The following is a 60,948-nucleotide window of genomic DNA, read 5'->3' on the forward strand; positions in this document are numbered from 1 at the left end:
AAATAGACCTTTAATGAGAGGACTTCCAGACATTCCTGATGAAAAGATCAGAACTGAGTAGAAGCTTGGGAATCCAAACACAAGCATCATGAGAAATGTAAAAAGGTAAATGTGAGTAAGTAACCATGAAAGACTAAACAAGGATGAAGTAATTATAATCTAATAGGAGGAAATTATAAAAGAACCTGCCTTGGAATCCTAATATCGTCAAGGGTCATATAGGGAATCTAATAAGACAGAGAGCCTGGGAGGATTTGTTTTTGTTTTTTTTTTTTAATATTTTGATGATCTTAACAGAATGGAAAGAAAGAGAAAGAAGAATACACTGGCAGATGGGAATGGAAGAAGAGTGAAGTGAGTTCCCTGCATGAGCCATCTGGGAAAGAATTCATGGACTCAAGCATTGTTGAGGTCAAGATAAAGATTTATTACGCTTTTCAGCAGCAAGAGTTCTTAGGGAATCTGCAACCTTGGAGGGGTACAGGTAAAGTTTATATGGGATGTTCTATAGTAAAACATGTGCCAAATATGCTAACTAGGTGATTCAAGGCGGGATTAGGGAGTGGTTCAGGAGTTCTTAAAGGAATATGCACTTTTAGCATCTACTTCGAAGGTATTTTACTCAGAATTAATCAGGAGCTAGTCCAAGGTGGGCTACACGGAGGTGTGGTTTTAAGCCTGAAATGTCACTAAGTCAGCCGGCAGTCAGGACTGGCTAAGGAATACCAGGTTGCTTTCATCAATGTCTTGTTAGACAGGATACATATGATTGGTCAGTGAGTAGTAAATGTCTTTATGACCCAGTACACAGTCTGTTCAGCCAGTACACAGCTGTTTCAAACTAATGAGTTCCATAGATGCAGCTGGTTACTGTATCAAGAAGGGAGATAACAGTTGTTGCTAGGGCAGGCTGTATCCTTGGGCTGAGGAGAAACTTCCTGGGATAGTGCTTTCAGGCTAGGGAGAAATGTGAATTTTAAAGACAAATGTGATTGTAGAATTGGGGCCCAAGCACATGCACCCAAGCACCCCATCAACCTCACACCTTAACTCTTGTAATAGTGTGCTGGCTCATCTGTCTGCCTCAAGTGTCTCCCTCCTCTAATCCATCCTCCATTCAGCCACCAAAGTGATTTTCCTAAATTGCAGATCTGATTATGTTATCACCCTATTCAATAAACTCCAGTCACTCCCTATTACCTCCAGCATCAAATAGAAAATGTTCTTTCTGGCATTCAAGCCCATCATAACCTAGCCCCCTCCTACTTTTCCAGTCTTACATTTTACTCCCCAGAATGAACTTTTCAAACCAGTCACTGACTCCCTGGCTGCTTCATAAACAAGACACTCTATCTCTTGAGCCCAGACATTTTCTCTGGCTGTTTTTCCCATACTTAGAACATTCCTACTATTCTCACGCTCCTATGTTCCCACTATTGACTTTTCTAGATGTCTTTGAGTCTCCACTAAAATCCCACTTTGTACAGGAAGCTTTTCCCAACTTCTCTTAATTCTAGCGTCTTTCCTCTGTTAATTATTTTCTATATATCCTATTTATAAATTTATAAATTATATATATATATATATATAAATATAAAATATACGTTGGTAAAATATATTTATAAATTATATATCCTATTTATACATTTTTCTTATTTTTAGCTTGCTTTGCAGATATTTGTTTGCATGTTGTCTCCCCACTAAATTGTAAGCTTTTTGAGCTCTTTTGCTTCTTTTTGTACCCCAGGGCTTACCACAGTGCCTGGCATGTTGTAGACAATTAATAAATTTTATTGATTGATTAACAGACTAGGCAATATAAATGCTGAAGTTCTTTATAATAGACAAATCTTTAATTACTGAAAAGAAGGCTTAAGACTGACATGTAAACAAAGGAAGTATCTAACCAATGTGGTAATCAACAACTCAGACAGACAACACTTCTAAAACTCACAAAGGACTAGTACATGTATCTGGTATGTGATGGCTTTCAGGTACCAATAGGAGGATCATCAGTCACGTAGTGAGCTTCCTCCATGGGCCAATTCCTCTAATTTTGCCAGCTTTTTGATCACTCCTTGTTATAAATGTGAAGAGCAGCTAGGTTGATGTCTCCTCCTCATTTTACTCACTGGAGCAGCAGACTGACCTTGTACTGGCATTCCTCACACACTAGAACAGCCCCCACACTAGGGCTGAAATCCTCTTCCTCCTTCACTCCAAGTACCCACCTTCCATTATGTCTCCACCAAAATCCCACCTTCTACAGGAAGCCTTTCCCAACCCATCTTAATTCTAGTGCCTTCCCTCTGTTCATTATTTCCTATTTGACATATCTACAATTTGCTTTATATGTATATATATGTACAACTAAGTCACAAGCTGGTACAGTGCTCTAGCACATGGGAGTGGTGGATTTTATAATGAGGAGCAGAGTTTCCTTCAGATGCACTGTATTGTTACAGACAGGGAGATATTAGAATTAGTCAGTAAGACCCTCTGCTCTCTGTGTGGCCAAAAAAGTTTCTAGTATGTAAGTTTCTCCAAAAGGGAATGGGTAATTAGGCAGCAGGAGGGGATATACCTAAGAAATAGGCAGCCTCTGACAAACCAAGCCTATGTGTGATACATGCTCTGTACTCCCTTCTAACTCCCACTCATCCATTGAATCCCACAGGGCAAAGGGTGGAGAACTGCTTTAAGTTCAAAGTGCTCCTAAAACTGTAGCTGAGTAATCTCTACCTGTATGTAGGAAACTGGAATAGTCAGCCTGCTGACACAATTAACTCAAAGCAAAGGCATTTTCTGAAATAGCACAGCATGGAAAGTGGTAACAAAACATTTTTCCACCAACATAGGATATTGTAAAAGCAAGCACCCCAACATACACAGGGGGGCCTATTGAACAGGTTCTTAGATCTGCATTTCTAAAAGGAAAGCAACTGTTGAGGGACCAACAATCACTTTAACCAAACACATATATCATTCACTTGGTTCAGGGGAAAAAGTCAACACGATGAACTTCAGAGAAAATACAAAGGAACAAAGATCACCCAACAGATAGGGTTTCCAACTGTCTGACCATACATCACAGATCAACAGACAGATAACTGTCTGACCATACATACATAGTTACCAGAGAGAGAAGCACCAACATCTGGGTTTTTAAAGCTGGGGGGCTCCCTAGGGGCTGCCCTGAGTCTCATCTGGCTAAGCAAACACTTCCAATGAGTAAGCCCCAAAATAAAACCTCACCTCAGAGTATTTATTTTCAGAGCCAGAGGGCATCGTAACCCTTTCGAACCAGTGCCTCAATAGCAAAAGATGTGTGCTTTCCTACAAATCTCCTCTAATCAAGGGGAGGCTTAATGAATAGGCCCATTAATGAGTGGGGAAGATCTTTAATCTCATTAGCATTACAGGTACATTATCTAACAAATACACAGTGTGAGTAGGAAAATTTAAGCAGTCAGCAAGAATTTCATAAGCACTCACTGTCTGCCAGGCACTGTGCTAAATGCTGGAGGTAGAATATAATGTCCAACATATGTACAGAGCAAATGGAAAGCATTCCCAAAGAGGAAGTCACTAGCTGCTGGGGAAACCAGAAACAGTCTCTAGCAGCAGGTAGAATTTGAGCTGGATCCAGGGAAACTAAGAGGCAGAAATCAAGAGGAAGGGCATTCCAGGCACATACAAAGGAACAGCGTGGAAAGTTGGAGCATGAGCAAGTCAGCCAATGTGGCTGGATGGTAGAATGTACAGAGAAAAGGAAAATATGGGAAAATTATAAAGAGAGGAAAGGAACTGGACTGTGAAGAGTTTTAAATTCCAAGCAGAAGACTTTATATTTAATCTTTGATGGAACCACTGAGCCTTATTGAACTGGGGAGTTACAAGGTCAGATGTATGCTTTAAGAAAATCATTTAGCTAAGTGAAGGATGTATTGGAGTGAGGAAAGACTTGAGGCATAGAGACCAACCAGAAGATGGTTGGAATAGTCTAGGTGAGAGGTGATGAGGCCTGAATCCACAAGATTTCTTGATTTTTCTCTATCTTCATTCATAGCACAATATACAAGCAAATGGAGGCAACCAGGTAGTGGCTAATAAAGTGCTGGACCTGGAGTCAGGAAGATCTGAATTCAAATCCTGCCTCAAACTAACTTGGTTACACTGGACAAGTCATTTAACTTCTGTCTACCCCAGTTTGCTCAACTATAAAATGGATAATAATAGTACCTACCTCTGAGTGTTGTGATGAGGATAAAATGATATCATATTTATAAGGTATTTAGTGAAATCTTAAAGCACCAAATAAATGCTAGTGATCATCATTATTATTATTAGGTATATGGTAAGTGCAATCCAGGATTCCAGTTAGGAGGAGCACGATCAACATTAGAACAACAGGACAGGGATTCAAAATGAAAGGATGGTGTGGAGTTGGGTACATTCACCAAGGGGTACAAATAGGGCATCAAGTGGAGCATTGTTGTGTTTGTTTTCGAAGAGGACCATGACATTAAGATGATGACATCACTTGCAGTTGATTTTGATTTGAATGAGAGAGGACTGTGCAAGGTCACCAATCTCACTTTCTCCTCCTGAGCCATCTGGGTCCAGTGGCCAGATATTCAGCAGGACGGACTAGAGACAGCTCAGGATGCAATGGGAGACCCTGGCCCTTTTAGGCTAAGGTCTTTTCAGGTTCCCACTTTGAGTGAGGTAACGGGGTCTCTTTAAGAAGTCAGTCAAGGGATGGACCCTTTAATTTAAACAAAAAAAAAAAAACCCAAAAAACAAACAAACTGGGAGGGGAAGACTCTCAGGGCTGCTGATCAAAAGAGAAACATTCACTCTGAGCCAGGAGAGTCCAAAATATAGCCATTAAGTGGTTCTTGGGAGGGGACCTATTGTGGTCCAATCTATGAACTCCAGAGTGAAATGGGTTTCAGGTTTGATCTTTGGGAAAGAAAAAAGAAAGGAAGAAAGGAAAGGAAAGGAAGAAGGAAGGAAAGAAGGAAGGAAGGAAGGAAGGAAGGAAGGAAGGAAGGAAGGAAGGAAGGAAGGAAGGAAGGAAGGAAGGACATTAAAATTTATCTACCTTTGGAGAGAGGAGAAAGAGAGGGAGAGGGAGAGGAAAGGACGAGCTGAGTTTCTTATCTGGTTGAGTCACCATTCAGGCAGCTCTGACTCACAGGTTATGTTTGTCCTTCGTTTTAGAAGACCATGAAATCAGGGAGATGATGATATGACTTGCAATTGACTTTGATTTGAGTGAGGGAGGGCTGTGCAAGGTCAGCAGCCTCACTTTCTCCTCCAGAGCCATCTAATGACCAGATATTCATCAGGACAACAAGGAAAGTGTAGCCAGTACTGGAATGATTGCCTAGGAAAGAACTGAGTAGTGGAAGGAATGAGGGTCATGGTGCGAATAAAGAAGAGGATTAAGAGCTGTAAAGCCTAGGAAAGTGTGGAATGATAAAAATGAAATGCTACCCTCCCAACTCACACATATAGGGTAGGCTTCCAGAGTGTGACTGTGTCTCCTTGCTCAGAAGTTTTAGGAATACACCTGAAGAGTTAGAGTTATTTCTATTTTCTTCTTTGTTTTAAAATTTTTATTTTTTATTCTTTACTTAAAACATCAAGAAAAACATGCCTTTCCATATACACATCAAAAAAAAAAAAAAAAAGAGGATGGTCTAAGAAACCATGAATCTCTATTTCATACTGCTTGCTTTATAAAAAATGTTTTAATAAGTTCCACACATTACTTTCAAAATTATTCAGATTCTCTCTGCTTCCTTCTAATTTTCCTTCTGTATTCTTCTGTGTATTTAAAAGATTGTTTCAATGGCCCTCTTTTGGTGGGGGGGGGGGGTCTGCAGGGTGCATCACTTGTGCTAAATGTATCTTTATTTTTAACATTCTCTTCTTTTTAAATTTTTGAACCAAATTCTCTCCCTCCCTCTTAACCTTCCCCCACCCACTGAGAAGGCAAGCGAAATGATACATATGAAATTATAAAATTATACATGTGAAATCATGCAAAAATATTAGCCATATTGCAAAAAAATCTTAAGTGAGAAAATTGTATTTCAGTTTGTGCTCAGAGTTCATTAGTTCTTTCTCTGGAGGTAGAATATCATTTCTCATCATGAATCCTTTGGAATTGTAACATGTTGATTAGAGTAGCCAAGTCTTTCACAGTGAATTATCATTATAACATTACCGTTGCTCTGTACAATGATCTTCCAGTTCTTTTTTTCAGTTCATATAGGTTTTGTCATGTTTTTTTCTGCAACTACCCATCTCATAATTTCTTATAGTATAATAGTACACCGTCACAATCATATGCCACAATTTGTTCAGCCATTCTCCAACTGACGAGTATCCATTTCCAATTTTTTGTCACCACAAAAGAGCTGCTATAAATATTTATATACATATGGGTAATTTTCCTTTCTATTCGATCTTTTTGAGGTGCAGACCTAGTAGTGGTATTGCTGGGTCAAAGGGTATGCACAGTTTCATTTCTTTAATCAAAAGTAATTTAGAGCATTTTTTCATATGACTGTAGATAGTTTTGATTTCTTCTTGTAAAAACTGCCTGCTCAAATCCTTTGATACGCCTATTTCATATCCTTGGGGAGTGGCTCTTTTATAAATTTGACTCAGTTCCCTATATATTTGAGGAATGAGGCATTTATCAGAGAAACTTGATGTACATTTTTTTATATTGCTTCATTATCTATAGTACCTTTTAGCAAAATATACTTTCCCTGATTATCTTTTTTAATTAATTTAATTTTTTTAATTTTTTAATTTTTATTTATTTATTTATAAATTTATTTATTTTTTTATTTAAATTTAATTAATTTTAATTAATTAATTAATTCATTAATTTGCTTTTACTTTGTCTAAGATCATCCTTGCTTTTTTTCACTTCAGCTGAAGCATGATAGATTCTACTCCAACCCTTATTTTAACTCTGTGTGTGTCTTTCTGTGTGTATGTTGCTTGTTAATAACATATTGTTGGGTTCTGGTTCCTAATCTATTCTGCTGTCTGCTTCCATTTTATGAGTGAGCTCATCCCATTCACCTTCACAATTGTGATTACTGTGTATTTCTCCTGTCTTATTTTTTTCTATTTATCTTTCTCTCTCCCTTTTTATCCTGTCCATTCTCAAAAGAATTTTTTCTGTCTGACCACTGCCTCCCTTAATCCAGTCTCCCTTTTATCATCCCCTCCCCCTCCTTATTCCTTTTTTCTCTTATTTCCCTATTGGGTAAAATAGATTTCTATATTCAATTGAATGTATATGTGTGAGTGTGTGTGTGTGTGTGTGTGTGTGTGTGTGTGTATTCTTCCCTCTTTGAACCAATTCTGATGAGTGAGATGCAAGCATTGCCCACCCGACCCCCACTTTCCCCTCCACTATAAAAGGTCTTTCTGGTGTGCCTCTTTTATATGAGAAAATTTTCCTTATTCTACCTTTCCCTTCCCCTGTCAGGCCTAGAGGCCTAAGGGCTACCCGAGTCTTTCCTTACCTGTTGCAGGTCTTCAGCTGGCCAAACCGGATAAACATATGAGAGAAAAGACTTTCCAGAGTCGAACAAGGGTTAGGCTTTATTCAGGGTCTTGGTTACATGTGCAGGGGGAATTCTTCCTCATGAGAGAGAAATCCTCTTCCCAAGGAGGCAAAGATCTTACAGTAAGAGAATGGAAGCGGGAGTGGGAGAGGGGAGAGGGGAGAGGGGAGAGAGGAGGGACCCTCTGCCCTCTAAGGGCCCTTCAGCTCAAAGAGCGCCTTCAGGCTTTCCTGACCCTACTTAAGCTCTCCCGCCACATAGTTTGCACGTGAATACCGGGCATGCTCTCAGCCTTTTGTTAGTCAACAACAGGTGTGCTCAGACCCCAGGCCAATCTCAAGGGTGGGATGCTCTCCCCAGCATGTATCCCACGGAGAAGAGGCGGAGATGCATGAGATAGCCCGTGTCTCACTCCTCAATTCCCAGCTGTTCCCTGGGGGGTCTCATGAGAACTCTGAGGTTAGAAGTCCTCACTTTTACCTGCCTGAGACTGTCCACATGGAACTGAGCTTATACCCCCAACATTCCCCCTTCTTCCAGTGCATCCCTTTTTATCACTCTTTTTTTTTTTATATTACTTCAACATTATCAATGCATAGTCATGCCCTCTGTCTATGTAGACTACTTCTAACTGGTCTAGGAGTTATAAGTATCATCTTCCCATTTAGAAATGTAAATAATTTATTGAGTCTCATGATTATTCTTTTATGTTTACCTTTATATGCTTCTCTTGAGTTGTAGTCTAAATGACAAATTTTCTATTCAGCTCGTCTTTTCATTAAAAATACTTGAAAGTCCTTTATTTCATTACAACATTAAATATCCATTTTTTCCTCCAAAGAATTTTACTAAGTTTTACTGTATATGTTATTCCCAGTTGTAATTCTAGCTCCTTTGCCTTTCAGAATATCATATTCCAAGTCCTCCACTCCTTTAATGAGGAAGCTGTGAAATTTTATGTGATCTTGACTGTGACTACAATATTTGCATTGTTTCATTCTGAGTGCTTGCAATATTTTCCACTTGACCAGGGAGGCCTGGAATTTGACTATAACATTTCTTGGAGTTTTCATTTTGGGATCTTTTTCAGGTGATTGGGGGATTCTTTCAATTTCTATTTTATCTTCAGGATGTAAGATATTGGGGCAGTTTTCCTTGATAATGTCTTGAAATATAATGTCTATAGAGTCTTTTTTTGATCATGACTTTCAGGTAGTCTAATAATTCTTAAATTGTCTGTCCTCAATCTGTTTTCCAGGTCAGTTATTTTTCTGATAAAATACTTCACATTTTCTTCTATTTTTTCATTCTTTTGAGTTTCTTTTATTGTGTCTTAACATCTGGTAGATTCATTAGATTCCAATTGTTTAATTCTGATTTTTAAGGCATTAGTTTCTTCAGTGAATTTTTGTGCCTCTTTTACCATTAGGCAATTTTGTTTTTTGTTATTTTCTTTAGCATTTTTTGTGCCTCTTTTACCAAGATGCTAATTCTCTTTTCATGATTTTCTTGAATCCCTCTCATTTCTTTGCTCAATATTTTTCTCTACCACTCATCTCTTTCTTTAACTCTTGCAGGAATTCTTGTTGGACTTGGGTCCATTTAGCATTTTTCTTTAAGGCTTTGCTTGTAGCTCTTTTTGGCGTTATTGTCATCTTCTGAGTTTATGTCTTGGTCTTCCTTGTCACTGTTGTAGCTTTTTATGGTCAAGTTGTTGTTGTTTACTCATTTTCCCAAACTATTCTTAACCTTACAACTTTATGTTAAAGTTGGATTCTGCTCAGCTCAAGATGGAGAGGCATTGTCCCAAGTTTCAGGATTTATCATGCTACTGTTTTTAGAGCTAGTTCTGAGAGTCTACAAGTTTTCAGTGCTTCCAAGGTAGTGTGACCTGGGTAGAGGTATGGTCACTGCTCTCCTGGTCTGGCTCTGGTCTTTACCCATGAAGGGCCTCTGTTCCTCTGCAGGTGCAAGTGTTAGCACTCCTCTCTGCCTTGGAACTGTGACCAGGACCCCTGCTCCCTTATGACCAACCACAAGTGCTCCTCTCCTATGGGTAATAGAGTTGCCAATCAGTGCCAGCTACATCCAGTGGCAGCAAAGGATCCCTTGCAATCTCTTTCTGACTGATTGTCTGACCCATTTACCTCTCTGGACTCCTGAAGCTGCAGCTGCTACTACAGCTATTGGAGTTGCCTCCAAGGCTCAATAGTGGTGCTCCTACTGTACATTAGACTGGCCCCCTCTCGATGTCATAAACCTCTCCTGCCTAAGTTGTCTTAGGCTGAAAAAATGTCTCCCTCTGACTTTTTGTTGGTTCTACCACTCCAAAATTTGGTTTGAGGAGTTATCTTAAAGTTGTTCAGAGGGGAATGGTGGGAGAGTTCAACTGGGTTGCTCACCCAGATGAGACTGAGTGGTCCTCTAATGGATATGTGTGTATGTATACTTATGTATATACACACATATATGTATAAAGACATGACTCCTGATTGTCAGAGAGACTTCAAAGAGAGGCCAGATGTGGACTTTTGTTAGCATTTTGTTTATTTTATCTTTTTAATGCTATTCACTTCAGCCCCCATTCTGATGAGTTTACCCAAATACCAATTAACAGTGGTTCCTAACTCATTATCCTCTGCCAATGCCAGTTAGCCAGTAATATTAATTAGTTTTTACAAAGGGAGATCTACAGAATAGATATAACAAGGACTGAAGTAAAAAAGTCCTCCCCAAACCGGGGACACACTCTCTTCTATGCCTTCTCCCTGGAGATAGTGAGCCCAAACATAAAGTGGTCAATACAAATCATTCACCTTACCAAGTTGAATGGTAAATGGATTTAGAAGTTCTTCCATATTTCAGTGCAGGCCCTACACTTAGGCTGTTGTGTCCCCCAAGTGAACTCAGATCTTAAAGACACGATAAATTCCGCACAAATATGGAACATCTGCTGCCTTGAGAACCTAGCCAGTTCTCCAAGGATGAACATCGCACGTGTACAACATCCCAAGGTTTGGCTACCCTCTTGATGGACAACATACGGGATAGTTGGCAATTAGTCTCTTTGTTGGCAGTCAGCCTTCTTTGTTTGGAAGAGTTTATTAGGTCTCTGTTCCGAGGAGAACTTTGGAATCTCATCCATGGAGAGGATGCTCTGCCTGGGACCCCTTGCTCCCAATCCAGACCCTGAAAGCTGTATCCTAGGATTCCCCAGCTGAGAAAATTCAGGAGTTGGTGCCTCCCTGGATTGGTGATGTTTTTCTATTTCCTCTTATATCTATTTTAGTATTGCTATAATTATATTAGTATTAGGATATATTAATTATTGCTGCTAAAGCTCTGAACTGTCCATGCATTTGTCTTTTCTGTAAATCAATAAAATATCCAGCTTCTTCTCAAGTGTGTCTTATTGTAGGTGTGAATCTGAACCATAAATTTCCTTAATCATGCACAAGTTCACTTCTAATGTAGCATAGCCAATAGACAGTTAATTCATTCCTTGTTTGCAGGATGTAGCGTTTCTGATGTTAGAGTCAATGCACTACTGATATGGATCCTGTAGGGTGATCTTCAGGACTCAAGTGTAAACCTCTAGTTAATCTTCAACCACCACCATCACCACTCCCAAAAAATAGTAGACCATTCATGTTCTGAATTGGAGAGCCAAGTATTGCATTCCAGGTAGCCATATATTTCCAGGAATAGGTTTGCTATGTGAGTCCCTTGCACATGGACTCAGGATTCAGCTCTCATTTTACAGCCTCTTGTTAAAAAGACGATTGGATGAAGGAAGTTCAGAATTTATGGAGAAGAATGGATGGAATATTTGTGGATGATGGGAAGATTAAGGGTATAACTATTTTTGTGTGTAGCTCAGGTGGAATGGAGCACTGCATCCTATAAAATAAGAAGATCAAAGAAGAGGGAAGTTGGAGTATTGGAGGGAATATCAATATATTTGTTAAAGTCCAAAGGCTAAGAATTGTAGTAGAAAGAAAGACGAAGAGTCAAGTATGGAAATCATTGAGAATGTCTTGGACATTCAATAGATAATGGCCACTACAGTCTAGATTGAGTAATAAATTTGGATAGTCTGAACATCAAAGAAGGTACTGGAGTGATAGTGGTGATGGAACAGTTGGAAGTGGCAATAAAGAGCAAGAGATATTCCAACTCCCTACCACAATCTGTGAGTCAGAGTTAGGAGAGAAAATGTACCCAGTACTGGAAATGGTAGCAAAGGAAGTGTTGTCATCAAGAAGGAACTAAGTCTTAATGAGTTTGAGAAGATAGAAGGAATGATAATAGAAAAGGTTTCAAATGAAAAGAAGTTTGTTAATGTAGTTCCACTACCACCCAGGTGAGATTGGGTGATCTCCTAAAGGATATGTGTATGTGTATGTATGTGTATGTACATACACACATATATGTATAAAGACATCATTCCTGATTGACAGACTTCAAAGAGAGAAGGAGAAAGATAAGGCAAAGAGAAGAGGCCAGATGTGGACTTTTCTTAGCAGGAACTCCCAATGCTGCAGGCATGTAGATATAGCAGGGTGTCAGCACCCTGACATATACCTTGATTCTCCATGCCTGCACCCCCAGAGACTGCCAAGATCTCATGATCTCAGGAGAGATCATTCTCTCCTTGGTTGAGCTAAGATTTCATCTTTCTCCAGAGTCAAAAAGACCTAACACTTGTGTATCCTATTTAACTTAATCTATATTATTTTCCAAATCACTGTTTTACTGCCTGCTTTGAAAAATGTTTGCTCTCTATCCATGATTGTCTTTTGTGTAATAAGCATTTGGTGAAGGAGAGCTAAACTGGCAGACATTAAGCCACCTGTTATCCTCCCCGCTTGTGGCAAGCCTGCATTCCCCCCAGAGTAAACAGAGAAAGTAGGCTTTATTTTAAACTCCGAAAGAGCATCATACCCCTAGACACAAATATTGGATTGCTTTAGACAGGAATAATTCTAACCTGAATTCTCCTTTCTGTAATGAAGATAAGAAAATGGAGAAGTTAAATCCCAATCACAACCACCTTCTACCCTCCATTAAGTCAGAAATTGGAAATGCCCTTGGAGATATAAAGTAGAGCATTTCAGATCACACTTAACTAAATAAATCCTTGCAACACAGGCAATTCTGGGTCCATTTGGCCCAGTTCTACCTGCTATATTAATTATACAACAGGCACACCAGAGGACACAGTGTAAGGAGTAGGCAGGTATGTATCATGGGATCATGAAAAGATGTAATTGTAAATGGAGACCAGTGTTTGTATATCAGTAGTTGGCTGTTGAAAATCACTGCAATAGGGAAACTATAAGAGGGTGAGACTATGCTAATCTTTTTTCAATGAGTCCAGGTAGAGAGTCAGTGGTTAGAGGCAGGTAAAGACACTCCTCAAAATCCTCTCTCAAAGATGCAGCTGAGGGAATCTCTAGCACTGAAAATGGGTGGTGGGGTCTTATCCCAGGGTACATATTTGGAATATACTGGTAGGGAGTCACACAGGTAGGGAACACATGGCAACTCACACCCTAGGCATTTCAAGACCTTGATATCTGTTTCTCTTCTCATCATGTCATGGCGCTTGAGACACAGAGACACAGAGTTTGTCTCTGATGATAATGCCACCAATTTGGTTCAGGTCTTTATCACCTCACACCTGGACTATTGCAATATAGCCTGCTGCTTAATCTGCCTGCCACAGGTCTCTTCCCACTCCAGTCTATCCTCCATTCAGTCACCAAAATGATATTTTTTAGTATTTTATTTTTATTTTCCCCCAGTTACATGTAAAAACAATTTTTAACATTCATTTTCAAAACTGAGTTCCAAATTTTCTCCTTTCCTCCATCCCCACCCATCCCCCATTGAGAAGGCAAGCAGTTTTGATATAGGTTATACATCTGTGTATACACATCCGTAATAGTCATGTTGTGAAAGAAAACATAAAAAAAAGACTCAGGAAAAATAAAGTTAAAAAAAGTATGTTTCAATCTGTACTGAGGTCATCAATTCTTTCTCTGGGGATGGATAGCATTTTTCATCATAAGTCCTTCAGAGTTGTCTTAGATTGAGAATATTGCTGAGAATAACTAAGTCATTCACAGCTGATCATCTTACAACATTGCTTACTTTGGACACAGTACATGCCATTTTGCATCAGCCCATGCAAGTCTTTCCAGGTCAAAATGATTTCCTTAAATCACAGATCCGATCATGTCACCCCACTACTCAGTCCATTCCAGTGACTCATTTTCCCCTCCAGCATGAAACACAAAACCCTTTGTCACTCAAAGCCTTTCACAAGCCTGCCTTTCTCCCCGCCTTATACCCTGCACACATACTCTTCAATCCAGTGACACTAAGCTTTTTGTTGATCCTGTAACAAGATATTCTATCTCCCAACTCCAGGCATTTTCACTGGCTGGAATGCTCTCCCTCTTCATCTCTACCTCCTGTGTTCCTTCAAGTCCCAGCTAAAACTACACCTTCTATAAGCAGCCTTTCTTATTGCCCCTTGATATGGCCTTCCCTATGTTGTTTATTTCCTGTTCATCCTGTATATATCCTGTTCATACAAACTTGTTTGTTTGTTATCTCACCTATTAGATTATGAGCTTCTTTGGGCAAGATTTGTCTTTTGCCCCTTTTTTATATCCCCAAGCACTTAGCACAGAACTTGGCACATTTGTTGCTGTTTAGTCATTTTTCACTCATATCTGACTCATTATGACCCCATTTGGGGTTTTCTTGGCAGAGATCCTAGAGTGGTTTTCCATTTCCTTCTCTGCTCATTTTACAGTTAAGTGACTTGCCCAGAGTCACACAACTAGTAAGTATTTGAGGCTGGATTTGAACTCTGGAAGAAGAGTCCTCTTGACTCCAGGCCTGTCGCTCTATCTACTGTGCCACCTAACTGCCTGGCACATAGTAGGTTCTTTAAAAATGCTTATTGACTATTCCAATAAATTCCCTGGTTCCATTACTTTACTCAGCTCAACTTGATACTGAAGTTGTACTCTTTGTGTGTGAGAGAAAGACCCTCCCCTAAATCAAAGTGGTTTTGGCCATAAAAAAATTCCATATCACAAGGCCAATATTAAGCTTGAAGCTCCTGTAATGTAGTTTCACTCCTACCTAGGTGAGAATTGTGTGCATGAGTAGGTAACTACTCTCACAAGTTTAAGGAGGTAGCCTTTAGGTACCTACTTCCAAAACTATAGCTCATGAGTTCCTACTGGTCTGCTTTCCACTGGCAATCAGCACTAGATACAGCTAGAACTTAGCAAAGGCATTTACTAAAATGGTATACTAAAAACAGTAATTTCAAAACATTCTCTTTTTAAGCCTAGGGTACACTTTCTCACAAATGTACACAATGTCCCTTAGAAGAGTGGGAACAAACTTAGCATACAATAGTGGTGAGGTATATATAGCCAAGGCTGCTTCCTATGCAGGTACTTCAAGGCCTAGGAGACTTTTTTTTCTCTCAATGGAGTCCTCATTAAGTTCCCTGTTGGGCAAATCAGATCTTGCTGGGCAGGTTGCTTTCTCCAGCACTATAAGAGGTAAAGAATTTGGTTCTTCAGTAGAAAGACGCACATACACATAGCTCCGAACCCACAACCCACAGAACAGCTTCAGGGGAGCAACTCACGGTGAATTCTGCACCCAGAGGCCACGGAATATTGGAGCGAGGGAGATTTCTGTTCCAGAGAGACCTGCAAACCTCTCGCGGGGGGTCCTTCGCGCAGCGGACTGGGCGCCGGGACTGGGAGCTGAGTGCAGCCCTGCCACGGCCACGGCACCGACAGGAAAAGATCCGAGCAGGCTTCGGGGACGGGATCTCCAGTGGCCACGCGGGTCCCTCCACCCATAGAGGGACCTGCAAACCTCTCGCAAAAGGTCCGTCGCGTTGCAGACACGGAGCCCAGCCCAGCCCAGACCTGCTGCGGCCACAGCACCAAGAGAAACAGATCCGAGCAGGCTTCAGGGACAGGATCTCCAGCGGCTGCACAAGTCCCTCCACCCACAGGTGACGGGGGTCGGTGAAAGAGTCTCTTTGGCGGGGCGAGAGGGGAGTGGGGTGCCCCCATGATTCGGGCCCCCCCCCCCCGGGAGGTAGAAGCTGAGAGGCGGCTGCAGACAGGGGCTCCCCAAGCAGGCGGGAGCCTGGATCCATTGTGGAAGGTCTGTGCATAAACCCCCTGAGGGAACTGAGCCTGAGAGGCAGCCCTGCCCCAACCTGACCATCTGAACTTAAGTCTCACACTGAATAGCAGCCCTGCCCCTGCCAAAAGCCCTAAGGCAGGAAGCAGCATTTGAATCTCAGTCCCCAAATGCTGGCTGGGAGGACCAGGAGGCGAGGTGGGTGTGAGGAGAATATTCAGAGGTCAAGTCACTGGCTGGGGAAAATGCCCAGAAAAGGGAAAAGAAATAAGACTATTGAAGGCTACTTTCTTGGAGAACAGACATTTCCTCCCTTTCTTTCTGACGAGGAAGAACAATGCTTACCATCAGGCAAAGACACAGAAATCAAGGCTTCTGTGTCCCAGCCCACCCAATGGGCTCAGGCCATGGAAGAGCTCCAAAAGAATTTTGAAAATCAAGTTAGAGAGGTGGAGGAAAAACTGGGAAGAGAAATGAGAGAGATGAAAGAAAAGCATGAAAAGCAGATCAGCTCCCTGCTAAAGGAGAACCAAAAAAATGTTGAAGAAATTAACACCTTGAAAACTAGCCTAACTCAATTGGCAAAAGAGGTTCAAAAAGCCATTGAGGAGAAGAATGCTTTCAAAAGCAGAATTAGCCAAATGGAAAAGGAGATTCAAAAGCTCACTGAAGAAAATAGTTCTTTCAAAACTAGATTGGCACAGATGGATGCTAAGGACTTTGTGAGAAAGCAAGATATCACAAAACATAGCGAGAAGATTGGAAAAATGGAAGATAATGTGAAATATCTCATTGGAAAAACAACTGACCTGGAAAATAGACTCAGGAGAGACAATGTAAAAATTTTGGGACTACCTGAAAACCATGATCAAAAGAAGAGCCTAGACATCATCTTCCATGAAATTATCAAGGAAAACTGCCCTGAGATTCTAGAACCAGAGGGCAAAATAAATATTCAAGGAATCCACAGAACACCGCATGAAAGAGATCCAAAAAGAGAAACTCCTAGGAACATTGTGGCCAAATTCCAGAATTCCCAGGTCAAGGAGAAAATATTGCAAGCAGCTAGAAAGAAACAATTCAAGTATTGTGGAAATACAATCAGGATAACACAAGATCTAGCACCCTCTACATTAAGGGATAGAAGGGAATGGAATAGGATATTCCAGAAGTCAAAGGAACTAGGACTAAAACCAAGAATCACCTACCCAGAAAAACTGAGTATAATACTTCAGGAGAAAAAATGGTCTTTCAATGAAATAGAGGATTTTCAAATTTTCTTGATGAAAAGACCAGAGCTGAAAAGAAAATTTGACTTTCAAACACAAGAATGAAGAGAACCATGAAAAGGTGAACAGCAAAGAGAAGTCATAAGGGACTTACTAAAGTTGAACTGTTTACATTCCTACATGGAAAGACAATATTTGTAACTCTTGAAACATTTCAGTATCTGGGTACTGGGTGGGAGTACACACACACACATGCACACACGCACACATACATAGAGACAGAGTGCACAGAGTGAATTGAAGAGGATGGGATCATATCTTAAAAAAATGAAATCAAGCAGTGAGAGAGAAATATATTGGGAGGAGAAAGGGAGAAATTGAATGGGGCAAATTATCTCTCATAAAAGAGGCAAGCAAAAGACTCATTAGTGGAGGGATAAAGAGGGGAGGCGAAAGAAAAACATGAGGTCTACTCTCATCACATTCCACTAAAGGAAAGAATAAAATGCATACTCATTTTGATAGGAAAACCTATCTCACAATACAGGAGAGTGGGGGACAAGGGCACAAGCAGGGTGGGGGGGATGATAGAGGGGAGGGCATGGGAAGGTGAATGCAATCCGAGGTCGACACTCATGGGGAGGGAAAGGATCATAAGAGAATAGAAGTAATGGGGGACAGGATAGGATGGAGGGAAATATAGTTAGTCCTATACAACACAACTATTATGGAAATCATTTGCAAAACTACACAGATTTGGCCTATATTGAATTGCTTGCTTTCCAAAGGGAAAGGGTGGAGAGGGAGGGAGGTAAAGAAGTTGGAACTCAAAGTGTTAGGATCAACTGTAATGTTCTTACCACTAGGAAATAAGAAATACAGGTTAAGGGGTAAAGAAAGCTATCTGGCCCTACAGGACAAAAGAGAAGACAGAGACAAGGGCAGAGAGGGACGATAGAAGAGAGAGCAGATTGGTCACAGGGGAAATTAGAATGCTTGGGTTTGGGGGGGGAGGGGATAAAAGGGGAGAAAATTTGTAACCCAAAATGTTGTGAAAATAAATGTTAAAAGTTAAATAAAAAAAAAAAAAGAATTTGGTTCTTCTCCAACTGCTAGTTCCTTCCAGAACTTTCTCTAGCTAACTGGACTGTGTATTTCAAGGTCACAGGGGAAGAAGGTGGAGCATGGAGGTGCAGAGCAAGACTAATCATTTTCTAATAACAAATGCTCCTTTCTGGCTCACTTAAGGGACACGTTCCTACTTCGTAAAAAGATCATTTGACCCCATATTCACTGGGAATTTAATATCTCTTTTCTAGGATTAGTTCCTAGATTTTCAAAGACCAACTTTTTAATACTTTTGTATGTTCATGCCATCTCCACCAATAGAGTGTAAACTACCTGAGAGCAGGGTTTTATTTTTCTTTTTATCCTTAGCACTTAGCCATTAGGGTGCAGATAGAAATAAGAAATTTCCTCTTTTAGAGATGAAAGATTTATTTTCCCACTTTGCAGAAGCAAAGAAAGATCCAGTGTTATCTACCACAAGTCTTAAATACCCAAGACCAAATATAGAGGAATACACCTAGGTCTATTTCTGTTTGGTGAAGTATGTCAAACTGAAATCAGCAACCTGGGAAGGAGGGAGAGGAAGCTATTGTGACTCTAGTTTGAGAGGCTTGGAGCGACTGGCTTCCTACTGCCATTTTCAAAAGCACAACCACTAGAGGAGAAAGGAAAAACAAGGAATCAACTGTGCTTGCACTGTTACCATAGCAACACCACCCTAGAGGTGCTACCAGTGCCTGAATGTGCTCATAGGGATTTTAAAAAAGTAAAATCATTCTCAATGTTTCATTAATTTATCACAAAACTGGCTTATTATTTTATTTCCATCTAAAACTCCAGGAAAATCTCCAAAAATATAGGTTATACCTCACTTCCTATTAAAATTCTTGTTTCCCCATTTCCTGTGACCTAAAGGGAAATGACATTCACGTTATAGTTTAGATAATCCTTATTTCAATAAAATTAGCACATGCTGCTCCATTAGTCATCTCCATGCCCACGGCTGAGGCTGCCTCATTAATGACTGAGTTTACAACTTTGCTTTACCCAAGACAACCATTTGAACTCCTCCCTCCCCAGATCCTATGCCTTTGACAACTGTAATCAGGTGAGCCTAAACTTTAATTAGGAGAACCACAATTTGTTTAGCCATTATCCAATTGTTTCCATTTCCATAAAAAATACTACTATGAATATTCTACTACATTTGTAATGAGGATTGGATAGTCCATGAGGACTGCCCAGTCTTTATGAGCATAAGGTTCATGAATATAATTCCTCACACCTAAGAGGTGTACTTTCAAGAGAGTCATGACAGTTTGTATGCCTTGGAGAGACATTGGAGCACGTGTAGACATTCTGTAACTGTTTCTGGTCTGCTAACCACATAAATTGGAGACTTTTTAGGCATTTGGTGAAGCATTCAAAAGCCACCATTAGAACACAACCTCACCCTTTGTATCTTGGTTTAATTTCTTCCCATCTGGCAGCATTCCAAAGGAAGATAATGCTGGAAGGGGAGAAGCCTTTGGCTCTCCCCATTTGAAGCCAGCATGTGCCCATGAATGTGGGCCTAGATTCTTGGCTTCAGTTTTTGCTCTTCTATTGTAGATAAAGGAGCTTGATTAATCCAGAAGCTAAAACAATGCATTTTGAAAGGTCAGGGAAGAGAGGTTCTGTTATGTCTTGATGATCTTAAAAGAAAAATAGAAAGGGGGGAAGAGGAATATAGTAGGCAGAGGAAGGGAGAAGAATTCTAGGGAAAATTATCTCACATGAAAGTAGAAGGCTTTATAAATAAGGAGAAAGAGGTGATAGAAGTGGGCAACACTTATACTCCATTCTTATCTGAACTGGTCAAAGAAGGGAAAAAAGCGCATGCACATGCATATACGCATACTTGTGATATGTATATATGTATACCTCAAGCCTCTCCCTACTACTCCACTTGGCTGTTAGGCTGTTATTCCTAAAGCACAGGTCCAATCTTGCATGCATGTGTAGTTTGTTTAACACATCTAACTTTATCCTTTGTCAGACACACAATTGGATACAGAAATATGATTTATTCAACAGGGTGAAAGGGCAGGAAGGAGGAAGGAATTAGAGGGAGGAGATATATATATACACACACATATATATGTATACACATATATGTATGCATGCATATACACATGTGGGAGGTGGGATGCATAAACCCCTCCCCCTACATCACCTCAGTCTCTGGGGAGAGAAGTTCAAAACCCTACTTGAATTCAATTCCCAGGCACCCTGGTTTCTCAAGGCTTTCATGCCAGCCTGACTGGCTATACCTCAACCCTACCTCACTCCTGTAATCCTGGCTCCAAGGTCACCATGGCTCAACTTCCTGTCTCATGAGGATCATCTCCAGGACCTGAAACTGATAACAAATGATACAGAATAGAAACAAACAAGCTTCAGACCCATTTCTTGAAGCCGAAGTAAAAGAGAGGCAAGCAGGGAAAAGCAAGGCCCTCCCTGCTCACTAGTTCAATTCAAAGCCTCCACGCTTTCACAGGAAAGAGAGAAGCCAAAAAGATAGAGAGAGAGCAACCTAGGTCTCCCATTTTTAAAGATGAAGGGAGCCAATCAAGGAGGCTATCCCTACCTGAAAGAGAATAAAATTTGACCTGTTAAACAAACTAGACATGCATTCGAGATTGGACCTGTGCTTTAGGAATACACCTATACATAGCTGACTGTAGTGGGGAAAAGTTTGAGGTATACATATGTATGTATGCATGCTTGTGTATATGTATATCTATTTATATAGATATGCACACATATGTGTGTATATATACATATATAGTATATGTTCAAATACTATCATGTTGTAAGAAATGAAAGGGAGATGGTTTTAGAGAAACCTGGGAAGACTTGTATGAGCTGATGCAAAGTGAAGTAAGCAGAACTAACAGAAATGATTTATACAATTACAACAATATTGTAAAAGCAAACAACTTTGAAAGACTTGGGAATTTTGATCAACCCGATGACCAACCATGATTCCAGAGACCTCATGATGAAATGATGCTGCTCAACCCCCGCAAGAGTGAGGTGAAAGACTCACAGTGCAAAATAATACTTTTTTTTTTGACATAGCCAAGGTGGAATTTGTTTTGCTTGTCTACACATGTTTATAACAGGACTTCAGGTTTTTTTTTCTTGTTCAGTTGTGAGGGGAAAGGAGATGAGGAGAGAAAGCAGATCTCTGTGGATTGAAAAAAAAAAATAAATTGAAATTTAAAAAGAAAAGTTAGGGTAGCAAGTCACCCAAAGTCCAGGAATCCAGGGGTTGAATTCGTGCTGGGTTTTGCAGCAATCCCACCATTGATGCCCCAGAGAAATGGTAAGAGAAATGTAGACTCATCATACTATATGTGCATCTGCTTTATAGAAATTGAATTAAATCTGAGCTTCAAGAATACCCTTTTGTAAAAGCCAATTGATACTATTTGTTTAAATGGAACTGGGATGTGAGTCACCACCAGTTAACAGTGAGAGGAAACATACCTAGAATGGGTGACTGAAGCTGGTAGACTTTTTCTTTTTAAATGTAATTTTACTTTATTAATTTTTAAATATGCCACATAAATTTTTATATAGTGGAAAATCAGTAGACTAGAGAATCAGAAATGCTACCTGAATGGTATTACAATTTTAAATTTCAGGAATGGTATTGGAGGCAACATCAAACTTTTAAATTAGTGTTGACATTTGGGCTATACACAAAAACCAACTACTCTCTCTTTTTTTAAAATCTTATTTGATATTTTATTTTTCCCAATTACATGTAAAAACAATTTTAGCGTTCTTTTTTCCCCAAATTTTGAGTTACAAATTCTTTCGCTCCCCTGCACCCTCATTGAGAAGGCAAACAATTTAACATAGGTTGTATATGTGCACTCATACAAAACATATTTCCATGTAAGTTATTCTGTGAAAGAAAACACTGACAAAAAAAACCAAGAAAAATAAAGAAAGTAAAGAAAATGTATCTTTAATCTGCATTCTTTCTCTGGAGATGGACAGCACCTTTCATCATAAGTCCTACAGAATTGTCTTGGATCCTTGTACTGCTAAAAATAGCTAAGTTATTCATAGTATTTACTATTTACAATGTTCTCCTGGTTCTGCTCATTTCACTTTGCATCAGTTCATGTAAGTCTTTCAGTGTTTTTTTCTGAGAGCATGCTGCTCATCATCTCTTAAAGCTCAATGGTATTTCATCACAACCATATACAACAACTTGTTCAGCCATTCCCCAATTGATGGACATCCCCTCCATTTCCAATTATTTGCCACCACTAAAAGGACTGTTGTAAATGTTTTTATGCACATAGAGGAGTTCATAGTCTTAAAAAGAGTGACATCTCAGCCCTTCAGGGATCCCTCTCCTGAGAGGGAGATGGAGCCAGCTTTAGTGAGAGAAAGTAAGGCCAGAGGGTTTTTGCCATTTATATAAGGCAAAAAGTATGAAAGGGTCAGGTTGTAAAGAGCTTTATAAGTCAGAGGATTTTATGTTTAATCTTGGAAGGGATACGGAACCACTGGAGTTGATTGGGGTGAGGAGGGAGGTTTGACATGTTTGACCCTGTGCTTCAGGAATATAGATCTGAGAGCTGAGTGGAGGAAGGCTACAGTGGGAAGAGATTTAAGAAAGGCAGAGGTAGGTGTGAGAGGTTGACAACCTGCACCAGAGTGGTGGAAATGGAGGTGAAAGAGAGGGAGTAGTAGAGAATGACACCTGAATTTCAAGCCTGGGTGACAAGGAGTTCAGTGTTATCCTTCACAGTAATCTGAAAACTAGGAAGGGGTGATAAAAGAAGATAATGAGTTCAGTTCTGAACATGTCTACAGGACATCCAGTTTGAGATGTCCAGAAGGTAGTCTTTATGAAGGTAGAACACAAATGCCAAATTCTTGATCCCATTTCTGTGTTATTTAATTTGTAGATCTTACTCTTTCCTCCCTTCTGTTTGTATGTTTGTTTGATTTTTTTTTATGCTATAATCCCAAAAATATCAGTTTGTGAAGGAAGCAGTGTTATGTTGTAGGAGTTATTTTCTATACCATGGCATGAGGCCTAGTATTGTGGGAGCTTTTATCATAATCACCCACAGGCTCACAAGGTCACATTATTCTTTGTCTGGTTCTATATCCTTCCCTACTATCCTGGGTACTGACTGCCCCAGGAGACCCAACATTGTCTCCTCCTCTGGGGTAGGATTCAGTCCTGAAAGGTATAAATTTGCTAGAATGTCCTTTTCTGTTCATTTTCCAAAGCAGAACACCATTATGAGAACCAGTCTTTTATCAAAGATATACACCCACCTCCCTCATCCCACATCCTCCATGAGACATTCTTTAATGCCTTTTCAATGCCTTTTTTTAAAATTCAATTTTATTTTTATTTTCAGTTCCAAATTCTCTCTCCTTTCCTCCATCCCTCCGCATTGAGAAGACGAGAATTACAATATCCATTATACATATGAAATCATGCAAAACATATTTCAGTATTAGTCATATTCAGGGGAAAAAAGGAAGAAAAAAATAGTAGTTCAGTATGCACTCTGAGTCAATCAATTCTATATCTGAAAGTACATAGCATTTTTTATCATGAATCCTTTGGAATTGTGGTGGATCATTGACCAGAGTTACTAAGTCAGAGGGTCTTCTAGTGTTGCTATGGTAACAAGAAAAGGTCTCCCTTTTCTAAAGGGAAATAGATGCTCCCTGATTCTAACCTCAGCCTTCAATTTATATCCCAGACCATCTTTTCCATTGTTTTTATTCTTGTTTTCCATTTACCTCAACTTGTGTTGCAAGACTAAAGAATTTACTGTGCCTTCTCTGCCACTTCCATACTGGATGGAGGTACATCTTGGCTCCCCCATATCTTATCTTTCCTCTCCCTGCTGGAGATTTCCCACTGTGTAATCTATGTGAATCATTTACAGATGAGCATGGAATTTAATCCATGAAATATTAATTCACCTCTTTCCCTTAACTTCCTCATGGTTTCTTTAAGACCATCTTAAATCTTTAGTATTTTTATTTTTTTATCCCTTAATGACTACTCTATTTTTTTCTTTTAATCCTCTGTCCACTGTAACATGAAAAAAAAAGTCATCTTATTGCTTAGACTTTTTCTTGCTAATTGTACTTATTTAGCCTCCTGTCTTCATCTTGTTTGGGGGTGATTGCAAGCTGAGCGTGCTACTTACCTCTTTGTGCGCTTGTTGTTTGCTGGAATGCCTCTGTAGCAAAGATAGACCGGGGCTCTCCTGGAGTGACACATCCTTTCCATGAAACGTGTACTCTGGTTCCTTGAGGAAGATAAATACCTTCATGAGATGACACAGCATTCCTATTGTTGGCTCCTGGTGGGGGAAGGTGTATTGAAGGTGATGGATGACTAAGTCAGATGAGCTGACCATTCTGTGGGCTGAAAAAAAAACAGCTCTGATCCAATGCTTTCCCTGCTTGGACTTCCAGTGGAGTAGAAAATAAATTCCCCTCTCCTTTCGGTGGCAATGGCAGTTACAAGAACATACCTGTGAGAATATGTTCCCTGAGTGTATGTCATGAGACCAGAGATTCTGATAAATACGTATTTCTAATCTGAGCAGCTACTGCGTGAATCTGAAAGTTTGAAAGTTTCTGTCATGGATGACTTCTATACCAGGGGAGAAGATGACCACTGAGTCAATGAGAGTCAATAAACCTTTCTTAAGTGCCTACTATGTGCCAGGCACTGTGTGTTAAGTGTTGGTGATACAAAGAAAGGCATAAGACAGCCCCTGTCCTGAAGACACTAACAATGTAATGGGAGTTACATTTAATAAACCTGAAAGAGGAAAGATCCTCTGTAGGGTGCATGCTGAAGTTACACAGATTGGGTGGGAAATGATCTGAAGAGGTGAGTTTCCAAGTTAATCTTACAGAATGATTAGTTTCGGGAGAAGATAAAGTTCAAGAAAGTAGTTGGATGGGAAATGAGGAGGAGAATTCCCGGAGTGCCATCATTAAATATTAGAAGATCTGGGAGGATCTCTCTAATGACAGGATTATCCTAAACTTGAACTAAAAGAAAGCCATTCCCTGGCAGGCCAGAAGATTCCGATATTGTGAGTTGTTTAGAGAGTACAGATCTGAGATGAATATACAATTTCTGTGTTTCTGGCTTATTGTCTCCACCTCCACCCCAGAGTAACTCTGGAAAAATTTCTAAAACAAAGCTGAGATGTGACTCATGTTTAGAGTCTCCCCAAAATGTGGGGAGAATGAAGTTCTTCATGGAAAGATATTCAATGTGTAATATGTGTATGGAGTATAGAGCAGCTGTTCATTTCCTGAAGAAGCATCTGTTTAAACACAGAAATCAAAACATCTCAAATAACCCTTTTTGCTATTTTACCCCAGGAGGTACAAGTACTTAGTGACTGAGTGTTTTCTTATCCTTTGGATCCAGCTTTAATTATGCCAGATTTGGGTGTGTATTGCCTTTCTTTTGAAGCTGTCAGGTTAAAGCAGAATGTGGAAAACAATGATTTCTCCATCTTGCCCACCCCGGGCCCTTTTCTTATGAAGACTGCTAAAGGCTCCAAGGAGGAGAAGATTTATTATCATGATCTAATTTAACACAAATGTATCTTTGGCTTTTTCCCTCTTTCGTTTTTATAAACACTCTTCTTGATTCATAACTCTAATACAAACCCAAGGTATTTAATTATAGTATTATAAATATGAATTAGATCACATATAATAATTGTATTTGCTATATATCAGCTTAATAATTGGTTCATTATTAATTAATATTATACTATATGAGATAATAATTAGTATAACATTAATATCTTAATATTATAACGCTATAAATAATTATATATAAATTTCGATAAATATATCTATGTTATTTCTAGAACTTTCCAGCCCATATTTTTTGTATGGACACTTAATTGACTGTTGTTTCTCAGTTATCTCTGACTCTTCATGACCCCATTTTGACTTTTCTTGCCAAGATACTGGAATGGTTTGCCATTTCCTTCTCTAGTTCATGAGAAAACTGAGGCAAACAGGGTCCAGAGTCACACCGCTAACAGGTGTCTAAGGCCATAGTTGAGTCAGGTTTCCTGATTCCAGACCTTGCTTTCTATCTGCTTCACACCTAGCTTCCCTAGTATATCAGGCAACCAACCTCCCAACAGCTACCTGACATAATAAATATTGTTTATAATCTATCTGACCACTAAATACAATGCCAAGTGATTTTGTCTTTTTGGTCTGATACAATGCATGCAGCTTTCCTCCCCTACAGTACTTCATCAACAGAAATAAAGGGGTGTTTCATCATTTCAATACATCCATCACTATGGTGTCGAAGATGCAGATAGAAATACAAAGAATGAAACAAGGAGCTTTTACCTTCTAATGGAGAAGGCAATGTCATGTAAAAGTATATGCGAAATAAACTTAAAGAGAATAAATACAGAGAAATACAAAGTGCTCAGATACAAGGTAATTAGAGAGAGAGGGCAGTAGTATTTAAAGGGATCAAGAAAGGCATCATGTACAGTAGTCTGTAATACCTGAATTGAGGCTTCAAGGAAGGGAAGAATTCTCTGAGACATCGAGGGGTGAGGAGGACCTGGCGTGCCTCATTTTACTACACTTGCTCTTTGTTGTGCTTCACAGATATTTCACATTTGGCAGATACTGCATTTTCTACATTTTCATTTTCTACAAACTGAAGATTTGTGGCAACCCTGCCATGAGCAAGTCTATTGGGTGTCATTTTTCCAACAGCATGTGCTCACATTGTGTCTCTGTGTCATGTTTTGATAACTCTCACAATATTTCAAACTTTTCGTTATTATTATATCTGTTATGGTGATCTGTGATCAGTTATTATTATAATTGTTTGGGGCTACCATGAACTGTGCCATGTAAGACAAGAAACTTAATCGATAAATGTTGTGTGTGTGTATGTGTGTGTGTGTGTGTGTGTTCTAGCAGGTCATTCCTATTTCTCTTCCTCTCCTTAAGTCTCCCTGTTCCCTGAGACACAATATCAAAATTAGGCCAGTTGATAATCTTACAATAGCCTCTAAGTGTTCAAGTGAAAAGGAGGGCTCATCCACTTGGCAAACTTCATTACTGTTTTATTTTAAGGAATTGCCACAGTCACCACAACCTTCAGCAACCACATCCTTGATCAGTCAGCAGTCATCCACAGTGAGGTAAGACCCTCTACTAGCAAAAAGATTACAACTTGCTAAAGGCTCAGATGATCTTTAGCATTTTTTATCAATGTTTTTAAATTAAAGTACGTACATTTTTTCAGACGTAATGCTATTGCACACTTAAGAGACTACAGTATAGAGTAAACATAACTTTTAAATGTACTGAGAAATAAAAAGATTCATGTGACTTACTTTATTGTGAAACTCACTGGAACCAAACCCATAATATCTCAATGTATGTTTGTATCACCATTGCAAAGACAGGAAAATGAGAGAGGTTTATTGTGAGGAACAGAGAAAAAGCTGGTTTGACTATATCCAGAGATCCAGTCTAGCAAGAGGGTGATGTAGTAAGACCAGAAAAATAGCTGATGTGCCACCTAGACACACAGACACAGACACACACACACATAGACACACACAGACACAGACACACACACACAGACACAGACACACACAGACGCAGACACACACACAGACACACAGACACAGACACACACACAGACACACACAGACACAGACACACACAGACACACACACAGACACACACACAGACACACACACAGACACACACAGACACACACACAGACAGACACACACACAGACACACACGCGGAATAAACTTCCTAAAATTAAAAGTGGAATGAGACGCCTCAGCAAGTAATAGGTTTCTCTTAATTGGAGGCCTTCATGCTGGCCAGCTGTTTTGAGGCAGAGCTGCTATGGGAAGACCAGGGCCTCAGGAAAGATACTTACTTAGATGTGGGTTAGACTTGACAGCCTGTCAGATTCTGCGATTACCTATTAGCAAGAGAGGGGCAGCTAGGTGGTGCAGTGGATAGAGCACCAGTGCGGGAGTCAGGAGGACTTGAGTTCAAATCTTACCTCAGACACTTGACACTCACTAGCTGTGTGACCTTGGGCAAGTCACTTAACCCCAATTGCCTCATCCTGGGTCATCTCCAGTCATCCTGATGAATATCTGGTCACTGGATTCAGATGGCTCTGGAGGAGAAGTGAGGCTGGTGACCTGCACAACCCTCCCTCACTCAAAACAAAGTCAAGTGCAAGTCATGTCATTATTTCTCTGATGACATGGTCTTCGTTGGCAACGAATGACAAATGCACATATTAGCAAAAGAAATAGAAGATCATATGCATTCACATTTAACAAAATAGTGACAAAAAATAAAAGATGATATCAAAATTGTCTTTTGTATTTACCATTAGTTTGATTACCATTTGATATGATTGTCCTTTAAATACTTGAAGTCAGTATGCCTATTGTTATTTCATTTCTACGTTCTTCACTCTATAGCACTTCATATAAACCTCATATTTCTTTATTTTTCATATTCATCATTTGTTAAGGTGTAATAATATTCTAATACCTTTATGTAAAGAAGGGACTGGTCAATAAATTTCCTCACACCAATGGTGTTAAACCCAAATAGAAACAGGGGCCACTAAACCCTACATAGGGATCCCTGTCTGTGGCACATTTGACTTAGAAAACCACATATTAATATTCTCTACATTTTATTGCATTTTTATTTGTTTTTTTAAATATCTCGCAATTACATTTTAATCTGATTGGGGATGTGGGCCTTATGCCTATGGGCAGTGTTAGACACCTCTGCCTTAGAATATCACAACATAATTTGCCTCTTATCAACCTTGTTGCCAAAACAATTTCTGGAAATACATGATGGAAGGACCCTTTCCCCCTATTTCAGAGTACGTACAGATATTCAGATTATTTCCCGTTGGCTTATTTTGTGATGATGAAAAACTTCTTAACGGGCTACTGAACCAGAATTAAGTATGAGATCCTTATGGTCTGTTGGATGAGGTTTGCTTGCTGATCTCGAAACATTGTCAACCCAGGCAATCAAACCACTTTTAGGAAGACCCAACGTGTTCCAGATTTACCTGCTCCTGTTTTCTCTCCTCTTGAATTGATTCTGCTTGTCTTATTGCTGGATGAATTTAGAATCCTATTTGGATTATCTGGTAGCAGGGATCCAGTGGGGAATTTGTTTTGCCGTTTGGTATAGAGATTCAGAGGAAATTTGCCAGTATCTTCAAAGAAGACCCCCAAGGATACAGAGGTGCCTGGAGAAATTTTGATACCAATCCTCATGGAGACTTGAAATATTAACCCAACTCTCTAAGCCCAACCCCAAAGGGTTGCCCCTATATACCTGAAGAGTTCAATAGCAAGCCCGTCTTCTGGAGACCCAGCTTGCCAGTCTGAGTTTAAGTTGGCATAGCAGCCTCAGAACCCAGGTACTACTTTTATATAACATAATTTATTTTAGCCATTTTCAGTAGTTCTTCCTTTCTTTTTTTCGTATTACCAATAGTACTGCCAGGAATATTTGTGTTTGGATGGTCCTTTCTTTCTGTCTTTAGACCCTTTAAACACAAGATCAAGACTGTTAGATCAAAGGGTGTGAACATTTTTGTAACTTTTCTTATAGCTGCACTATTTCCTCTAGAGTAGCATTTATGGGGATGTTATAGAATGGATTACTGCTCAGATCAGGATTAGATTAAATGATCTGTAAGATCCCTCCAGCTCTACCTTTCTCTGGTTCTGGAGGCAGATTGACCTGGGAACCAAAATACTTATAAGGTAGTCGGTTAGATTTGGGGTTGGTATAGATCTGTTCAGAAGAATATTGGAGGGTTTGGTCATGTGCCTAGATCCCTAAGGAGGGCAAGAGGGGTCTGATAGGATTGCAGAGAGCCACTATTTCCTTTTACTGCTGGCCTGGGCTCTTCCCAGGGGTCAAAGGCCAATAGGGACTGAAAGAAAGCTTAATTATTAGCCCCTTCCCTCCGAGGTGTGGCTGATTCTTCTCCACCCACCCAGGAATCAGAGGGACAAATACTGACCAGAGGGGCTGGGGAAGTGACAGTGATTCGGCACAGTGACCATGAAACTAAAGCTGTTACCCCCTGACGCTAAAGTGTGGGTCCCCAGGCACTGGCTCAGCTGTGCTTTTCTGTTCACAATCTTCATCTTCATGTTGCTGTTTCACCTGATGGGAGAGAAGGTCAGTGAGTGACTGTCTACACTCCCCCACCTCCCCAGAACCCCTCTACCACCCTCAATTCTTTCCTCCACTCCTGCTTCCTGAGAAATCTTGATGTTCGTCCCTTCACCACCACCCTCTCCCCTCCCCAGAAGATGAGCTCACAGGCTGTGGATTCAGGGCTGAGCTCTGTGTTCCAGAGAGGTCCTTGACTTCCCAGGTAAGGGCCCTGACCAAGGGTTTGTTTTTTTTTAATTATACCTTTTCTATTTATTTCTGTGTAAGATATTTAGAGAATAGTTTGGTTTTTTTTTTAAAAGTTGGTCTAAGGAATTGTCAGATGAACCATTACCACCCAAAAAAAATCATAGGGCCTCCATTTTTTGTTAAATCTGAGGAGCTCAGAGAAGACTAGAGCTGGAGAAGTAGAGGCACCAGCATAAGGATTCCTTTGCCTGTTTCCAAGAAATTGGGAGGGGAGCAGTTAAGGTAAGAGGGATGCAAGTTGGACCTCAGAGGCCTAGGCTGCCCCCAGTTCCCCAGCCTCCCTCCCATGTCTGTTCCCACAGGTGGAGCCTGGCTTGAAATCTGGTGAACTTCACTGCCTGGGCCCAGATCAGGTGCCAGGCCAAATGATAAGGCCTTTCAGAGAGAGTTTAACAAGCAAGGGAGACCTACAGCTGCCCCAGTTTCTGGATGGTTGGAGGAAACTGGTCATGTGAGTACAATCATCCCAGTTCAATTCCACTTTCACCAAGAAGCCCTGCTAGACTAATGGCAGAGCCTTGGCTCCTGTGTATTATCTATAATTTATCCTGGATATAGCTTCTTTGTACGCAGTTGCCTGCATGTTATTTCCCCCATCTGACTGTGAGTTCCTTAAGAGTAGAGAATTGCCTTCTACTTTCTTTGTAATCCCAGCATTTAGAGCAGTTCCTGGTATACCTGGTATTTAATAAATACTTAGAGACTGAGTGACTGACTGACTCCTTGACAGTCTCATATCTTTCCACAATCTCCTTTCTTTCACCTGTAGGCTTCTGGACCCACTGGGCACCCTCGTTACTTTTGCCACCCAGGAAGCCTCGGCAAAACTCTCGATCCTTGAGTCTTATTCTCGAGGCCCTGACTCCACCCATTATCACACCTTCTCTGCCATGGCTGACTGGGAGCAAGAGCACTCTAAAGACCCTTCTGGTCTCTACATGTTGGTGCTTCTACACCGGGCCCTTCACTGGGCCCAGCTCTGCCTGAGTAGCATCGCCAGAGTTCAGAATGAGGACACAGGGGCTCTGTGTGGGGAAGCCTATCAGAGAGTGCTAGGCCCCCACCATCCGTGGCTGATCCGCCAGGCAGCAAACCTAGCCTTCCTGGCCTTCCCCAGACGAAGCCAGCTACTGGTGCTGCTATGCCCAGGATCCAGTCAGCAGGAGACCCAGGAGGCCCTATCTCAGGTATCGGACATGCTGGAGGCTGTCTACAACAGAACCCAAGAACTGCTGGCTGAAAGGGGGCTGCTGACAGAAGGAGTTACTCTGAAGCCTTCTGGGGGCAGGAAGCAGGACCACTGGAAGAATTCTGAGTGGTGGGACTGAGTGGTGGGAGAGAGGAAGCAGACTGGGAGAGCAGCACCATTTCTTAAGCACCTCTTATCTCCCACACTGACACTCCCTGTCAGCCCTGGAATCAAGAAAATTCTTAGCCTCCATTTGCATCTTTCATGAACATCAGATGGAAGATGGAGGTAGGGTAAATAAAATGTTTTTAGCAATTGTCATTTCAAGGTGTGAGTTGTACGTATCTATGCAAACATGAACAGCTGGGGATAACAGTCTATATTTATATAGAGGATTGTAGCTTGAGAAATAGTTTTCTCACCCTGCCTATTTGTAGAAATAAAAATACAGAGTGAAACAAACCCTAATCACAAGGAGTTTACATTCTAATAGGAGAGACAACATATATAAGTATATAATGCATAGAAAGATAAATACAATTCCCCCATCCCAAAATAGTTAAAAGCAAGGGAGGGAGGGCCAGCACTGGCAGTTGGGGGGGATCAAGAAAGGCTTCATGTAGTGGGTGATACTGGAGCTGTCTTGAATAACAAAAACAGGATTCTATGAGGCAGAGATGAAGAGAGATGGAATTCCAGATGGGAGGCACCATAGTGCTAAGACAAGGAAATAAGAGATATAGTGCCTTTTGTGAAGAACATAGAGAAGTATATTGAATATAGGAGAGGGAGTAACATACAAAAATGCTAGAAAGATAGAATGAGCCAGGTCGTGGAGGAATTTAATAACTAAACTGTTTTCATTTGATCCTAGGGGCAATAAGGAACCATTGGAGTTTATTGAGTAGGAAAGTGAACTGGTCAGATCTTAGGAAAGACTTGCCTTAAGGAAAATCACTTTTGACAGCTACTTGGAGGAAGCCTGGAGTGGAGAGAGAGCTGAGATCAATTAAAAGGGAATTGAAATAGTCTAGGTAAGGAGTGTGAAGGGCTGAAGCTAAAGGTTGTGACTAGGTGAATACAAAAAAAGGGTCTAATTTAAGAGACATTATTAAGTGGTGACATGAATAGAGTACTGCCCCTGGAGTCAGGAAGACCTGAATTCAGATCTGGCCTCAGATACTAGTTGGTGACCGTGCACAGCCCTCCCTCACTCAAATCAAAGTCAACCGCAAGTCATGTCATCAACTTGATGTCATGGTCCTCTTCAAGAATGAAGGACAAACACAATAACAATAACCCTGGCAAGTTATTTAAACCCTGTTTGCCTCAGTTTCCTCATCTGTAAAATGAACTGAAGAAGGAAATGGCCAACCATTCAGGTATCTTTGCTTAAAAAAAACAAAAAGGAGTTATGAAGAATCAGACAAGACTGAAAACGACTAAACAATGAAAAAGAAATGACAACATTTGGCAACTGATTCAATATGTGGGATGAGGGAAAATAAGAAGTCTAAGGTAATGCTAAAATTATAAATCTGGGAGAATGAAATGGTGATGCCTTGATCAGAAATAATAATAGCTAGCATTTTTCTGTAGCAGTTACGTGTCAGTCACTTGTGCCAAGTACTTCATGAATATCTCATTTGATTTTCACAACTGGGATATAGGTGCTATTATTATTTTAAAGTTGAGGAAACTGAGGCAAATATAGGATTAAGTGACTTGCCTAGGGTCACAGAGCTATTACAGATCTGAGGGAGGCACAATCTGAATTCAGGTGTTCCTGACTCCAGACTCAGAACTCTATCTATTGAGACACCTTGATGCTGCAAATATGGAAATTTGGAAGAGGGGTGAGTTTGGGGAAAAGATAATGAATTCTGTTTTGGGCAAGCTGAGTAATTACCCCCTAACCCTGAACGTCATAAAGCAATTTGTTCTGCATCCGCAGTGCAATTAGCATGATACTGCTTCTTATGGTTTACTGTTTATTTATAGTTTAATTCTAAGCATAATGAGGTTAGAATTGGTGCCCTCCCTCTCTATCTGGTATTTGCATTTAAGTTCTTCATGTTTATTTTGCGTATGCTTATCCAAACTTCGTCTCAGCACGCAGAGAGGCTCAGTCTACAATAAACCCTTAATAAATGTTTATTACGGGGGGCAGAGCCAAGATGGCGGAGTAGAAAGACACACATACACATAGCTCTGAACCCACAACCCACAGAACAGCTAGAGGGGAGTAACTCACGGCGAATTCTGCACCCAGAGGCCACGGAATATTGGAGCGAGGGAGATTTCTGTTCCAGAGAGACCTGCAAACCTCTCGCGGGGGGTCCTTCGCACTGTGGACTGGGCGCCGGGACTGGGAGCAGGGGGCAGCCCTGCCACGGCCGCGACACCGTGAGGAAAAGATCTGAGTGGGCTACGGGGACGGGATCTCCAGCGGCCACGCGGGTCCCTCCACCCACAGAGGGACCTGCAAACCTCTCGCAAAAGGTCCATTGCGCTGCAGACGCGGAGCCCAGCCCAGACCTGCCGCGGCCTCGGCTCTGAGAGGTACAGATCCGAGCAGGCTTCAGAGACGGGATCTCCAGCGGCCGCACAAGCCCCTCCACCCACAGGTGACGGGGGTCGGTGAGAGAGTCTCTTTGGCGGGGCGAGAGGGGAGTGGGGTGCCCCCATGATTCGGGCCCCCCCCCCCGGGAGATAGAAGCTGAGAGGCGGCTGCAGACAGGGGCTCCCCAAGCGGGTGGGAGCCTGGATACATTGTGGAAGGTCTGTGCATAAACCCCCTGAGGGAACTGAGCCTGAGAAGCAGCCCTGCCCCGACCTGACCATCTGAACTTAATTCTCACACTGAATAGCAGCCCTGCCCCTGCCAAAAGCCCTAAGGCAGGAAGCAGCATTTGAATCTCAGTCCCCAAATGCTGGCTGGGAGGACCAGGAGGCGAGGTGGGTGTGAGGAGAATATTCAGAAGTCAAGTCACTGGCTGGGGAAAATGCCCAGAAAAGGGAAAAGAAATAAGACTATTGAAGGCTACTTTCTTGGAGAACAGACATTTCCTCCCTTTCTTTCTGACGAGGAAGAACAATGCTTACCATCAGGCAAAGACACAGAAATCAAGGCTTCTGTGTCCCAGCCCACCCAATGGGCTCAGGCCATGGAAGAGCTCAAAAAGAATTTTGAAAATCAAGTTAGAGAGGTGGAGGAAAAACTGGGAAGAGAAATGAGAGAGATGAAAGAAAAGCATGAAAAGCAGATCAGCTCCCTGCTAAAGGAGAACCAAAAAAATGTTGAAGAAATTAACACCTTGAAAACTAGCCTAACTCAATTGGCAAAAGAGGTTCAAAAGGCCATTGAGGAGAAGAATGCTTTCAAAAACAGAATTAGCCAAATGGAAAAGGAGATTCAAAAGCTCACTGAAGAAAATAGATCTTTCAAAACTGGAATGGTACAGATGGACGCTAAGGACTTTATGAGAAAGACAGATATCACAGAACATAGAGTGAAGATTCGAAAAATGGAAGATAATGTGAAATATCTTATTGGAAAAACAACTGATCTGGAAAATAGAATCAGGAGAGACAATGTAAAAATTTTGGGACTACCTGAAAACCATGATCAAAAGAAGAGCCTAAACATCATCTTCCATGAAATTATCAAGGAAAACTGCCCTGAGATTCTAGAACCAGAGGGCAAAATAAATATTCAAGGAATCCACAGAACACCGCATGAAAGAGATCCAAAAAGAGAAACTCCTAGGAACATTGTGGCCAAATTCCAGAATTCCCAGGTGAAAGAGAAAATATTGCAAGCAGCTAGAAAGAAACAATTCAAGTATTGTGGAAATACAATCAGGATAACACAAGATCTAGCACCCTCTACATTAAGGGATCAAAGGGCATGGAATAGGATATTCCAGAAGTCAAAGGAACTAGGACTAAAACCAAGAATCACCTACCCAGCAAAACTGAGTATAGTACTTCAGGAGAAAAAATGGTCTTTCAATGAAATAGAGGATTTTCAAATTTTCTTGATGAAAAGACCAGAGCTGGAAAGAAAATTTGACTTTCTAACACAAGAATGAAGAGAACCATGAAAAGGTGAACAGCAAAGAGAAGTCATAAGGGACTTACTAAAGTTGAACTGTTTACATTCCTACATGGAAAGACAATATTTGTAACTCTTGAAACATTTCAGTATCTGGGTACTGGGTGGGAGTACATACATACACATGCACACACGTACACATACATAGAGACAGAGTGCACAGAGTGAATTGAAGAGGATGGGATCATATCTTAAAAAAAAATGAAATCAAGCAGTGAGAGAGAAATATTGGGAGGAGAAAGGGAGAAGTTGAATGGGGCAAATTATCTCTCATAAAAGAGGCAAGCAAAAGACTTATTAGTGAAGGGATAAAGAGGGGAGGCAAGAGAAAAACATGAGGTCTACTCTCATCACATTCCACTAAAGGAAAGAATAAAATGCACACTCATTTTGATAGGAAAACCTATCTCACAATACAGGAAAGTGGGGGATAAGGGGACAAGCAGGGTGGGGGGGAGGATGGAGGGGAGGGCATGGGGAGGAGAATGCAATCCGAGGCCGACACTCATGGGGAGGGAAAGGATCATAAGAGAATAGAAGTAATGGGGGACAGGATAGGATGGAGGGAAATATAGTTAGTCCTATACAACACAACTAGTATGGAAATCATTTGCAAAACTACACAGATTTGGCCTATATTGAATTGCTTGTCTTCCAAGGGGAAGGGGTGGGGAGGGAGGGAGCTAAAGAAGTTGGAACTCAAAGTGTTAGGATCAAATGTAATGTTCTTACCACTGGGAAATAAGAAATACAGGTTAAGGGGTCAAGAAAGCTATCTGGCCCTACAGGACAAAAGAGAAGACAGAGACAAGGGCAGAGAGGGACGATAGAAGAGAGAGTAGATTTGTCACAGGGGCAATTAGAATGCTTGGGTTTGGGGGGGGGAGGGGATAAAAGGGGAGAAAATTGGTAACCCAAAATTTTGTGAAAATAAATGTTAAAAGCTAAATAAATAAATAAATAAATGTTTATTAAATTTTTTTAAAAAGTTGTGATCAAGTAGGTATTATTCCCATTTTACAGATGAAGAAAGTGATGTTTAGAGAAGTTAATTAACTTGCTCAAGGTCACAAAGTAAATGATTAGACCAGGACTAGAAACTTAAGTTGCTTTTCCCTAAAGTTCTCTAGTCTGACCCGCTTCATTTTACAGATGAAGGAAGGCAAGTATCCTATATATCCATTTTATAGATGGAGAAACTGAGCCAGAAAGGTGAACAATCTGCTTAATGTAACACAGGCACTTAGCAGAAGAATGAGAAAGAGCATGCAGGTCTCCTCCCTCTTCATCCATGGCTCTTTCCACCTCACTACTGAGAAGGGAAAGATATGTATGTGCTTTAGATGGAGCCTAATATTTTGGGTGAAGGTGCTGGACATGGAGGATCCATAGAGGAGACAGATGATAGAGAGAGGAACAGAGATAGGGGAATTTCATCTTTGGAAGTCATAGGATGTGATGGGCTGAGAGTCCAACCTCGACCCCAGAGACTTGTTTCTGGTTACAGGATAGGGTTTGGGCCTTTTGAGACTCTTCAAATATTCCTGCTTCAAAAGGTGGTTCCTTTCCTATGCTCTTTTGTCCCCCAATTTATTTATTTGTTTATTTTTAGTTTTCAACATTCATTTCCACAAAATTTTGAGTTCCAAATTTTCTCCTCATCTCTCCTCTCTCCTTACCCCAAAATGCCATGCATTCTGATTACCCCTTCCCCCAATCTACCCTCCCTTCTATCACACCCCTCCCTTCCCTTATCCCCATCTTCTCTCTTTTCTTATAGGGCAAGATAGATTTTTATACCCCATTACCCGTATTTCTTATTTCCCTGTTACATGCAAAAACAATTCTCAACATTTGTTCCTAAAATGTTGACTTTCAACTTCTCTCCCTTCCTCCCTCCCCACCCATCCCCACTGAGAAGGCAAGCAATTCAATATAGGCTATATATGTGTAGTTTTGCTAAAGACTTCCATAATAGTCATGATGTGAAAGACTAACTATATTTCCCTCCATCCTACACTGCCCCCCATTTATTTTATTCTCTCTTTTGACCTTATGCCTCCCCAAAGTGTTTACTTGTAATTACCCCCTCCTCTCATTTGCCTTTTCTTCTATCATTCCTCCCACCCCACTTATCTCTTTCTCCCCTACTTTACTATAGTGTAAGATAGATTTTCATACCAAATTGAGTGTGCATGTTATTCGCTCCTTAAGCCAAGTGTGATGAGAGTAAGCTTCACTTTTTCCCTCTCACTTTCCCCTTTTCCCCTCCATTGAAAAAGCTTTTTCCTGCTTTTTTATGAGAGATACTTTGCCCCATTCCATTTCTCCCTTTATCTTCCCAATATATTCCTCTCTCACCCCTTAATTTTATTTATTTAGATGTCATCCCTTCTTATTCAACTCACCCTGTGCCCTCTGTCTATGTATGTGTGTGTGTGTGTGTAATCCCTCCAACTACCCAAATACTGAAAAATGTTTCAAGAGTTACAAATATTGTCTTTCGATGTAGGAATGTAAACAGTTCAGCTTTAGTAAGTCCCTTATTATTTCTCTTTCCTATTTACTTTTTCATGCTTCTCTTGATTCTTATGTTTGAAAGTAAAATTTTCTATTCTGCTCTGGTCTTTTCATCAAGAATGCTTGAAAGTCCTCTATTTCATTGAATGATCATTTTTCCCAGAAATATTATACTCAGTTTTGCTGGGTAGGTGACTCTTGGTTTTAGTCCTAGTTCCTTTGACTTCTGGAATATCAAAATATCAAATACCAAACCCTTCAATCCCTTAATGTAGAAGCTGCCAGATCCTGTGTTATTATGATTGTATTTCCACAATACTCAAATTGTGTCTTTCTGGCTGCTTGCAATATTTTCTCCTTGACCTGGGAACTCTGGAATTTGACTACAATATTCCTAGGAGTTTTTCTTTTTGGATCTCTTTCAGGAGGTAATCAGTGAGTTCTTTCAATATTTATTTTACCCTCTGGTTCCAGAATATCAGGGCAGTTTTCCTTGATAATTTCATGAAAGATGATATCTAGCCTCTTTTTTTAATCATGGCTTTCAGGTAGTCCCATAATTTTTCAGTTGTCTCTCCTGGATCTGTTTTCCAGGTCAGTTGTTTTTCCAATGAGATATTTCACATTATCTTCCATTTTTCCATTCTTTTGGTTTTGTTTTGTAATTTCTTGGTTTCTCATAAAATAATTAGCTTCCATCTGCTCCATTCTAATCTTTAAAAAACTATTTTCTTCAGTGAGTTTTTGAACCTCCTTTTCTATTTGACTAATTCTGCTCTTCAAAGCACTCTTCTCATTGGCTTTTTGGGTCTCTTTTGCCATTTGAGTTAGTCTATTTTTAAAGGTTCTAATTTCCTCAGCATTTTTTGGGTCTCCTTTAGCAAGCTGTTGACTTGCTTTTCATGATTTTCTTGCATCTCTCTCATTTCTCTTCCCAATTTTTTTCCTCCACCTCTCTTACTTGATTTTCAAAATCCTTTTTGAGTTCTTCCATGACCTGAGACCATTGCATATTTATTTTGGAGGTTTTGCATGCAGAAGCCTTGACTTTTCGGTCTTCCTTTGAAGACCTAAATTGTTCCTCCCCATTCGAAAGGATGGAAGACTATACCTGCTCACCAAGAAAGTAACCTATTGTCTTATTCTTTTTCCTTTTTTTGGGCATTTTCCCAGCCAGTTACTTGATTTTGAGCTCTTTGTCAAGGGGAGGGTATACTCTGGGGACCTGTAAGTTTTCAGTTCCTCCAAAGTGGCACAATCAAGGGAGAGGAGTTTATGCCTCTCCTGGCCTGTGTTCTAGTCTGTGAGCAGGATTCCCTTTCCAGAGTCTCCACCAGCTCTACCATGACAGCCAGCACTCCTCCTCACCCCAGGGCCCCCACTCAGGGCTGAGATTCAGATCAGCTGAACCCCAGGGGCTTTAGACTAGGGCTCCAACAATGGAAACTGCTGCTGCCTGGGGCCAGGGCTAGATCACTACATTCCCTTCTCACCCAAGTGAAAGAGTTTCTCACTGACCTTTGAAGCTATCTTTGGCATTTGTGAGTTGAGGAATCTGGGACCCACAACTGTTGCTGGTGGTGTGGTGTCTTGAAGCCTACTTCAGCCCTGTCCTTGCCTAGGCTCAGCTCCAAGCCTATGCTGGACTGTGCTCTGCTCTGCACCTGTCCCTTCCCTATACCTTTTATGCAGCTGTAGACCATCCCCACAAACTCTTGGGGCCAGGATAAATTCATCATCAGGAAGTCAATTTTTCAGAGATTCCAAATTACATAATTTTTCTTAAAGGAAATTCAGTTTCAATAAAACATTCTCACTTGACCTTGGTTTACCTTTTGTTGTTACTGTTGAATAGTCTTTCTTTTTTTCAATTAAAAAAAAATCTAACATTAACAAATACAGCTAAAATAAGCATTTGTTCATATACAACATAGAGCAGAAAAAGAGGACTAAATCTTACATACAATTTGCTTTCTAAGTATATGATAAATTCAACATGTAACTTTTAAAGTTGTTCTGCTTTTCTGTGAATTTTTCTAGCCTTCTGTTTTCTTTTGTGAGTTTAAAAGAAATGTTTTAATGACACTCTTTTTTTTTTTGTCAACCATATCCCTAATTCTTCTCTCCCTCTCAATTTTTCCTCACAAAAAAAATAAAAATAAAGCCTTTGTAATAAATATACATAGTCAAAACAAATTTCCATATGGCATGTCCCTAAATAATGTCTCATTTCTGTTAGGAAATGGTCAGCGTGTTTCATCATTGGTGCTCTGGAACTGAGTTCTTAAAGTCTTTAAAAATTTTTGACTTTACAATACGGTTCTTATTGTACATGTAATATCATTCTCTGAAATTGTCTCTTTATTTCTTACAGCATACCTGATTTCCATTACATTCATATACTATAATTTGTGGGAACATTTCCCAATTAATGGATGTTCCCATAGTTTCCAGTTCTTTCCCACTACAAAAAGAGCTGGTGTAGATGTTTTTGTATATATATCATTCTTTGATAGAGTTTGGGTTGTTGTGTTTGCCCTTCATTCTCAAAGGGGCCCATGACATCAAGATGATGACATGACTTGCAGTTGACTTTCATTTGAGTGAGAGAGGGCTGAGAGTTTGGGTACAGGTCAAATAGTAGGGCCAAATGATATTTTCAATTTAGTGACTCTTGAGGTACAGTTCCAAATTACTTTTCAGTACTTATATTGTTATGCCGGGTATTCCAAAAGTCTTTGTGAAAATATTAAAACTTAAAACTACACTAAGACTTTTGGACACCCCGTATAGTATAAAGTGTTGATCTATATACTATCAACCATTTACCAAAGGTTTGGTCCAAAGAAACAAATGGAATCAGTTTCCATTTTAACTGAGGTTTGTCCTAATAACAAACAGAACGGGGTTCACCTTACTAAAGATTTGAACAAGGAGCAAAGAGAAACAGGCTGTACATGTGCTATAAATGTGTTTATTTATTCTCATTAAGCCAGAGAACAATGCATTGCATGGGAGTCAAGCGCACTTGTGTCAACCAAAATTATAGTCTCCATATGTGTTAACTGTAATAGGAGAAAAGAATTTCTTAATAGGATAGGTTGTAAACACAATAAGATAAGAGAATGTCAAGGTGTCAATTGAAATTATAGTTCCAGGGTGTCTGTGTTTCTTTTATAATTAGCATGATTATAAATCATAATACAGTATAACACTTGTCCATAAAATACCAAGATAAGGAAATTTCCATTATCCAAAATAGTGTCCGGTTCAAGGTGCCTTGTCCTTGGCGGTCATAAATAGAAGAACACTCCTGGTCAGTTTCATCTGGCCTCGTAGCTGCTGACACCGAAAGGGGCACATTGTGGATTCACTCAGAGAGCAAAGCAAAAGCTTGTCTGTTTCGGCCGAGCGTGATAGGTCAAGCTCAGAGTGGGTCAAAAAATGTCTTTCTCTTGATTGGCCAGTTCAGGTTTTAGGCCTTTCTCGGGTGTTGAGGGGCTCAGAATGGCTACAATACCTAACTTCTGCCAGTCTGCTTTCCAGTTTTCCGGGCAGTTTTTGATTGAATGAGTTCTAAATTAGGGAGTTGCCTTCCCTTCTTTGCAGGGGAGGGGGAACTATTGAGTACACAATTCTACAGAGGGCACACTAGTTTTACTTAATTTTTTTTTGCTTTTTCCTTCGTATTAAGGGATGGTTCTCTAGAAGGAGAAGGGAGAGATACGCTGGTGACTTCGTATTGGAAGAACGATATAGAATCTATCTTCCAACAAATAAATATTTTTGAAATACATTTTTTAAAAATTGAAATTTTTTTTTTAAGAGATAAAAATGCATTAGACCTCCGAGCTCCTCTCAGCTCTAAATCCTAGGGCCAGGCGCACTACGTATTCCATTAGCTTTCCGATGGGAAGCACCGTCAGGGTCTCAGCCTCTGACTGCACCGCCCTAGGACAAGTCTCCGCCCCTAGTTAGACTCCATTGTTGCAGCTCTAGATGCCTGAGGAAGAGGCGGGAGGCCCCGCCCCCTGCGGCGTGACGGCCGCTCCGCGCTGCCGTCAGCGTCACTGGGAGGCCCCGCCCTCGGCGAGCCCCACGCTTGGCCCGCCCCTGGCTGGTGCCGCTTTCCGGCTCTGACGGGGCTGTGACCGAGCACTTTGCGACAGTCGCTTTCCGACCACGCCGGGCCTACGCCGCTAGAACCGCGGAATAATGGCCTCGGCGTTAGTAGCGGCTCGCGGAACGTGCTCAGGCCCGGCCTATGGGCCCATGGGCCTCGCCCCGGACTGGGGGGATCGGGGCGTCTCCACTGGGGTGAGGCCGGCAGGGGCGAGAAAAGAGCGAGAGCTGTGTGCAGCGCGCGGGGCTGATGGGGACATCGGGAAGCGACCCGGGGAGGCGGGAGGCAGGGAGCCCCCAGATTCCGTGGGGGGCGTGGAATGCCGGGGGCGCGGGGCACGCTGGGAACGTGGGGGGCTTGGAATGGTCCCATTTTGGGGTAACGGGAGGGGAGGCTGGGGCACCCCCCCCGGAGTTGCGGCACTCTAGGGGTGGGGTGCAGGGGGTCTTGAGAGGCTTGTAAGGCGCTTAGCACAGCGCCTGGCATGCAGTAGGCGCTGCACAAGTGGTAGCTCTTGTTACTGTGGCCCCCAGACGACCATCATGGCTGTGCAGTTTGATGGGGGCGTGGTCCTTGGAGCCGACTCCAGGACAACCACCGGGTGAGTTCCGCCGGCCTGGGGATGGGCTTGGAAATCCCCTTCCCCTAGCCCGAGGGGTGAGAACAAAGGAGCCATTGAGCGCTGTGTTCCCTCCCTGCCCAGGTCCTACATTGCCAACCGAGTTACTGACAAGTTGACCCCCATCCACGACCGGATCTTCTGCTGCCGTTCCGGTTCGGCTGCTGACACCCAGGCCGTGGCCGACGCCGTCACCTATCAGCTGAGCTTCCACAGGTGGTGACAGGTTGGGTGCAGGGAGGCAGGTGCCTGAGTCCTTTGAAGAAAGAAGGATCTGGGGGGTGAAGACGGGCTCCCCCTGAGTGAATCAGGCACCAACGCTCCTTACCTTGACCCTCATAGCATTGAACTGAATGAACCTCCCCTGGTCCACACAGCTGCTAACCTCTTCAAGGAGATGTGTTATCGTTACCGAGAGGATCTCATGGCTGGGATCATCGTTGCTGGCTGGGATCCCTATGAGGGGGGCCAGGTTAGACGCTTGAATCCTACTTATGAGAGCCTAGAACAATGCCTTTGGCCACTTTCTGTATGTCTTCTGAGTCTCTACCTTGGTCTCCAGTTTTGTTTCTTTCTGTTTTTCATTTCCAGTCTCTACAATTGAATCTTCGCAAATAACCCTGTCCCCCCAAGGGTAATCACTGTCTGTTTGTCCCTCAGATAGGTTAGTGACATGTACTCATTATTCCTTTCCTCTATCTCCCATTTTCAGGTGTACTCAGTACCCATGGGTGGAATGATGGTTCGGCAGCCTTTTTCCATTGGGGGTTCAGGTAGCTCCTACATCTATGGCTATGTTGATGCCACCTATCAAGAGGGCATGAATGAAAAGCAGTGTCTTCAGTTCACTGCCAATGGTGAGGATGTTGGCTCCTGGGCCTGTTTATTCTCCTCCTGCCCACTCAGGTTTGGTTCCTGTATTCCTCTCTTTTTTTAATCACCTGTTGTTTTTCTTCTCCAGCTCTTGCTTTGGCCATGGAGCGAGATGGTTCAAGTGGTGGTGTAATCCGGTTGGCAGCAATTACTGAGAAAGGAGTGGAACGGCAGGTGCTTTTGGGGGACCAGCTTCCCAGATTCCCTGTTGCCACCTATCCTTCAACTTGAGATCTACTACCTCCTCCCTGTTCTTTCTGTACCACCCCCTCTCCCTAATCATAAGCCATCCTCCAATAAACCCAAGAGTCAATAAACTGTGGGTCAAGGGGAGAGTTCGTATGTCTGGTTCTTTGCTCTATCGCCTCCTTCCTCTCTTTCCCCTTTTTTCAGTTTCTGCAGATGTCTGTGCTGGGATCATCATTGGTGGGCTGTGATCCCTGGTGGGATGAGGGTGGGGGGGTGGGGAAGAGGAGGAGATTCCTTTAAATTAGAAGAATAGGTACAAGGGGTAAAAGGAGCAAGAGTCCTACCTTGGAGCAGCTCTCATTCTACTTAATTTAGAAAGAAACAGGGTTTAGACATTTCCCCAACCTTTCTAGTCTCAACCCCATTTTCAGGCCAGCAACCACCTCAAAAAGCTACACAGTGTCAGAACTGGAAAGGACTTTATGGAGACCATCCCCTTTGTATAGAGGGGGAAAACAGACTAAAAATCACAGTAAAAGGTAGCAGTAGCAGTACACATCCAGAAAAAGAACTTTGGAGTCTGAATGCAGATGGAAGCATACTATTTGCTCTCCTTTGGTGCATTTGTTTTGTTTTTTCTTTCTTGTGGTTCCTCCCATTGGTTCTAATTCTTTACAACATTCCTAATGTGAAAATATGTGTAATGTATATATATAAGTAGTGCCTATGGGCCATCTTGGGGAGGAGAGGGTAGGGGAGAAAATTTAAAACTCAAAATCTTGTGGAAGTGAATGTTGAAAAATAAATTAATTAAAAAAGAAATATGTAACAACAAAAATACAACATAAAAAAGTGAGAATTTTAGGCCTTAGGAGGCCAAGTTCAGTGTTCTTTCCCTTCTGTCAGTGGAACCTGATACCCCTTGAACTTCCTTTTTTTCACATATTTTGAATCACATAATTGAGTTGATAAAGGGAAGAAGGAAGAAGACATGAGGCTACACACCTCAAGGAGACCTATCTAATCATTTCAAGAGGTAGCAGGTGGAATGGAAAGAACAATGGGCCGGGTCATGCAGTGGATAAAGCACTGGACGTGGAGTCAGGAAAACCCCAAGTTCAATTCTAGCTACAGACATGAGTTGTATGATCTTAGGCAAGTCACTTAACCTTTCTGTGTCTTCATCTCTAAAATGGGAATGATGGTACCTCACACAGTAGGGCTTAGTAACTGCTCCCTTCCTGCCCATCCCCAGTTGGAGTCAGAAGATAATCTGGGTTCAGAACTCATTTTTAATATTTATTAGCTGTGTGACCATTGCTCATCTGGACAGGGACAAGGACCGAACCTGTGATTTCACTGGTTGCAGGAAAAATATGGGAAAACTGCCAGGGCAGTTTGGCATTTTATCTTTTTAGTCTTCGTTGCTTAGAGCCCTGAGGTTAAGTAGCTCACCCAAAGTCACAGTCGTTTGGTACTATATTATTTGGTAATCTTACTGTGCTACAGTTGCCTCCTTCCTCATTTCCTAATAGAGGAAAGAGGACCTACATGAGTGAGTAGTTAGATCCAAAAAAATTGCAAATCTTTACGTTATATAGGTATCAATCTTATCTCTAACAGGCAGCTCTGTGCTTAAAAGCTAGAGGTCCTCTGATCCCATAAACCATAAGCTTTCTTCCCCTTTGAGACCTGTTCTAGGCTTCCTAGTAAAGGGCTGAGAGGGGGTGCTAATTCCCAGGATCCCTCCCATAGAGTACTAATCCATGAAAGATTACCAACTCTGGGCCCTCCCTTACCCCAGGTTCTCTCATCCTCAGTTCCTCTTCTGTCTGCTGTGTCTATTTCTCAGTATCTGGGAACATGGTAGGGCAAGTTAGTCAATTTCATGGCAAGTCAGGGTACCCAGAGGCACACTTTGGAGGTGATCACACTTGGAGTTAAGCTGTATACCCAGCTTGACAAACCCACGTACCCTGCCATCAACATATGGAGACCTTGGGCATAGATTCCCTATCCTCACAAATATGTTCCCAGATGATTCACCCAGTAGCTATGGGGAAGGCTTCCTGGAATTAAGCAGAAAACTAGTTGAATTAATTAGGAGGAAGGGATTGAACTAAGTGAAGAAGAACTGTATAACTTTCCTGATTTGGAGCCTTGGTTTCCCAGATTCCCTCACTATCAAGCCAATATACTTTTAAGTTTTTTCTCCTCAGCTCATCTGCAACATCCCAGCCCACTTCCCCCTTCCCCACTACTACTGTATTTCTTCCTACAGGCAACACCTTGTTTTGTAGCAGTGATCACTAAGTCCAATCTCCATCTTTGTCACTCAGCAAGGGTGACTTCTAGGGGTGCATCCCTCCCAAAATACTGACACAAACCTGGCTACCAATGAATAGATTTAATGAGAAGTGGGACACAAGGCCAGGATTTTGCTGGCCACCTAAGAGATGTAGGTCCCCACCAGACTTCAGTTGGTAGAATCATTGGCTGAAGTTGTGGCGTGCAGCTGGTGACGGAAGGAGAGTCGAGCTTTGCTGCTGAAGTAGGCACTGTCTCCTAGAGTGGATCCTCCCCCAGGCAGGGGGTCACCCCTGGCCTGATTAGAGTCTGGATGGGAGGCCAAAGTCAGGGCTATAGGAAAAAGGGAGAAGGAGACAAGCTTAGTAGCTGCCCTTTCTGGTCCCAGAGATGAAGAGGTTGAGGTGACAAAGGGGAGACAGGAGATAGGGAGAGAGTTGGCCAAATCATTTATCTTCTTAAACTACAATGTCCTCCCTCCACATCCATAACTGTATATTCTTTAGTTCCTCCTTGCCTCTAGTATTCAGTACCTGTTCCCCTTTGGTTCCCACGCTGCCTCCGAAGACCAGACCAAGGAAAACACCATTGCCCTTTCAGACCCATCTTGATACTGAGAGAAGGGGGTAGGGGAAGGAGTGTTGGGCTAGAAGGGAGGGGGCAGCTTGACGTTAGGGTGGCATTGCTTTTGCCAGCCCCCCAAACCCCCTTTCAGTAGCCAGACTACCACTTAACCTCAGACAGGCGCCTCAGTGATTATAGGCTCCAGCATAGATAGGGAAGGGGGGGCAGAGGGCATAGCTGGGTTAGATTAGGCATGGGGGCGGTAGAAGAAGAGGGTTTCTTCTCCACTCTCCCACCTCGCCACCCACCACACACACACACGCACATACACAAGTTTAGGATTTTTGGGGGGGTCCAAGGAAGAAAGGAGAGAGGGTTGAGGGGTGAATGTAAGAGAGAGACAGAAACTTATTTCTCTGTACGAAGGCAGATACCCAAAAATACACAGAAATGCAGGCAAGTGCTTTCATCATTCCCTCCTCTTTGGCCTCACATCCTATTTCCACCCCACTTCTTGGGCCCTCCCCACGAGATGGAGAAACAAGATGAACAAGAATGCTGAGGAGGAGAGGCTTCGCAGAATCGTGCCCCGCCCCCTCTGACTCCCAATGCTGTCCCGCCCAAGAGGGTGAGGCCATTGTAATCATCCCCATTTGCTCTCCGGGCCTGGCCCGGTCCAGCCTGAAAAGCTCAGGATGTCTGCTCAGGTTCCTGATCCAATGGTATCTCGGCTCCGGTTCTGGCTCTGAGTGGTGAGGGGAGAGAAGACCTGGGAGGACTGGGGCTAGGGGCCCTGCTGGGATTTCGGAACTTCGGAATTTCCCTCCCTTCCCAGCTTGGGAGGTAGAACGAGACTTCCTGATTGATTTCCATACCCCACCCTTCCCTGATCCATGTCTCGTGTTGACCCCCCCCCCCATGCCTCTGAAGCTCCTGCCTTAGGCTAGGTGCACTTCCCCCTTAGGGACCCTCCCTGAGCCTTCTCTGGTTTCCCCTTCCCCCACTCTTTTCCCAGGGCCCCTTCTCTGCCCCAGTTCTGAGACATCCTGTGCTGGGCTCCATGCCTTTTCTCTGATTACTGTCCCCTCTCCCTCTTCCCAAGGAGAATTAAGAGAATGGGTACTGGGGAAGTGGGTGCTGAGATCGAGGAGAGAGTTGGAGGAGGGAGCAGAGATGGCTCAGCATGGGAAACCGTTTTTGGATGAGGGGTGTTTGGGAAGGAGTGTGGGAGTCAGAGAACAGGGTCAAGCTCAGGGCTAGGGTTATGGTGAGAGACAAGGGTCACCAGAAGAGAGCAGAATTCAGGTTAAGATGGAAGGTCAGAATCAGAGATGAAGGGAAGAGATAGCCAATCAGGGCCAGCCTGAAAAAGGGAGGTAGTCTTGAGGGAAGGACCCCTTCCCCCTCCTCCTGAGATTTCTTGGTCTACTGTCCAGTATGATGGCAGCCCCAGAGGGAATGTTCCCTGGAGATGGTGGCCTTGACTCCAGCCAGCTCCAGATGGAACCAGATGAGTTGGACACCTTGAAAGAAGGGGAAGACCCAGGTAATCTGGAAGGGGAGGGGGGAAATATAGGATATAGCAGAGAAGCTGACTGGTCTCACCTGTAGGGAGGAGAAAGAGGAAGACCTGAGGGTGGGGACCAAGGGAATAAATATGGAGGTTAGGGTACTAGGTTCTAAGCTCCTCCAACCCTCCCCCCACACACACACAGCTGACCGGATGCATCACTTCTTGACCATCTATAACCTTCAGCCCCTGAGGAATCACCCCAGGATTTTCGCCCCTGGAGTCCCTGTTATTGCACAAGTCATAGGCACTGAGAGATACACCAGTGGATCCAAGGTTAGGGGGTCACTCTTGGACCCTTGAGTAAAGGGGTGGTTGTATATGTGGGTGGGGGAGGGACTCAGGGAATGTAGGAGAGAAAGAACCTGACACTCAGTACTTGGAACCTAAAGGTGGGCACGTGCACACTTTACTCTGTCCGACTATCCCATGGTGATTTCACATGGACAACCAAGAAGAAATACCGAAATTTCCAGGAACTTCATCGAGACCTGCTGAGACACAAAGTTTTGATGAGCCTCCTCCCTCTGGCCCGGTGAGAGGAGGATGGGACCATTTTCAAGCTCCTACAAAGCTCAACCCCTTTTTGCTTCTTTTCTTTACTGTTTCTACCCCATTCTTCCTCCTCTACAACCACCCACACACCCACATCCACACCCACCCACACACCCACACACACCAGGGCCCCTGATTCCAAGATAGGCTCTCAACCAGGGCTCAATGCTTACCTAGTATATTCTAGGTTCCCCACTCCCAACCCCTCCATCCTCCTGCCTCTACTACCAAAAAGGGCTAAAGACCAAGGCCATGGTAGCCATATTCTACTAACTCTTTTGGCCTAGAAATACTGGTTACTTCTCTCGTCAGGGACTCAGTGGCTTTATATTCAATCTCTCCCTAACCCCTATCTGATTTACAACCCCCAACTTCCAAACTTCCAACAGGTTTGCAGTTGCTTATTCCCCTTCCCAAGAAGCTACTCCTATAGCTGAAATACCATCTTTTCCCAGAGTGGGTTCTGAAGGTTCCTCCAGACACAGGGCCAGTAAACAGGTATGGTCTGGCTACTTTCCTGGGGGTAGGGGAAGAGACAGGAAGGGGATGGTGAACCTGGCATACCTGAGCCACATCTTCCTTTTTTTTTTCACTCCAGAAATACCTAGAGAATTATCTCAATCACCTCCTGGCCATTTCATTCTACCGAAACTACCATGCTATGGTGAGGTAGCCTTAGCCAGAAACCTTGATCCCTAAGGGCATTGGAAGCTGGGGACCAGATGCTTTAGTCCTTGAGGGTAATGGGTGTTGGGAGGCCAGAAGTCTGGATCCTGAGGGCATTGGGAGTTGGATTCCTACAAAGCCAGATATTTGGGATCCTGAATCTGATATTTCCTCTTTTTCTATTAGACAGAATTTCTAGAGGTCAGTCCATTCTCTTTCATACCTGACCTTGGCCCCAAAGGATTGTGAGTAACCCTGATGGCCCCACAATCTTCCATCCCACTTTCTGTGTGACTGGATAAGTCACTTCTCTCTGAACTTCAACTTCCTTCTAAGTAAAATGAGGGGGGTTGGACTAAATTATTTCTGAGGACCTTTCACCAATAACACTCTTGGTTCTACCTCTCTTTGCTCCCTATTCTTACCCTCTTTTCATTACTCCCTTCCCAAATACTCCCCAACTACTGGTGCCCCATTCTTTCCACCTTGGATGGCTGAGTTGGTAGAGGGAACTTCTGTCCAGAACTACTGAATCTCTGTACCTTGTGCCTTCCCCCCCAGGGAAGGTTTGATCCGCAAGCGCTCAGGAGGTCACCGAGTTCCTGGCTTTACCTGCTGTGGCCGAGACCAAGTTTGTTACCGATGGTCCAAGAGGTAAATTGAGGGGCCAGATGCCTGGGTCACTGAGGAGGGGGACGACCAGAGAGTAGGACAGATGCTTGGACTGATGAAGGAAATAAGGGCTAGAGAGACAGACTTCTATGTAGTGTACTTGAGATAGTTAATGACAAAGTTAGGGTAGGGTGGAACTGGCCAGATTCTTGGGTCACTAATCACAACTCATTCTATTATCTAGATGGCTGGTGGTGAAAGACTCCTTCCTGTTGTATATGCGCCCAGAGACAGGCTCTATATCCTTTGTCCAGCTTTTTGACCCTGGATTTGAAGTCCAGGTTGGCAAACAGAATACAGAAACGCGTTATGGCGTCCGAATCGACACTTCTCACAGGTCAGAGACCAGGGCCAACAAGTGCTGGAAAAGGAGAGTGGGAGGGATTGGAGAACATAGTCACATATCCAGGGAAGTGGGATGTTTAAAATAGAAGCATAGAGATACTATGAGGGGGGTTCGACTGAGACAGAGGTGGGTTAGAAATAGTTGGGGAAAACCTGATGGGCAACCTAGAGAGGAGAAGGGCGGAGGCAGAGGGGGGTAGAGGTGGAAAAAAGGTTTTTACTCCTTTCCCTTCTTTGTTCTTACCTAATTCTTACACTGTTATACTGTCCATCATATTCCCAGCCCCAGACCAACGGTTACTGCATTAACTGTTTTCTGATCCTGATCCAGAATGGGAGGGTCAGGGGGGAGAGTCCAGAACATCCTCCTCACCACATTCTGGATGTCTCCTATCCTTTATGGATACAGAGACAGAGAGTAGTAGGAAAGCAGTAGTCTACAATTCAAAAGGCCCCAATTCAGGCCCTTACTGGTATGACCTGGGTCATTGAACTTGTTAAGAGGTCCCTTAAGTTTTTCTGATTCTCAACTTCCATAAGCTCTAGATTTGTAGTTAGAAGTTGTTTAGTTTTCAGTCATGTCTGATTCTTCATGAGCCCATATGGGGTTTTCTTGACAAAGATATCAGAATGGTTTTCTATTTCCTTCTCTAGCTCATGTTACAGATGAGAAAACTGAGGCAAACAGGGTTAAGTGACTTGCCAGGGTTACCCAGCTAGTAAGTGTCTGAAGTCAGATTTGAACTAAAGTCTTCCTGACTCCAGGCCTGGCACTCTATCCACTGTGCCATTTTAGCTGCATGCAGTTGGAAGAGATAGGTTCGAAGCTTGACGCTTCAATAGGTAACTTCCCCTCTCTAGCCTTCATTTTCATTATCTATAAAAGGAGACTAGTTTATATTATTAGTCATAGGATCACAGACCTCGAGGTGAAAGAGGCTTCATATATAGTCCAACTCTTTCATTTTTACAACTTAGAAAACTGAGGCCCAGGGAGGCACAAAAACTTGAGCAGGGTCATGAAAGTAGTAAGTGAGAGGCAAGACTTGAATTCATGTCTTTTCACTCCAAGGCTTTTTCCACAATTAAACAGTTTCCCTTAGAACCTAGAACTTTCCCTTAGTCCCTTAGAACTCTAAGTTCAATGACCTTTCTTCCTCTCTTGGCTCACATAGGGGAACATTTTTGAAAGATGTTTGTAAACCCTGGGGGTATGTGAAGGTGCCTGAAAAAGGAGAACTCTGTCATCCTATTTGTCATCAGAGATCAAGATAATATTTCATTGCCTAAAGGGGAGGAATTTTTCAGGGTTTAGACAGATGAGAGCTGGAGGATGATGAGCAGGCGTTGGGGGCATGAACAATTAAACCTTGGCATTGTCTCTACCGTAGGTCCCTGATCCTCAAGTGCCATAGTTACCGGCAGGCTCGATGGTGGGGTCAAGAAATCACAGAGCTAGCTCAGAGTCAGGGGTGCGACTTCTTACAGCTACACAGACACCAGAGCTATGCCCCGCTAAGGCCAGTGACTCTGGCCAGATGGTAAGACCTCCCTTTGCCTGTTCTGACCTCTTTCTACTCCTCTCTGACCTCGTCCTATTCCTCTCTGACCTCCTTCCACCTTCTCAGACCACTTTCTACCCTCTCTGACCTCCTTCTACCCTCTCTGACCACTTCCTACCTCTAATTTCCCCCTACTTATCCCTAACTTTCTGACACGGTTTCTCATTCTCAGACCATCTCTGATCTGATGTCCTGTCCTGCTTTCTCAGTTCTCTCTATTGTCTCCTCTTCCCCTCATCTCAGATTTCTCTGACTTCCCTCCAGTTTCTGATCTCCCTCCACTCTGACACATCTCTGACTTTTCCCTGTCTTCTCTGTCTTCTTGGTCCATTATCATGCCCCTTTCTTTTGCCTTCTGGTTCCTCTGATTTCCATTTTGCTCCTCACCCTTCTTTAGGTTTGTAAATGGGGCAGGTTACTTTGCTGCTGTGGCTGATGCCATCCTTCAGGCCAAGCAGGAGATTTTCATTGCAGATTGGTGGTGAGTAAAGTTAGTGAGAGGAGTTGGAACACCTGGGTAGACCGGGTAGATGAGTTTATGATGAGATCTGGTTCAAGGAGTCATGGGGGCTACAAAATTAGGCTTGGGAGTCCAAGATTCCAGAAGGTAATGGGGGAAGGGCCTTTGGAACTTCAAACTTATCGATTTGTTCTATGTCTGCCTATCCACAGGTTGAGTCCTGAAATTTATCTGAAGCGTCCAGCCCATTCTGAGGACTGGAGACTGGATGTTATGCTCAAGAAGAAGGCAGTAAGGAGGCAGCTGGGTCTGGCACAAAGAGATGAGGCCAGGAAGTAGACAAGGCCTAAAGAGGGGGAATGTCTATAGAATGAGGATGGGGCAAGGACACCTGGGACTGTCCAGATGATTAGGCTTTAGACCAGTCACTGAATAGTATAGGGATCCCCGACAGCAAGGGATTCATCCCTCCTCAAATTTTCTTATGGCACTGTCTGAATTTCTCCTTTATCCCATCACATTCTACCAAATTCATAGCACCTGGTTGTGAATTCCAGTTCTACTATTTCTGACCTGTGTGACCTTAGACAAGTCACTCTCCCTCTTTGGGTTTTCAGTTCTTTATCTGTGGTATGTGAAAATCTGATTATTCTATATGTTAACTCCTTACAAGATTATTAAGTAGATATGGAGGAGATGGATTGTGTCATTTTTCTTCTTCATAGACCCATCACTTAGAGGCGTCCATGGAACATTTTAGGGGCTTAATATATGTATATTTAATTGAATTCATTGGAGGCAGAGTTTTGAGGGCTCTGCAAAGGGGATATTAGACAGGAAAGCCAAAAGGTGAGGACAAAACCAGGAGTGGAGGGGGTGAGTGTGGGGGGAGTTTCCAAAGCATTTTCGCATTTTCTATTGACAACTGATTCCCCCTTCTACCCTCACCAGGAGGAGGGTGTCCGAATTTCTGTGCTGCTGTTCAAGGAAGTGGAATTGGCCTTGGGCATCAACAGTGGCTACAGCAAAAAGGCTCTGATGCAGCTGCACCCCAATATCAAGGTGATCCCCCTATCTCTTGTGCTTCTTCTTCTCCCCTGCCCCTCATCACCTGACTTCCCCATGTCCACTCCTCTCCTTGACCCTCTCACTTCCATTTTCCTCAAGCCTTCATGTTGTAATCATTATAGTTCACATTTTGATACTGATTTAAGCATTAATGCTTTCCTCAAAATAGTGCCATCATGTAGAGAGTATAATTATTATTTTCATTGTGTAGGTAAGAAACTGATTTCCAGATAGGTTAAAGGATTTGCCTACAGTCACAGTTTTTTGACCATAACAACAGTGCTTTTAGCACTAAACAATGTAGACTTTACCACTTTTCCCCCAAAGCATTCTTTGAGACCTTATCCTTTTCCAAATCTTATTACTTTTTCCTACTCTTTCCAGGTGATGCGTCACCCAGACCACGTGACACTGTGGGCCCACCATGAAAAGCTGCTAGTTGTGGACCAAGCTGTGGCCTTCATGGGAGGGCTTGACCTTGCCTTTGGCCGATGGGATGATCTGCACTACCGGATCACTGACCTAGAGGGCTATAGTGAAACAACCACCCCACAGGTAAACTTTACTTGATATTCTCCTCACACTGTAGTACCTCTTCTCCTCCTCTTTCTCCCAGGGTGATCCCTAATCCTGAAACTTCTTCTTTATCTTTGAGGCCCAACCCCACCTTTTCCTTTCCAATTCCACCCCCTCTGCCTGCCCTTCTAGGCCTCTTCCCTCTTTAAGGACCACCCCTATTCTCGATCTTCCTGGTTCTCTCATGTCATTACATCCTGGGGCCCATTTTTCTGGCTTTCTGCCCCTTTGGGATAGGGAGTTTGGAGCAGGAGGGTGGGATCATCAATATTTCCCTTTTTTCATCTCTTATTCTCTCTGTCTTTCCCTCAGTCTGTGTATGTGCCCTTCTCTCAGTGTCTTTGTCTTATGTTTCCCTCTTTCTGTCTGGCTATACCTCTCTCCTGGCTTTGGCTCCCATGACTCCACCCCAGGACTGGGTCTTTCATGACCCCCTGGGCTGGGTCTCTCCCCACACAGCTGCCCACCCCATGCTCAAGCCTTCCTGTTGCCCCTGACCTCTCCCACAACCAACTGTTCTGGCTGGGCAAGGATTACAGCAATTTGATCGTCAAAGATTGGGTACAACTGGACCGGCCCTTCGAAGGTGAGAGATTTTTTTCTTTCCATAGCCCCAAGACTGAAACTCAGATCAAGACAGCTTTCTCTGTAACAAGCATGATCTCCCTGTCCCCCTGACTGTCTGTTATGTGAATGTCTAGAAACTGGCTTCAGGACCCCCTTTTTGATTTTTACCCTTTGGGATCCCCTAGATTTTATTGACAGGGAGATGATGCCCCGGATGCCATGGAGGGATGTGGGGGTCGCTGTCCATGGTTCAGCAGCAAGAGATCTTGCCCGACATTTCATCCAGCGCTGGAATTTTACCAAGGTTTCCCTTAACCTGAGGAAAAGGTTGGTCTGTGGGAGGGAAAGAGGGGGCTAGTTTTAGTCCCACTGACTCTCTCTCCTAACTCTGAATCTTAGACCACCAAGGCCAAGTACAAGATCCCTCTGTTCCCATATCTGCTACCCAAGTCACCCAGCACAGCCAACCAGTTACCATTCACCCTTCCTGGAGGGCAGTGCGCCACTGTACAGGTGAGACAACTCCCTTCCCCAGAGTGTAAAAAAGAGCCTTTCCCCTATACCCCATTGCTAAAGTGTGAGGATTTTTTTTTGCTTCCTTCTTGTCTCTTAGGTCCTTCGGTCAGTGGACCGTTGGTCCGCTGGGACCTGTGAGAGCTCCATCCTCAATGCATACCTCCATACAATTCGGGAGAGCTGCCACTTCATCTACATTGAGGTTGGTGGGGATAAAGTGGGGAATTCAGGTTTTGTTTAAGAATAGGAGACTAGGATTTAAGAGAGAGTCATTGCTGGGATAGGGATGACAGAGATTGGGAGCTAGAGAAATAGGGGAGATGGACTGTATTACCTATTCCTTATTCTTCCCTCACTACACCCCATGTCTTACCAGAATCAGTTCTTTATCAGCTGCTCAGATGGACGGACGGTTCTGAACACAGTGGGAGATGCTATTGTGGAGAGGATTTTGAGAGCCCACAAGTAAGATAGAAAAGGAGATGCTCTGGATGGGTATATGTGTATAAAGGGGCAGAATTGGATCCAAGAAGGCTAGGTCAGAGGTGTCCAGCTATGACCCTACACCCCTTTCCACAGGCAACAGCAGCGGTTTCGGGTCTACGTGCTGCTTCCCCTACTTCCTGGGTTTGAAGGTGATATCTCTACAGGTGGTGGAAATGCTATCCAGGCAATTCTGCACTTTACCTACAGGTCAGATACATGGCCACCTGCCCTTCTTGCCTCTTAATGCTTCCTTGACTTCTTACTTGACTCTGCCCCATTCTCTCTCAACTCTGCCCCTCGCCTCTTGACTCTTTTCCCCCTTCTCAGGATCAGCTCTTTCCCCTGACTGCCAACTCTCCCTGTGACTTCTCCCTCAGGACTCTCTGTCGTGGTGAATATTCAATCCTGCATCGGCTCAAAGCTGCCAGTGAGTGATGGTAGTTGGGGAGAATTCTAGATGGAATAGAAAGTGTTGAGAGAAGCTGGGCTAGAGAGAGTGAAGTATTTCTCAGCGTAACTGTGTGTTGATCTTATATCAGTCTGGAAACAGACCTTGTGCTACAGCAACTGAGGAGAATAAAAATAACCATAGGACCATATAGATTTAGAGGAAGGAGAAACCTAAGAGGCCATCTGGTACAATCACCTTATTTTACAGATGAAGACACAGGTCTAGAGAGGTTAAGTGACTTGCCTAAGGTCACATGAGTTTCACATGACAGAGGCAGAATCTGAACCCAAGTCTTCTGATTCTAAAACTAGTGCATTTTCCATGGTTTCATGCTCTCTGAATGATAGCTGATATTTATCATAACCCTTTATAATGTATGATCAGATCTCATCTGCACCTCAAAAAAATCTTGTTAAGTATGAAATATGGGTATTATCACCTCCATTTTACAGATGAGAAAATTTCAGCATGGAGACATTAGGTAATTTGTCCAAAGTCACATATCTGGTAGGAGAGCTAGAATTCAAACTTATTTGACTCTTAATCTGGTATCCTTTCCATTATGCTCTTATGATATCAAGGTTAGGAATAAGGTCCTCCAAGGCAAGGAAAGAGGAGCAGGACTGATAGGTGGGGAGAGCTGTCTTTTTTTTTGCATAAGCTAATCTTTGCTTCTTTCATCCATGTGTCTTTTCCCTTCCTGTACATGTACCAGTGGGTACATTGTGGCGAGACTATGTGTCAGTGTGTGGGCTCCGAACCCATGGAGAACTGAGAGGAAAGCCGATATCTGAGCTCATCTACATCCACAGCAAGCTGCTCATCGCAGATGACAGGACAGTCATCATTGGTAAGGGAGTGGCCAAGGGAGCAGGGGATAATACTGAAGATAGAGGGAGGAAGCTTGATGGTCAAAATTGGGGAAGGGGATGGCTAGACAGGAAGTAGCAAGGGGCTGGGGGAATTAGTGCAAGTGGCATTCTAGAGATCTGGGGTAGAGGCAGAGAGCACAGAAAAAGCATGGTATTTAGGATGGTAAGGATGTGGGGGAAATGAGAAACAGAAGAAGTTGGGTAGAAAAAACTAGGAACTGAAGAAGTTGGAGAAATAGGGTTGGGAGTAGTAATAGTGGGGGCAAGGGGTGCTATTTCAAATTGCCCCTTTTAATAGACAACTCCACTCCAGGCTCAGCAAACATCAATGACCGGAGCCTCCTGGGGAAGCGAGACAGTGAATTAGCAATTCTGATTGAAGACACTGAGATGGAACCATCACTTATGGATGGAAAAGAGTACCAGGCTGGGAGGTTTGCCCTCAGTCTCCGGAAACACTGCTTCAGGTAGGGGCTACCAAGGACCCTGTCTTCTCAGGGGGGTATGTGGATAAATCTGACAGTCCCCCTTCTTCCTTCAGCACCATTCTGGGGGCAGAGTCCCAGTCTGAACTGGACCTCCGGGATCCTGTCTGTGACACCTTCTTCCAGCTGTGGCAGAAGATAGCGGAAAGAAATGCCAGCATCTATGAGCAGGTTGGAAAGATTTGGAGGAGTATGTGTGTTGGGAAACAGAAGCTGGTAAAATATAGGTTTCAGGTAGATGTGGGAAGTCTATAGATGGGCTATAAGAAAAGATGGAACCGTTTGTTCAACCAGCATCAAGGAACTCCTATGTATAGGCAGAGCAGTAGGGGAAATTCTTAGATAAGACAGGATCCCTTGCTGTTGTGAAACTTATAAGATCAGTAACTATAATAGTTTTCATTTTAAAGTAAAGGATTTTGAGTGGTATACCGCAAAGTGAGATACAAGAAAGAAGATTATGCATAGAAATCATAACTTTTTTCTAAAGGGGAAAAGAGCACAGTTTTGAGGAATGATTGGGAGGAATATTTATTGGGGGGGGAGGGCTGGGGAATAAGGGTGAATGAGTCCAAAGGATAAGGTGGGAAAAATCTCTGTGTTGGAGTTAGGTAGGAGAAGGATGGAGAACTGAAAACCCTGGAGTGGGGGGGCAGGATATCTGGAGTTGGTGAAGGAAAGGAAGTTATTTAATAACTTCACTTTTATCCTCTAGATTTTTCGTTGCTTGCCATCTAATGCGACTCGATCACTTCGTGTACTTCGGGAGTATGGGAGTGTGGAGCCTCTGGCCACTGTTAGCCCTGAGATAGCCTGCTCCGAACTCACTCAGATCCAGGGCCACCTTGTCCACTTTCCCTTCAAATTCCTAGAGGAAGAGTCTCTGTTGCCTCCACTGGGTAGCAAGGAGGGTGTCATACCTCTTGAAGTATGGACATAGCCCAGGATCTAATTTTTTGAGCATGGAGGCTAGTGAGAGAAGAACCATGGGAAACCAAATTCTGCACCTGGCACCTTTTATTTCTCTCTCTTCACACTCAACTTGAGGACAAATCACTCACAAATGAGGGGATGCACAAAAGGGATTCATTTCCCAGGAGGAGAGAGGGGAAAGTATATCCAAGGGAGAAATGGTATGATAGAACACTTCAGTTTGAAGGCAGGAGACCTGGGTTCTGGTTCTACCTCTGAAATGAACCAGCCATGTGACCCTGGACAAGTAAGTCACTTGTCTTTTCTAAGTTATGTCCATTTCTCAGTGGAATTGAAGGGATTCAGTCAGATGGTCAAACCCTGACATTCTGAGAACCTGAATTCATCCCAGGAGCAACAGAGGAGAGCATCGTGGGGTGGAGAGGAAATGATGCAGAGCAATGCCTCTCTCCTACCCTATCTCCTGCTTCTCTCAATCTCCTGAATCAAGTTCAAATCCCTGCTGCTGAGGAGAAAGCTACAGTCTTCCAGGCATCTTTTCTTCTCCTAGCTCTGATCATCTGCTGCCAGGGTTTCAGAATTTGGACCACTATCAATCCCCTAGCTCATCCCACAACTAGGGCCAAACAAACTTACTTACTTAGCACAGCCTGCTTACAGACACTAACTGAGCACATAGTTACTTTATGTCAAACACATTCATTTTTATAAATAAAGGTGTTTTTTAAAGTAAATTTTGAAGTTAAAAAAAGGGTCTCATTTTGTGAGATCAAGGCAGCAAGGACTTGTAATCTTTCTGCCTCTCCTTTACCTCCAACTCCTTGTCTTTGCCCTCCCCTGGCTCTATCTGTGCCCTTCTCTCTAGCTTTATGAATCTGTGCCTTCAGGATCTGAGTCATCCATTTTCTGGGGAAGAGGAAAGAGCTGATTCAATGACCCCTAGTGGAAAAGAAAGGGAGGGGCTAGGACAAACCAATGTAATTAGAGAACAGAACTTGTGAACAATAGACAAAACTAGGGGAGGGCAGGGAGAAAATCTTCAGTTCTCAGCTCTCTCCAACACCTCTGCTCCCTTCCCCACCACGCCCACATACTCAAATCAAAGAACTGAGAAAGACTTTGCAAGAACCCCCTGCTCCCCCAACCACTCCACTACAGCTGAGACATTGCAGAGAGATGGACTTAACTTCTGTACTGAGAGAGAACACCTCTTGGATAGGAAAACCTTTTAATGCCCTAGGCTTTCTCATGTTGCAATAACAACCCTATCCTCTCATAATTTCTTCTCTTCAGGAAGGGTAACTTAGTTCTTCTTTCATCATCTGAGTTCCTCCTTAGATCTCATTCACCAAAAGTCCTGAATGCTAGGGACCTGAGAGCTTGATGGATTAGAATGGGGAGGATGATAAGTCAGGGAAGGCTTCTAAAGGGTGAAAATTAAATGAAGAATACGGGCATCCCAGCCTATGAGGAACGTCTCCACCACTTCAAGTTTTAGCCTCCTTCCAAGACCCATTAGCTCCAGAGCTCAGGGGAAACAGCTTTACCAGAGGGAGTCCCACCCACACTCCACATACTGAGGTCCTCCAGTGCTAATTGGCAGTCTGTTAATTAGCCTCATTAGCACAGCTAAGTGCCTCTCCTCTGGGAGAGTCATTACCTTGTTAACAGTCTGGAGTGGGGCAGGGAGGAAGCAGGGCAACCACCTAGGAGCTGGAGGGATTGTGTGTTTCTGCCCATTTCTTTCTTGTTTTCTCTCTAGTTTGATCAAGCTGTAGGAAGTAGTCTCTTCCTTTGTCCTATTTCCCTTGTCTAAGAGTATGAGCTTTTAGAGAGATCAGGAGACCTGAGTTCTTGTCCCAACTCCGCCAAGTGGGCAAGTCACTCATTTTCTGCCCTGTAATATTAGAAACTATGGCCTATTCTAACCCTGACATGCAATACTTTAGTAAAAATCAGTCCTTCAGGTCCTCCCTGGAAGCTTCTTTTTTTAACCCC

At 42.7% G+C, this 60,948-nt stretch overlaps 4 protein-coding genes across 11 annotated transcripts; 3 read left to right on the top strand and 1 right to left on the bottom strand.

Annotated features, from left to right (window-relative positions):
- The first annotated feature begins 30,005 nt into the window (after nucleotides 1-30,005).
- Nucleotides 30,006-32,175, top strand: GLTPD2 (glycolipid transfer protein domain containing 2). Of its 2 annotated transcripts, XM_072641297.1 has the most exons (4): nucleotides 30,220-30,423; nucleotides 30,551-30,618; nucleotides 30,968-31,116; nucleotides 31,435-32,175. In XM_072641297.1, exons 1-4 carry the CDS (start codon nucleotides 30,300-30,302, stop codon nucleotides 31,991-31,993), a joined length of 900 nt encoding a protein of 299 aa, XP_072497398.1. In that variant the 5' UTR covers nucleotides 30,220-30,299; the 3' UTR covers nucleotides 31,994-32,175. The 2 variants fall into 2 exon arrangements, with proteins under 2 accessions (XP_072497397.1, XP_072497398.1); XM_072641296.1 differs by lacking the exon at nucleotides 30,551-30,618 and having other exon boundaries at nucleotides 30,006-30,419.
- Nucleotides 32,176-42,474: 10,299 nt separating this feature from the next.
- PSMB6 (proteasome 20S subunit beta 6) lies at nucleotides 42,475-44,439 on the top strand. Its single transcript, XM_072641305.1, has 6 exons — nucleotides 42,475-42,808; nucleotides 43,148-43,215; nucleotides 43,318-43,449; nucleotides 43,576-43,705; nucleotides 43,946-44,090; nucleotides 44,195-44,439. Exons 1-6 carry the CDS (start codon nucleotides 42,707-42,709, stop codon nucleotides 44,335-44,337), a joined length of 720 nt encoding a protein of 239 aa, XP_072497406.1. The 5' UTR covers nucleotides 42,475-42,706; the 3' UTR covers nucleotides 44,338-44,439.
- A 2,248-nt stretch (nucleotides 44,440-46,687) lies between these two features.
- Nucleotides 46,688-47,322, bottom strand: C2H17orf114 (chromosome 2 C17orf114 homolog). The gene is made up of 2 exons (XM_072641306.1): nucleotides 47,136-47,322; nucleotides 46,688-46,935 (listed from the first exon to the last, which is right to left on the bottom strand). The coding sequence occupies exons 1-2, from the start codon at nucleotides 47,206-47,208 to the stop codon at nucleotides 46,772-46,774; spliced, it is 237 nt and encodes a 78-aa protein (XP_072497407.1). The 5' UTR covers nucleotides 47,209-47,322; the 3' UTR covers nucleotides 46,688-46,771.
- Nucleotides 47,323-47,770: 448 nt separating this feature from the next.
- On the top strand, nucleotides 47,771-59,684 carry PLD2 (phospholipase D2). 7 transcript variants are annotated; one of them, XM_072641298.1, is made up of 25 exons: nucleotides 47,771-47,918; nucleotides 48,603-48,712; nucleotides 48,882-49,012; nucleotides 49,129-49,271; nucleotides 49,681-49,789; nucleotides 49,890-49,955; nucleotides 50,144-50,202; nucleotides 50,519-50,611; nucleotides 50,814-50,966; nucleotides 52,366-52,515; nucleotides 52,934-53,017; nucleotides 53,209-53,287; nucleotides 53,948-54,058; nucleotides 54,449-54,619; nucleotides 55,100-55,226; nucleotides 55,393-55,511; nucleotides 55,607-55,720; nucleotides 55,821-55,925; nucleotides 56,100-56,188; nucleotides 56,303-56,416; nucleotides 56,587-56,636; nucleotides 57,376-57,510; nucleotides 57,831-57,999; nucleotides 58,074-58,188; nucleotides 58,733-59,684. In XM_072641298.1, exons 2-25 carry the CDS (start codon nucleotides 48,604-48,606, stop codon nucleotides 58,955-58,957), a joined length of 2,820 nt encoding a protein of 939 aa, XP_072497399.1. In that variant the 5' UTR covers nucleotides 47,771-47,918; nucleotide 48,603; the 3' UTR covers nucleotides 58,958-59,684. The 7 variants fall into 7 exon arrangements, with proteins under 7 accessions (XP_072497399.1, XP_072497400.1, XP_072497402.1 ...); XM_072641299.1 differs by having other exon boundaries at nucleotides 47,772-47,918; nucleotides 57,846-57,999; XM_072641301.1 differs by having other exon boundaries at nucleotides 47,780-48,009.
- Nucleotides 59,685-60,948: the final 1,264 nt, after the last annotated feature.

The sequence above is a fragment of the Notamacropus eugenii genome, chromosome 2 (assembly GCF_028372415.1).
Source record: "Notamacropus eugenii isolate mMacEug1 chromosome 2, mMacEug1.pri_v2, whole genome shotgun sequence".
Taxonomy (NCBI): domain Eukaryota; kingdom Metazoa; phylum Chordata; class Mammalia; order Diprotodontia; family Macropodidae; genus Notamacropus; species Notamacropus eugenii.

Coding starts and splice junctions, on each gene's coding strand:
- GLTPD2 (XM_072641297.1), top strand. CDS start 30,300: ATGAAACTAAAGCTGTTACCCCCTGACGCTAAAGTGTGGGTCCCCAGG. Junction 30,424..30,550: donor CCTGATGGGAGAGAAGGTCA/GTGAGTGACTGT, acceptor TCCCCTCCCCAG/AAGATGAGCTCACAGGCTGT. Junction 31,117..31,434: donor GGTTGGAGGAAACTGGTCAT/GTGAGTACAATC, acceptor TTTCACCTGTAG/GCTTCTGGACCCACTGGGCA.
- PSMB6 (XM_072641305.1), top strand. CDS start 42,707: ATGGCCTCGGCGTTAGTAGCGGCTCGCGGAACGTGCTCAGGCCCGGCC. Junction 42,809..43,147: donor ATCGGGGCGTCTCCACTGGG/GTGAGGCCGGCA, acceptor TGTGGCCCCCAG/ACGACCATCATGGCTGTGCA. Junction 43,706..43,945: donor ATCCCTATGAGGGGGGCCAG/GTTAGACGCTTG, acceptor TCCCATTTTCAG/GTGTACTCAGTACCCATGGG.
- C2H17orf114 (XM_072641306.1), bottom strand. CDS start 47,208: ATGGGTCTGAAAGGGCAATGGTGTTTTCCTTGGTCTGGTCTTCGGAGG. Junction 46,936..47,135: donor TGGGAACCAAAGGGGAACAG/GTACTGAATACT, acceptor TTTTTCCTATAG/CCCTGACTTTGGCCTCCCAT.
- PLD2 (XM_072641298.1), top strand. CDS start 48,604: ATGATGGCAGCCCCAGAGGGAATGTTCCCTGGAGATGGTGGCCTTGAC. Junction 49,956..50,143: donor ACCGAAACTACCATGCTATG/GTGAGGTAGCCT, acceptor TTTTTCTATTAG/ACAGAATTTCTAGAGGTCAG. Junction 50,203..50,518: donor GACCTTGGCCCCAAAGGATT/GTGAGTAACCCT, acceptor CTTCCCCCCCAG/GGAAGGTTTGATCCGCAAGC.